This window comes from Lolium perenne, chromosome 4, assembly GCF_019359855.2.
Source record: "Lolium perenne isolate Kyuss_39 chromosome 4, Kyuss_2.0, whole genome shotgun sequence".
Classification (NCBI taxonomy): domain Eukaryota; kingdom Viridiplantae; phylum Streptophyta; class Magnoliopsida; order Poales; family Poaceae; genus Lolium; species Lolium perenne.
In genome coordinates this window covers 395,078,113-395,150,201 of record NC_067247.2, presented here as the reverse complement: position 1 = coordinate 395,150,201, position 72,089 = coordinate 395,078,113, and the positions used below count along the sequence as shown (strand labels likewise).

The 72,089-nt window shown below is 44.6% G+C and overlaps 2 protein-coding genes and 1 pseudogene across 2 annotated transcripts; 1 reads left to right on the top strand and 2 right to left on the bottom strand.

Annotated features, from left to right (window-relative positions):
• Positions 1-34,532: 34,532 nt before the first annotated feature.
• On the bottom strand, positions 34,533-34,984 carry LOC127349340 (non-specific lipid-transfer protein 2P-like). The gene has a single exon (XM_051375072.2). The coding sequence runs from the start codon at positions 34,942-34,944 to the stop codon at positions 34,627-34,629; it is 318 nt and encodes a 105-aa protein (XP_051231032.1). The 5' UTR covers positions 34,945-34,984; the 3' UTR covers positions 34,533-34,626.
• A 25,166-nt stretch (positions 34,985-60,150) lies between these two features.
• LOC127349341 (non-specific lipid-transfer protein 2G-like) lies at positions 60,151-60,729 on the top strand (annotated as a pseudogene).
• Positions 60,730-66,264: 5,535 nt separating this feature from the next.
• LOC127297657 (uncharacterized) lies at positions 66,265-71,801 on the bottom strand. The gene is made up of 2 exons (XM_051327971.2): positions 70,492-71,801; positions 66,265-66,574 (listed from the first exon to the last, which is right to left on the bottom strand). The coding sequence occupies exons 1-2, from the start codon at positions 71,786-71,788 to the stop codon at positions 66,435-66,437; spliced, it is 1,437 nt and encodes a 478-aa protein (XP_051183931.1). The 5' UTR covers positions 71,789-71,801; the 3' UTR covers positions 66,265-66,434.
• Between the last annotated feature and the right edge of the window lie 288 nt (positions 71,802-72,089).

Below are 72,089 nucleotides of genomic sequence, written 5' to 3'. Positions count from 1 at the left end.
AGAGGGGTTTAATTGAATTGAATGATGAAGATATGAGGGAAGCCAAGAAGACTCTCAAGGAGAAAGGTATTAAATCTGAAGATGTGAAGAATCTACCTCCTATTGAAGATATATGTGAGATAATTCCCCCTTCATCCATGATTGAGGTAAATTCCCTTCAACGCTTTACTAGGGAGGATATTCCGTATTCAAAGCCTCCTGCACAATGCTTAGATGAGTTTGATAATTATATTGTTAAGCAAGAAAATTTTAATATGAGAGTAGAGAATCATTTAATGGAAAATTCTCAAGCTATTAGTGAATTGCATGATATTGTGGAGAGAACCTCCAATGATGTTAAGATGCTTGTTAAACATTTTCAAATGATTCAAACTCAAATTGATCAACTCACTAAAGTGCAAAATGACTTGTTAGGGAATAATTCTAAAGAGAAACATGCTTATGAAGTAACAACTAGAGGTGGTGTCTCTACCCAGGATCCTCTATATCCTGAAGGGCATCCCAAAAGAATTGAACAAGATTCTCAACGCATTGAACCTAGTGCTCATTCTAGGAAGAAAAAGAAGAAGAAACATAAAAATGTTGTAGAATCCTCTGAACCTGTTAATGATCCTAATAGTATTTCTATTTCTGATGCTGAAACTGAAAGTGGTAATGAACATGATAATGATAATGATAATGATAAGAATGATACTCCTGATAAAGAAGAGGTTGAAGAAGAACCTGAAAAGTATGCTAAAAATAAAAAGTACACTAAAGAAGACTTTATTGCTGAGAAACATGGTAATGAAAGAGAACCTTGGGTGCAAAAGCAAATGCCTTTTCCTGCTAAGAAACTAAAATCAAAGGAAGAAGAACACTATAATAAATTTTGCGATTGGATGAAACCTTTATTCTTGCAAATCCCTTTGACTGATGCGATTAAATTGCCTCCTTATTCAAAGTATATGAAAGATATTGTTACTAACAAAAGGAAAATCCCCAATGAGGAAATTTCCACTATGCTTGCTAATTACTCTTTCAATGGCAAAATTCCAAAGAAGTTGGGCGACCCAGGTATACCTACTATTCCTTGTTCTATCAAGAATAATTATGTTAAAACTGCTCTATGTGACTTGGGAGCCGGTGTTAGTGTTATGCCTTTTTCTCTTTACAAGAGACTTTACTTAGATAAGTTGATACCTACTGATATATCTTTGCAAATGGCTGATAAATCTACTGCTATTCCTGTTGGTATATGTGAAAATGTTCCTGTTCAAGTTACTACTAACTGCTTGATATTAACTGATTTTGTTGTGTTGGAAATGCCTGAAGATGATAATATGTCTATTATTCTTGGGAGACCTTTTCTTAACACCGCAGGGGCTGTTATTGATTGCAATAAAGGAAAGGTTACTTTCAATGTTGATGATAGGGAGCATACCGTTTATTTTCCCAAGAGGATCGAGAAAGCGTGTGGAGTTAATACTATTTCTAATGTGAGAACTATCAAAGTGGGAACTATTGATTGTCCTATATATGAGCCTAAGGAAGAATATCAAACTCTCGTGATTGGATCCATATCAATACAATTCAAGGTAACATGATTGATTTGAGGTTTATTTCTTCTTATGCTATGTAAAATTTATTTGGTGACAAGACTTGATCAACCTTGTTAACGGATACTTTTTATATGCATAGAAAGGTAAACAACATATCTTTCTTCCTCCACTTGCTCTAGTTGCTGTAGCATTTTTAATTTGCAAAGTTCTTGAGTTATTCGAAGATTTCAAAAAATTTTCCTGGCCAGTAATAATAAACTAAATACCCAGAAATGTGCGTTTTTCAAAGTTTTCAAAAATTCACAAAAATTATACCGTTGGTCCTATTTTTCCACGAGGCACCTGGGAGCACCAGAGGATGACCTGTGGGGCACAAGAGGGCGCTGCACCACAGGCCGGCGCGGCCAAGGAGGTGGCCGCGCCACCATGTGGTGTGGGTCCCCCTCTGCCCCACTTTGCCATCTCTTCCTCCAAGACTCTTCTCTCTCCCGAAAAAATCGACACCAAGTTCCTCTCACTCGCGTTTTTGCTCCAGAGCTCCAGATTTTTCGATCTCTTTGCTCAGCCCAGATTTCTGTCTGAAATTTGGCACATTTGCTCTTCGGTATGTGACTCCTCCACCCATCCAAGTAGAATTTCGTTTGGTTGAGTATATCTTGAATATTTTGCTGCTGTAGGTAACATGTTTAGTGAGCTTGCATGCTTGTTCTGAGTGGTAGAAACTAGTTTTGATGCATGATTAGTACTCTAGCAAGTTCCTATGGTAGTTTCCCTCAATTATATGTCACCAAACCAAATTTTTATGTCATTTGTTGAAAATTTCAGAGAAGCTATGAAGAAGTTTAGCTTTGGGGAGTTGTTCAAGAAGGGGACAACCAGCACCGGGAGGCCTTCTAGGGCCGCCACCCGGATTAGGCAATCATACAATGAAGACATCCTCGCGCCTAGTTTCGCGCCTGAAGAGGACAACGGTCCCCCTAATGCTTCTACTTTTCCATGTTATGATTTTCTAAGGAATGCAGGGATACTGGAGGATTTCTTAACCCTTGTCAACAGGGCAGGGTTAACCACTTATATGGGCGATGAAAGGGAGCAATACTACTTGCTCACCAAAATCTTCGTCGAGAGTTTCCAGTTCAACAACAAACACTATGAGCCAACAGTTGCGTTCAGGATTTATGGTAAAACTGTGACTATGCCATTGAAGGATTTTTGTTGTGCCCTGGATATTGCCCCTGTAGGTACAGCAAGTAGGATTGATGACAACCCCCGGGACTTGCTGGAGCTCTACCGTGGAATCACCGACGATGATTGTCGCACCATTCAGCGGGGCAAGATAAGGAACATTCAACTCCCCGCCATTAAATATTTTGCATACTACATTGCTACTAGCATTTTTGGTAGGGAGAACACTAGTAATATCTCTAGCTACCATCTTGCTTTCCTGAATATTGCACTTACTGGTCATACATCTTATCACCTTGGTGCTCTTATTGCTCGCCGCGACTACCGGGGGGCCTATTTTTGGAGGAACTATTGCGCTGCGTGTTTTAACTTTTCTTAATCTTCCTATTGATCCTAATGATGTGCCATTGGCCCCTAGGAGACTCGATATTACTGCTATGAAGAGTCATCATTTTGTTACTACTGACTCTACTTTAGATAGTATGGTGTATAGAATGTTGTTTTCTGACGGGGAGGAGAAGGAAATCCCTCTTCCCCAACCTGGTTTGTTGAGTATTGACAGGCAGTCATGGTCGTGCACTAAGGAGGAGGTGGATGAACATTTGAAGATAAAAGACTTCCACCAGCAACATGACTCCGAGGACGTCGGGACCTCCTACGACCACACCGTCACATATCCGGGTGCTTCTTCTAGCACATACCCGGAATACGACCCATCTTCATATTACGGAGACACTACCTCATGGGATCGATGGGATTAAACTCCACTTAGGCCAAAAGCCTAAGCTTGGGGGGAGGTATACCGGCATCACTCATTCTTTGCATATTATGGTTGCTGGATACTTGTACATACTTGTTTTGTTCGTTTGAGTGGTTTTCTAATGAGAGGAGGATGATATTTGGGGAAATGCTGCCTGAAAACAGATTCTGGAACGTTACTGTAAAAATCGTCAAAAATAGCCAGAGCGTCATTTTGAGCTGCAAATTTTTGTGCAGGTTCCCCAGGTTGTTATCTAACTTTCATTAGTTGAACACTTTTCGATCTGAGCAACGTAAGATTTTTGTAAAAATCGATTTCTGTACTGCTGTCAGGTTTTGGCAGATTTCTGCTATCTCGCTTTTATGTGTTTCTTTCAGTTTGTTATTTCTTGTTTTGCTTTGTTTCCTTCCCAAAACACAAAAAGACCAAAAATATTTCTGTTGTTTCTCTTCACCATTTGTTTGCTTTGGTTTCTTGCATCTGTTTCACTTTATTTGCTATTGCTAGTTTGCTATAAGAAAACCCAAAAAGATTTTGCTTTGTTTGTTTGTTTCTTTTTGTTCTTGTTTCTAAATTCGAAAACACCAAAAATATTTGCTGTTCTTCTCTGTTTTGTAAAGTTCTTTATGAGTTCAATGGTCTTCGGTGGCTGGAGCGTGGTTTTCATTTCATATTATCCAAGCTACACAAGTGAAAAGGCAATAATGATGATCTACAACAATCTGATTGTGGTGAGAGGCTGGTATGAACTCTATTTGTTTTCATTTTTGTACATATACTCATCCATGTGAGCATGCTTAGTTGGTTCATGTGAGGTATATGTTATTTGAGAAAGTCTAGTAGTTCATGATCTCTCATGTTTAGCTCCAATTTATTAATATGAGTAGCATGTCATGTATGTTTGTTTGCATTGTTTTATTCATAAGTAAGTATGGCATTGTGGTATCCTCCTCTGAATAATTCATTTATATCGACTTGGCACATGCTCACGCATGCATATGGCTGAACAAAAAGTCAATTAAGCCTCGATGATCTATATTGCTGCAGAGTTCTTGTATCACTTTTATGCCTCCGTTAATTTATTTTGCCGCAAGCATGATTATGACAGTTACTGCTCTCTTGATTTGTCGCTCCCTAGTCTTTTGCTAGCCTTCACTTGTACTGAGCGGGAACGCTGCTCGTGCCTCCAAACACATGAAAACCAAGTTATTCCAAAGTGTCCACCATAAATACCTATGCATGGCATTTCAAACCATTCCAAGTAAATTCTCATGCGCTACCTTTAAAACCTTCAAAATGCTTCTCAATTTGTGTTTATGTTTCATAGCTCATGAGGAAGTATGTGGTGTTTAGCTTTCAACCTTGTCATTTACTTTTGACGGACTCTCATATGGACTAGTGGCACATCCGCTTATCCAATAATTTTGCAAAAAGAGCTGGCAATGGGATTCCCAGTCCCGAATTAATTAACTTAAATAGACACTCCTCCATGGTTTGTGATTGTTGGACGGCACCCGAAGGATTCGGTTAGCCATGGCTTGTGTAAGCAAAGGTTGGGGGGAGTGTCATCATCATAATAAAACTAAAATAAAAGGGCACTCCTTCATGGTATGAGATTGTTGGCAGGCACCCGAGGATTCGGTTAGCCATGGTTTGTGAAAGAAAGGTTGGAAGGAGTGCCAAATAAATATGCAATAATTCATGGGAGCCGCTCTTGAAAGTCCGGTTGGCGAGGTAGTTAGTGTACCCATTACCATTCGTTGACAACAACAAACACCTCTCAAAATAATTTTACTCCTGTCTTTATAAAAATGAAAAGCTCTAGCGCATGTTAATCCCCTCGCTTCCCTCTGCGAAGGGTCAATCTTTTACTTTTATGTTGTGTCTCCATTATTTCTTTGAGCACTATCTTGAGAGCACAACTGTCATTCTTAGTACAATATGCTTGTCTCAAAATATGATTGATTGTGGTATAACTTTGATGCATTTATCTTTTGACAATCACTACTTCTAGTCTTTCTATGAACTCCGAGAGGTGCCCGGGCATTTATGTTTTGCCAACCAAATACGAGCAAGCGAGATACCACTTTATCATGCTCTCTTATGAACATTACAATTCTGCTTATATACATGATTCATGATGCTTCTTATTAATTGTTGGTACCTCTCCATGATTGACATAGCTGTTAGATGATCTTATTTGCATGTATCTCATTATGAACTGCTTAAGTATTAGCTATTGCATGAGAATATATACATCATATGAGCAAATGTGTTCGTGAAAGTTCTTTTATCGCTCAGTTGTTAACTGAATTGCTTGGGGACAAGCAATAAGCTAAGCTTGGGGGGAGTTGATACGTCCAAAACGTATCTACTTTCCCGAACACTTTTGCTATTGTTTTGCCTCTAATTTGTGTATTTTGGATGCAACTAACACGGACTAACGCTGTTTTCAGCAGAACTGCTCTGGTGTCTCGTTTTTGTGCAGAAATCCAACTTTCGGGAAAAACCTCGGAATTTATGCGAAGGCCCTATTTTCCCAGGAAACTAACGGAGCCGTAAGGGCAATTGAAGTGGAGGCCCGAGGGCCCCACACCATGGGCGGCGCGGCCCGGGGGCCCGCGCGGCCCTGTGGTGTGGCCCCTCGGCCGGCCTCCGACGCCCTCCTTCGGACTATTTATCGGCCTCGACCTAAAAACGCCGGGAGAGAAGTCGAAGTCGCCGTAAACCCTCCGTAACGCCGCCACATCGCGAAACTCCGTCGCGGGAGCCAGTCTCCGTTCGGCACTCCGCCGGACGGGGAATTGGAGGAGATCATCACCGCCATCACCGCCAACGCCTCTACATCAACCAGCCATGTTTCCCCCATCCATGTGTGAGTAATTCCCCGCTTGTAGGCCGACGGGGATGGTAGGGATTGGATGAGATTGGTCATGTAATAGCATAAGATTGTTAGGGCATAGTGCCTAGTGTCCGTTATTGGTACTTTGATGATATTGTTGCAACTTGTTATGCTTAATGCTTGTCACTAGGGCCCGAGTGCCATGATCTCAGATCTGAACATGTTATTGCTTCATCAAGATAATCATTGTTTATGGTCTTACCTATAAGTTGTATACACATGTCGCTGTCCGGAACCGATGGCCCCGAAGTGACAGAAATCGGGACAACCGGAGGGAATGGTAGCGATGTGAGGATCACATGTGTTCACGGAGTGTTAATGCTTTGCTCCGGTACTTTATTAAAAGGAGTACCTTAATATCCAGTAGTTTCCCTTGAGGCCCGGCTGCCACCGGCTGGTAGGACAAAAGATGTTGTGCAAGTTTCTCATTGCGAGCACGCACGACTATATATGGAACACATGCCTATTGATTGCTTTGTACTTGGACACCGTTTTATTATTATCTGCAAATGCCCTGCTATGATTGTTACATGAGTTTCTCTCATCCATGCAACGCCCGTCATCCGTCCCCGTGCCTACAGTATTTTAATCCTGCTGTTTACTAAAATCACTACTGCTGTCTCTGTCACTCTGCTGCTGTTATTTCACTACTGCTACTGCTATAAAACTGTTACTACTGATAAACTCTTGCGAGCAAGTCTGTTTCCAGGTGCAACTGAATTGACAACTCCGTTGTTAAGGCTTCCAAGTGTTCTTTGTCTCCCCTTGTGTCGAATCAATAAATTGGGTTTTACTTCCCTCGAAGACTGTTGCGATCCCCTATACTTGTGGGTCATCACACACCTATTGCTCCACCTGCTACTACAGCAGAATTCTTTGAAATTAAACCTGCTTTACTGAATCTTGTTATGCGAGAGCAATTTTCTGGTGTTAGTTCTGATGATGCTGCTGCCCATCTCAATAATTTTGTTGAATTATGTGAAATGCAAAAGTATAAGGATGTAGATGGTGACATTATAAAATTAAAATTGTTCCCTTTCTCATTAAGAGGAAGAGCTAAAGATTGGTTGCTATCTCTGCCTAAGAATAGTATTGATTCATGGACTAAATGCAAGGATGCTTTTATTGGTAGATATTATCCCCCTGCTAAAATTATATCTTTGAGGAGTAGCATAATGAATTTTAAACAATTAGATACTGAACATGTTGCTCAAGCTTGGGAAAGAATGAAATCTTTGGTTAAAAATTGCCCAACCCATGGACTGACTACTTGGATGATCATCCAAACCTTCTATGCAGGACTAAATTTTTCTTCACGGAATTTATTGGATTCAGCTGCTGGAGGTACCTTTATGTCCATCACTCTTGGTGAAGCAACAAAGCTTCTTGATAATATGATGATCAACTACTCTGAATGGCACACGGAAAGAGCTCCACAAGGTAAGAAGGTAAATTCTGTCGAAGAAACCTCTTCCTTGAGTGATAAGATTGATGCTATTATGTCTATGCTTGTGAATGATAGGACTAATATTGATCCTAATAATGTTCCATTAGCTTCATTGGTTGCACAAGAAGAACATGTTGATGTGAACTTCATTAAAAATAATAATTTCAACAACAATGCTTACCGGAACAATTCTAGTAACAACTATAGGCCATATCCTTATAATAATGGCAACGGCTATGGTAATTCTTATGGAAATTCTTACAACAATAATAGTAGTTCACCCCCTGGACTTGAAGCCATGCTTAAAGAATTTATTAGTACACAAACTGCTTTTAACAAATCTGTTGAAGAAAAGCTTGGGAAAATTGATATACTTGCTTCTAAAGTCGATAGTCTTGCTGCTGATGTTGACCTTTTGAAATCGAAAGTTTTGCCTAATGAAAATCATCATAACAAAATTGTTACTACAGCAAATGCCATCCAAGTTAGAATTAATGAGAATATAAGATTAATGGCTGAACTGCGTGCTAGGTGGGATAGAGAAGAAAATGAAAAACTAGCTAAAGAGAAGAATGTAGCTAAAGTTTGGACCATTACCACCACTAGTAATGCTAATGCTACACATGTTGCTGCACCTCCTACTATTAATAATAAAAGAATTGGTGTTAGCAATGTTTCCACTTCTAATGCAAAGCGCGAGAAACTGCCTGAAACTGCTAAAACTGCTGAAACTGCCTGTGATAAAGCTGCTGAATTTTTTTCCAACATTGGGGATGATGATCCCATTGCTTTAGATTATAATGGTTTGAATTTTGATGATTGCCACATCTCTGAAGTTATAAAGTTCTTGCAAAAACTTGCTAAAAGTCCTAATGCTAGTGCTATAAATTTGGCTTTCACGCAACATATTACAAATGCTCTCATAAAAGCTAGAGAAGAGAAACTAGAGCGCGAAGCCTCTATTCCTAAAAAGCTAGAGGATGGTTGGGAGCCCATCATTAAGATGAAGGTTAAAGATTTTGATTGTAATGCTTTATGTGATCTTGGTGCAAGTATTTCTGTTATGCCTAAGAAAATTTATAATATGCTTGACTTGCCACCATTGAAAAATTGTTATTTGGATGTTAATCTTGCTGATCATTCTACAAAGAAACCTTTGGGGAAAGTTGATAATGTTCACATTACCGTTAACAATAACCTTGTCCCCGTTGATTTTGTTGTCTTGGATATTGAATGCAATGCATCTTGTCCCATTATATTGGTAAGACCTTTTCTTCGAACTGTTGGTGCTATCATTGATATGAAGGAAGGTAATATAAAATATCAATTTCCTCTTAAGAAAGGTATGGAACACTTCCCTAGAAAGAGAATGAAGTTACCTTTTGATTCTATTATTAGAACAAATTATGATGTTGACACTTCGTCTCTTGATAATACTTGATACACACTTTCTGCGCCTAGCTGAAAGGCGTTAAAGAAAAGCGCTTATGGGAGACAACCCATGTTTTTACCTACAGTACTTTATTTTTATTTTGTGTCTTGGAAGTTGTTTACTACTGTAGCAACCTCTCCTTATCTTAGTTTAGTGTTTTATTGTGCCAAGTTAAGCCGTTGATAGAAAAGTTCATACTAGATTTGGATTACTGCGCAGAAACAGATTTCTTTGCTGTCACGAATCTGGGCTGTTTTCCCCTGTAGGTAACTCAGAAAATTATGCCAATTTACGTGAGTGATCCTCAGATATGTATGTGATACGTCTCCAACGTATCTATAATTTCCGATGTTCCATGCTTGTTTTATGACAATACCAACATGTTTTGTTCACACTTTATATCATTTTTATGCGTTTTCCGGAACTAACCTATTGACGAGATGCCGAGAGGCCAGTTGCTGTTTTCTGCTGTTTTCTGCTGTTTTTGGTTCCAGAAAGGCTGTTCGGGCAATATTCTCGGAATTGGACGAAATCAACGCCAAACCTCCTATTTTTCCCGGAAGGCTCCAGAACACCGAAGGAGAGTCGGAGGAGTGCCAGGGGGGCCCCACACCCTAGGGTGGCGCGGCCCAAGGGGGGGGCGCGCCCCCCTATGGTGTGGCCAGCCCAGGCCCCCTCCGACTCCGATTCTTCGCCTATTTAAGCCGTCGTGACCTAAAACCTCGACACCAATTGACGAAACTCCAGAAAGACTCCAGGGGCGCCGCCGCCATCGCGAAACTCCAATTCGGGGGACAGAACTCTCTGTTCCGGCACCCTGCCGGACGGGGAATTGCCCCCGGAGCCATCTCCACCGCCGTCTTCACCGCCATCTTCACCGCCATCGCTGCCCCCATGATGAGGAGGGAGTAATTCACCCCTGAGGCTGAGGGCTTCGCTGTAGCTATGTGGTTCATCTCTCTCCCATGTACCTCAATACAATAATCTCATGAGCTGCTTTACATGATTGAGATTCATATGAGTTTTGTATCACAATTTATCTATGTGCTACTCTAGTGATGTTATTAAAGTAGTTCTATTCCTCCTGCACGTGTGTAAAGGTGACTAGTGTGTGCACCGTGTGGTTCTTGTCGTAGGCTATGATCATGATCTCTTGTAGATTGTGGAGTTAATTATTACTATGATGGTATTGATGTGATCTATTCCTCCTACATATGCATGAAGGCGATAGTGTGCATGCTATGTTAGTACTTGGTTTAGTCTTTTGATCTATCTTACACTATAAGGTTACTAAATATGAACAAATTGTGGAGCTTGTTAACTCCGGCATTGAGGGTTCGTGTAATCCTACGCAATGCGTTCATCATCCAACAAAAGTGTAGAGTATGCATTTATCTATTCTGTTATGTGATCAATGTTGAGAGTGTCCACTAGTGAAAGTGTAATCCTTAGGCCTTGTTCTTAAATACTGCTATCGCTACTTGTTTACTACTGCTGCGTTACTACTGCTTGTTTACTGTTTTACTGTGTTACTACTGCTGCAATACCACCACCATCAACTACACACCATCAAGCTATTTTCTGGCACCGTTGCTACTGCTCATACTTATTTATACCACCTGTATTTCACTATCTCTTCGCCGAACTAGTGCACCTACTAGGTGTGTTGGGGACACAAGAGACTTCTTGCTTTGTGGTTGCAGGGTTGCATGAGAGGGATATCTTTGACCTCTTCCTCCCTGAGTTCGATAAACCTTGGGTATCCACTTAAGGGAAAACTTGCTGCTGTTCTACAAACCTCTGCTCTTGGAGGCCCAACACTGTCTACAGGAAAGGAGGGGGAACGTAGACATCAAGCACTTTTCTGGCGCCGTTGCCGGGGAGGAAAGGTAAAAGGCACTCATACTCCGGTTCCAGGTAAAGTACTTTTCTGGCGCCGTTGCCGGGGAGGAAAGGTAAAAGGTACTCACACTCCGGACCTCGGCTACCAAGCTATTTTCCGCCATTGTAAGTACTCGAAGCTATTTCCTTTAGATCCTGCAATTGCAACTTTTTGTTTCTTGTTTACACTAGTTAGGCATAATGGAAAACAACAAAAAAATTAGTGAGCTTTTTAATCTTTTTCCTGATTTAGAATTGTTTGATGCGAAAATTAAAAAACCTATGGAACCTTATTTGCATGCTAGTAGCGATGTTATTAGTATGAATGCAATTACTGCTAATGCTATGAAGAAGTCTAAGCTTGGGGAAGCTAGTTTTTGTGGTCTTTTTAGCTTCCCATCTTTAGGGGAGAAAATTTGTTCTGATAATGCTTTATCTCCCATATGCGATAACTCTAATAATGCTTCTGATATTTTAAATCCACCTGCTGAAAGTATTCCGTATAAAATACCCATGAAAATTATTGAACATGTTATGGACAACCACTATAAAGGGGATGGAACTGTCCATCCTAGAGATCATTTACTGTTTTTGCACGAATTATGTGGGTTATTCAAGTGTGCAGGTATCTCTATGGATGAAGTGAAGAAGAAGCTATTCTCCGTTTCGCTGTCTGGTAAAGCGGCGCATTGGTATAAATTGTTGGAGAATAGGCATTCTCTTGGTTGGGAGGAAATTGCATCTCTCTTTTATTCTAAATTTTATCCTCCGCATGAAGTGCATATTGATAGGAATTATATTTATAACTTTTATCCTCGTGATGGAGAGAGTATTTCTCAAGCATGGGGGAGATTGAAATCACTAATGCTCAAATGTCCCATTCATGAGCTCCCCCGTAATGTTATTGTTAATAATTTTTATGCGAGGCTTTCAGGACAACACAAGGACTATCTGGACGCGTGTTCGGAGGGATCTTTCACAAGCAAGGAGGTTGAAGCTAGGTGGGATCTTCTTGATCGGATTGAGGACAACGCTGAAGGATGGGAGAACAATGAAGGTAAAGAGTCAGGTATAAATTATGATTATGAATGCATTGAAGCTTTTATGGATACCGATAAATTTCGAAATATGAGTGCTACTTATGGTCTTGACTCTCAAGTTGCTGCAAATCTTTATAAAGCCTTTGCTTCTCATTTCGAATTGCCTAAAAAAAATTTTGATAAGTATCATGAACCTTTTAAAGAGGCTTGCATGAAGAATGAAATTGTTGTTAATTATTGCCATAAGCATGCTCAAACTCCTAAGAGTGCTATTTCCTATAAGCATGTTAATTTTTGTGGAATACATAGACCATGTGGAATTAATCAAATCAAAGATGAATATTGTATCCATCATGCTAATGAAAAAACTAGAAAGTGGTTTAGGGCTCTAGATGATCTTGGTAAAAAGTTTGTGCCCTCTATCCTTTTATTTGTGAAGTTTGCCATGAAGTGGGTCATTTTAATTTTCAATGCTCCTCCAGTGATATATTGAACCCAATGAGTGCTGCAAATTTGTATTGTGATGATGAAATTACTCCTAATCAGCATGATGAACTTACTTTATTTTTGGGGTGTGAAGAATTGTCGAGAAAAATCTCTTTGTTACATATGAGTGATCTTGATATTGATGATGTCCTGCATGGGTGTTTTTCTTATTGCATTGATAATAGCCATACAAATACTTACATACAAAATATTTTAGAAGATGACACCTTGCCAAAATATGATAGGACTGCTGTGTGTTTTCAACTAATTAATGAAAAGGAGGGATTCTCCCAAGTTTCTTCTATTGTTTCTGAAAGTAAATCAGGTTATGCGGACAAGCCACCCTTCAAGCCTCTTCCTCCTAAAGAAGGGAACGAGGAGAAGGAGGAGAAGAAGAAGAAGGGAACGAAGAAGAAGAAGAAGAAGAAGAAGAAGAAGAAGGGGAATAAAAAGAAAGAGGTAACATCATATCCCCGCGTATATGAGATAACAATAGGTAACCGTAAGTATGTTGCTCCTAATGATTATTGTGATAATGAATCTGAATATGATGATCTTCCTATGCCCTTTACATACATTAGCAATCATGATTTGAATGAGCACACTACTTTTGATATTGCAAATCTCTGGGAAACTAATTCTGAAAATGATGATGATAATAATTGCCATAGTGTCAGTACTATCCATGCTTCCTCCCATAATGATATAGAAAGCTCTAAGCTTGGGGAAGAGGTGTTTGCAAATCCTTTAGCTACTGGTCATTATGTTCTTGATACATCTCCTTCTAATAACAATAATGGTGTGGACACGAGATAAACCGATTGTGAAGGATAACTATTCTATTTCTTATGATGACACTATGCCTCCGATCTCTAATGATTATTATAAAGAATGCTATGATATAGGTTCTAACTATCCTTATGAAACTTGTCATAGTCATGATTGGATTACCAAAAACAATCCCCTTAATAGGCAACTTGTTTACCATGTTCAAATTCTTGATAATAATCTTGCTCCAATTACTATTAATGAGAATAACTCTTCTTATGCCAAATTTAATGATACTTCTATGCATATGAACCATGATAAGAATGTTTTAAGTGATGGGTATATTGTGGATTTCATCAATGATGCTACTGAAAGTTATTATGAGAGAGGGAAATATGGTTATATGCATCTTAATAATATTAAGTTTCCCCTCTTTATGTTGAGAATCTTTAAGATACTCGTGTTTTATCCTCTTATGCTTGTCACTTTGTTCTTCATGAATTCATTTGTGTACAAGATTCCTCTTCATAGGAAGCATGTTAGACTTAAATTTGTTTTGAATTTGCCTCTTGAAGCTCTCTCTTGCTTCAAATACTATTTCCCGCGAATGGATTATTAAAACTGCTGAGCCCATCTTAATGGCTATAAAGAAAGAACTTCTTGGGAGATAACCCATGTGTTATTTTGCTACAGTACTTTGTTTTATATTTGTGTCTTGGAAGTTGTTTACTACTGTAGCAACCTCTCCTTATCTTAGTTTTGTGTTTTGTTGTGCCAAGTGAAGCCTCTAATCGAAGGTTGATACTAGATTTGGATTTCTGCGCAGAAACAAATTTCTATCTGTCACGAATCTGGAATTTTCTCTCTGTAGAAAAATCAGAAAAATATGCCAATTTACGTGCGTGGTCCTCAGATATGTACGCAACTTTCATTAGTTTTGAGTTTTCTGATCTGAGCAACGGAAGTATTTATTATAAATTCGTCTTTACGGACTGTTCTGTTTTGACAGACTCTGCCTTTTATTTCGCATTGTTTCTTTCACTGTGTTGGGTGGATTTCTTTGTTCCATTACCTTCCAGTAGCTTTGAGCAATGTCCAGAAGTGTTAAGAATGATTGTGTCACCTCTGAACATGTGAGTTTTTGATTATGTACTAACCCCTCTAATGAAGATTATGAGAAGTTTGGTGTGAAGGAAGTTTTCAAGGGTCAAGAGAGGAGGATGATATACTATGATCAAGAAGAGTGAAAGCTCTAAGCTTGGAGATGCCCCGGTGGTTCACCCCTGCATATATCAAGAAGACTCAAGCGTCTAAGCTTGGGGATGCCCAAGGCATCCCCTTCTTCATCGACAAATTATCAGGTTCCTTCTCTTGAAACTATATTTTTATTCGGTCACATCTTATGTGCTTTACTTGGAGCGTCTGTGTGCTTTTGTTTTTGTTTTTGTTTGAATAAATTGGATTACATCATGCTTATGTGGGAGAGAGACACGCTCCGCTGTTGCATATGAACACATGTGTTCTTAGCTCATGATATTCATGGCGAAGTTTCCTCTTCGTTAAATTGTTATATGGTTGGAATTGGAAAATGCTACATGGAGTAATTGCTATAATGTCTTGGGTAATGTGATACTTGGCAATTGTTGTGCTCATGTTTAAGCCCTTGCATCATATACCTTACACTTATTAGTGAAGAAATACATAGAGCTTGTTAAAATTTGGTTTGCATGAGTGGTTTCTCTAGAGTCTAGATATTTTCTAGTAAGATGTTTGAACAACAAGGAAGACGATGTATAGTTTTATAATGCTTGTAATATGTCTTTTATGTGAGTTTTGCTGTACTAGTTCGTGCTTGTGTTTGCTTCAAACAACCTTGCTAGCCTAAACCTTGTATCGAGAGGGAATACTTCTCATGCATCCAAATCCTGAGCCAAACAACACTATGCCATTTGTGTCCACCATACCTACCTACTATGTGGTATTTCCTGCCATTCCAAAGTAAATTGCTTGAGTGCTACCTTTAAACAATTCAAAATTTATCACCTCTGATTTGTGTCAATGTTTTATAGCTCATGAGGAAGTATGTGGTGTTTAGCTTTCAACCTTGTCATTTACTTTTGACGGACTCTCATATGGACTAGTGGCACATCCGCTTATCCAATAATTTTGCAAAAAGAGCTGGCAATGGGATTCCCAGTCCCAAATTAATTAACAAAAATAGACACTCCTCCATGGTATGTGATTGTTGGACGGCACCCGAAGGATTCGGTTAGCCATGGCTTGTGTAAGCAAAGGTTGGGAGGAGTGTCATCATAATAAAACTAAAATAAAAAGGCACTCCTTCATGGTATGAGATTGTTGGCAGGCACCCGAGGATTCGGTTAGCCATGGTTTGTGAAAGAAAGGTTGGAAGGAGTGCCACCCAAAAATAAAATAATTCATGGGAGCCGCTCTTGGAAGTCCGGTTGGCGAGGTAGTTAGTGTACCCATTACCATTCGTTGACAACAACAAACACCTCTCAAAACTTTACTTTTTATGCTCTCTATATGTTTTCAAAACCAAAGCTCTAGCACAAATATAGCAATCGATGCTTTCCTCTTTGAAGGACCATTCTTTTACTTTTATTGTTGAGTCAGTTCACCTATTTCTCTCCACCTCAAGAAGCAAACATTTGTGTGAACTGTGCATTGATTCTTACATACTTGCTTATTGCATTTGTTATATTGCTCTGCATTGACAACTATCTATGAGATATACATGTTACAAGCTGAAAGCAACCGCTGAAACTTAATCTTCCATTGTGTTGCTTCAATACCTTTACTAAGAATTTATTGCTTTATGAGTAATTCTTATGCAAGACTTGTTGATGCTTGTCTCGAAAGTACTATTCATGAAAAGTCTTTGCTATATGATTCAATTGTTTACTCATTGCATTTACATTGTTTCGAATCGCTGCATTCATCTCATATGCTTTACAATGGTATGATTAAGATTATGTTGGTAGCATGTCACCTCAGAAATTATCTTTTATCGTTTACCTACTCGAGGACGAGTAGGAACTAAGCTTGGGGATGCTGATACGTCTCCAACGTATCTATAATTTCCGATGTTCCATGCTTGTTTTATGACAATACCAACATGTTTTGTTCACACTTTATATCATTTTTATGCGTTTTCCGGAACTAACCTATTGACGAGATGCCGAGAGGCCAGTTCTTTGTTTTCTGCTGTTTTTGGTTCCGTAAAGGCTGTTCGGGCAATATTCTCGGAATTGGACGAAATCAACGCCAAACCTCCTATTTTTCCCGGAAGGCTCCGAACACCGAAGGAGAGTCGGAGGAGTGCCAGGGGGCCCCACACCCTAGGGTGGCGCGGCCCAAGGGGGGCGCGCCCCCTATGGTGTGGCCAGCCCGAGGCCCCTCCGACTCCGATTCTTCGCCTATTTAAGCCGTCGTGACCTAAAACCTCGACACCAATTGACGAAACTCCAGAAAGACTCCAGGGGCACCGCCGCCATCGCGAAACTCCAATTCGGGGGACAGAACTCTCTGTTCCGGCACCCTGCCGGACGGGGAATTGCCCCCGGAGCCATCTCCACCGCCGTCTTCACCGCCATCTTCACCGCCATCGCTGCCCCCATGATGAGGAGGGAGTAATTCACCCCCGAGGCTGAGGGCTTCGCTGTAGCTATGTGGTTCATCTCTCTCCCATGTACCTCAATACAATAATCTCATGAGCTGCTTTACATGATTGAGATTCATATGAGTTTTGTATCACAATTTATCTATGTGCTACTCTAGTGATGTTATTAAAGTAGTTCTATTCCTCCTGCACGTGTGTCAAGGTGACTAGTGTGTGCACCGTGTGGTTCTTGTCGTAGGCTATGATCATGATCTCTTGTAGATTGTGGAGTTAATTATTACTATGATGGTATTGATGTGATCTATTCCTCCTACATATGCATGAAGGCGATAGTGTGCATGCTATGTTAGTACTTGGTTTAGTCTTTTGATCTATCTTACACTATAAGGTTACTAAATATGAACAAATTGTGGAGCTTGTTAACTCCGGCATTGAGGGTTCGTGTAATCCTACGCAATGCGTTCATCATCCAACAAAAGTGTAGAGTATGCATTTATCTATTCTGTTATGTGATCAATGTTGAGAGTGTCCACTAGTGAAAGTGTAATCCTTAGGCCTTGTTCTTAAATATCGCTATCGCTACTTGTTTACTACTGCTGCGTTACTACCGCTTGTTTCTTGTTTCTTTGTGTTACTACTGCTGCAATACCACCACCATCAACTACACACCATCAAGCTATTTTCTGGCACCGTTGCTACTGCTCATACTTATTTATACCACCTGTATTTCACTATCTCTTCGCCGAACTAGTGCACCTACTAGGTGTGTTGGGGACACAAGAGACTTCTTGCTTTGTGGTTGCAGGGTTGCATGAGAGGGATATCTTTGACCTCTTCCTCCCTGAGTTCGATAAACCTTGGGTATCCACTTAAGGGAAAACTTGCTGCTGTTCTACAAACCTCTGCTCTTGGAGGCCCAACACTGTCTACAGGAAAGGAGGGGGAACGTAGACATCAGTATGCAACTTTCATTCAATTTGGGCATTTTCATTTGAGCAAGTCTGGTGCCATTTTAAAATTCGTCAATACGAACTGTTCTGTTTTGACAGATTCTGCCTTTTATTTCGCATTGCCTCTTTTGCTATGTTGGATGAATTTCTTTGATCCATTAATGTCCAGTAGCTTTATGCAATGTCCAGAAGTGTTAAGAATGATTGTGTCACCTCTGAATATGTTAATTTTTATTGTGCACTAACCCTCTAATGAGTTGTTTCGAGTTTGGTGTGGAGGAAGTTTTCAAGGATCAAGAGAGGAGTATGATGCAACATGATCAAGGAGAGTGAAAGCTCTAAGCTTGGGGATGCCCCGGTGGTTCACCCCTGCATATTCTAAGAAGACTCAAGCGTCTAAGCTTGGGGATGCCCAAGGCATCCCCTTCTTCATCGACAACATTATCAGGTTCCTCCCCTGTAACTATATTTTTATTCCATCACATCTTATGTGCTTTGCTTGGAGCGTCGGTTTGTTTTTGTTTTTGTTTTGTTTTAATAAAATGGATCCTAGCATTCACTTTATGGGAGAGAGACACGCTCCGCTGTAGCATATGGACAAGTATGTCCTTAGTTTCTACTCATAGTATTCATGGCGAAGTTTCTCCTTCGTTAAATTGTTATATGGTTGGAATTGGAAAATGATACATGTAGTAATTGCTATAAATGTCTTGGGTAATGTGATACTTGGCAATTGTTGTGCTCATGATTAAGCTCTTGCATCATATGCTTTGCACCCATTAATGAAGAAATACATAGAGCATGCTAAAATTTGGTTTGCATATTTGGTTTCTCTAAGGTCTAGATAATTTCTAGTATTGAGTTTGAACAACAAGGAAGACGGTGTAGAGTCTTATAATGTTTTCAATATGTCTTTTATGTGAGTTTTGCTGCACCGGTTCATCCTTGTGTTTGTTTCAAATAAGCCTTGCTAGCCTAAACCTTGTATCGAGAGGGAATACTTCTCATGCATCCAAAATACTTGAGCCAACCACTATGCCATTTGTGTCCACCATACCTACCTACTACATGGTATTTTCCGCCATTCCAAAGTAAATTGCTTGAGTGCTACCTTTAAAATTCCATCATTCACCTTTGCAATATATAGCTCATGGGACAAATAGCTTAAAAACTATTGTGGTATTGAATATGTAATTATGCACTTTATCTCTTATTAAGTTGCTTGTTGTGCGATAACCATGTTCACTGGGGACGCCATCAACTACTCTTTGTTGAATTTCATGTGAGTTGCTATGCATGTCCGTCTTGTCTGAAGTAAGAGAGATCTACCACCTTATGGTTAAGCATGCATATTGTTAGAGAAGAACATTGGGCCGCTAACTAAAGCCATGATCCATGGTGGAAGTTTCAGTTTTGGACATATATCCTCAATCTCAAATGAGAAAATTATTAATTGTTGTTACATGCTTATGCATAAAAGAGGAGTCCATTATCTGTTGTCTATGTTGTCCCGGTATGGATGTCTAAGTTGAAGAATAATCAATAGCGAGAAATCCAATGCGAGCTTTCTCCTTAGACCTTTGTACAGGCGGCATAGAGGTACCCCTTTGTGACACTTGGTTAAAACATGTGCATTGTGATGATCCGGTAGTCCAAGCTAATTAGGACAAGGTGTGGGCACTATTAGTATACTATGCATGAGGCTTGCAACTTATAAGATATAATTTACATGATACATATGCTTTATTACTACCGTTGACAAAATTGTTTCATGTTTTCAAAATCAAAGCTCTAGCACAAATATAGCAATCGATGCTTTTCCTCTATGGAGGACCATTCTTTTACTTTCAATGTTGAGTCAGTTCACCTATTTCTCTCCACCTCAAGAAGCAAACACTTGTGTGAACTGTGCATTGATTCCTACATACTTGCTTATTGCACTTATTATATTACTCTATGTTGACAATATCCATGAGATATACATGTTATGAGTTGAAAGCAACCGCTGAAACTTAATCTTCTTTTGTGTTGCTTCAATGCCTTTACTTTGAATTATTGCTTTATGAGTTAACTCTTATGCAAGACTTATTGATGCTTGTCTTGAAGTGCTATTCATGAAAAGTCTTTGCTATATGATTCACTTGTTTACTCATGTCATATACATTGTTTTGATCGCTGCATTCACTACATATGCTTTACAAATAGTATGATCAAGATTATGATGGCATGTCACTCCAGAAATTATCTGTGTTATCGTTTTACCTGCTCGGGACGAGCAGAACTAAGCTTGGGGATGCTGATACATCTCCGACGTATCGATAATTTCTTATGTTCCATGCCACATTATTGATGTTATCTACATGTTTCATGCACACTTTATGTCATATTCGTGCATTTTCTGGAACTAACCTATTAACAAGATGCCGAAGTGCCAGTTGCTGTTTTTGGTTTCAGAAATCCTAGTAACGAAATATTCTCGGAATTGGACGAAATCAACGCCCAGGGTCCTATTTTGCCACGAAGCTTCCAGAAGTCCGAAGAAGAGACGAAGAGGGGCCACGAGGGGGCCACACCCTAGGCGGCGCGGCCCCCCTTGGCCGCGCGGCCCGTGGTGTGGGGCCCCGTGCCGCCTCTTGACCTGCCCTTCCGCCTACAAATAGCCTCCGTCGCGAAACCCCCGGCATCGAGAGCCACGATACGGAAAACCTTCCAGAGACGCCGCCGCCGCCGATCCCATCTCGGGGGATCCAGGAGATCGCCTCCGGCACCCTGCCGGAGAGGGGAATCATCTCCCGGAGGACTCTACGCCGCCATGGTCGCCTCCGGAGTGATGTGTGAGTAGTCTACCCCTGGACTATGGGTCCATAGCAGTAGCTAGATGGTTGTCTTCTCCCCATTGTGCTATCATTGTCGGATCTTGTGAGCTGCCTAACATGATCAAGATCATCTATCTGTAATTCTATATGTTGCGTTTGTTGGGATCCGATGAATAGAGAATACTTGTTATGTTGATTATCAAAGTTATATCTATGTGTTGTTTATGATCTTGCATGCTCTCCGTTACTAGTAGATGCTCTGGCCAAGTAGATGCTTGTAACTCCAAGAGGGAGTATTTATGCTCGATAGTGGGTTCATGCTCGCATTGACACACAGGACAGGGACAGAAAGTTCTAAGGTTGTGTTGTGCTGTTGCCACTAGGGATAAAACATTGATGCTATGTCTAAGGATGTAGTTGTTGATTACATTACGCACCATACTTAATGCAATTGTCTGTTGCTTTGCAACTTAATACTGGAGGGGGTTCGGATGATAACCTGAAGGTGGACTTTTTAGGCATAGATGCATGCTGGATGGCGGTCTATGTACTTTGTCGTAATGCCCAATTAAATCTCACTATACTCATCATGATATGTATGTGCATGGTCATGCCCTCTTTATTAGTCAATTGCCCAACTGTAATTTGTTCACCCAACATGCTGTTTATCTTATGGGAGAGACACCTCTAGTGAACTGTGGACCCCGGTCCAATTCTCTTTACTGAAATACAATCTACTGCAATATTGTTCTACTGTTTTCTGCAAACAATCATCTTCCACACAATACGGTTAATCCTTTGTTACAGCAAGCCGGTGAGATTGACAACCTCACTGTTTCGTTGGGGCAAAGTACTTTGGTTTTGTTGTGCAGGTTCCACGTTGGCGCCGGAATCCCTGGTGTTGCGCCGCACTACATCCCGCCGCCATCAACCTTCAACGTGCTTCTTGGCTCCTACTGGTTCGATAACCTTGGTTTCATACTGAGGGAAACTTGCCGCTGTACGCATCACACCTTCCTCTTGGGGTTCCCAACGGACGCGTGTTGAACGCGTATCAAGCTTCGGCAGCTAGCCTGGATGCTTCATCCTTCAGCCTCTTCTTCAGCTCCTCCAGTTCCTCCTTTAAGGAGTCAACCTCCTGGCGGGCCTCGGCTGCTATTTTTATTGCGCCCTCTAACTTCGAAAAAGAAGACTTGACCTCCTTTTGCAGCTGGGCCTTGTCCACTTCCAGAGAAGTGTATTGGGAGGCGAAAGCCTCCAAAGAAGAGATGAGAGCTTGTAAATCCTTGAGAAATAAGGAAAAATGATTATCAAATGGAGAACTAATTGTCAACGAACAAATAATTTGATGAAGGCCCACTCGGGAGATGTTACATTAAAGCATGAAAGGCTTACAGGTTTCCCTGAAGGAGAAGCCATAACCGCAACAATCGAAGGAATATCTTTCCCCTTGGAAAGGGAAGAAGCTGTCGACATCTGGGCCGTGGGGGCTGCAGCAGGGGCCGAAGCCTCGGAGGCTGCGGGATTCGGCAGGATTGTGCAAGATTTAGCCTTATTGGGCGGAGGCTCGATGAAACCCTCGTCACTACAAAAGTGAAAAATTGGCAAAGTCAAAAGAGGATACGAATTGCAAAGACAGAACACAACCCTGGAAAAAGGAGCAAGGACTTACAGATCGAAAAGATCATCCTCGTCGGCAAAACCGCTAGATGGTCTCTTCGAAGGCAGCGCCTCGGGCTTCTCCGCAACTGCATCAACAAAGGCAGCACGATCAGCGTCATCATCATGCATTGACCCCGCTGTATCACTTATGTCATCGGCAGAGAATCGAGGATTGAAGGAAAAAGCTTCAGGATTCATCGGATCGTCATGATCATTTATCGGACTTGCATTTCCTTTAGTATGGGACCCTACAAGGACTGAGGAATCCCTTTTCTCGAAAGAATTATTCGACAGATCTTGCAAACATTCGGGAGCCATAGGGATCTGTCGAAGTTAAAAAGTGAGAATAATGGCAGGAAACAGTACAATAAGAGCGTAAAGGGAAAATTTACCTCGATTAGAAGATGATCAGCGTCGAATGGCGGGTGAGGAGATATCAGTGGGATTGAATCTTCCTGGCTAAAGAGGGTGAGACGCCAGACCTCGTCAAGCAGTTCTTTTTCGGATAACTCAGCTATATTTAATCTAGTCTTGTCCCTGGGACCCGAATACAACCACATCGGATGGGCCCTAGACATGATTGGCTGAACTCAATGTTTTAAGAACACGGCGGCTACCTCAGTACCTATCATGGTTTGACCATCGGATTCCTTGATCTGAAGGAATCTATCAAATAACTTATCGACTGTTGGTCTCTCATCGGGTGAAAGGATATTCTTCCAAGACTTTTTGGGCTTGGCTTCTAGGACATCGGAGAATTGGGGAAGCTGGGAGTCGGCTACTGATGAGTCTCTGATGTAGAACCACTTTAGCCTCCATCCTTGCACGGATTATTTCATTGGGAAGTTGAAGTAGTTGACTTCTTTACGAGCAACAAAACCAACTCCACCAATGATGAAGGACCCACCACTGCTGTTGTATCTCTTCACGAAGAAAATCTTCTTCCACAAACCAAAGTGGGGTTCGATGCCCAAAAACGCTTCGCAGAGAGTGATAAATATGGCAAGATGAAGGATTGAGTTGGGAGTTAACTGCCATAGTTGAATCTCATACATTTGAAGGAGATGGTGAAGAAATTTGTGAGCAGGGAGCGAAAAACCTCGGTACAGGAAGGATAAGAACATCACGGTAAAACCGGCAGGAGGATTGGGCCGTGAAATTGCACCTGGAAGAATAACATTCCCCTCGTCAGAGGAAATTATTCCGAGGCTCCAGGCTCTCTTTTCATCCCACTTCGTGGTGGTAGAAGCTGGCCAATTGCCAGGAGGAGGCCCGCTCGTGGAGCTTGACGGCGCTGGCGGCGCCGGACATGAGGGAGGAGCATCTGACGTGCTTCTCCGCGGCGGGTTTGGAGAAGTCTTGGCGGCGGCGGCGCTGCTCGCGGCAATGGTGGCAAGAGTGGGGTTCTTCTTCTTCACCATTATGGGATCTGAAGAAGATCTAAAAATGGCGGCGGCGGTGCTGTGGCTATGAACGAAAAGGACGAATGAGGAGGAAAAAGACGGAGGAAGAAGTGTGGAAAGGGGAGAATTTGCCCCGAGAGATTATAAAGTACAAGGGAGTCTGAGGATTGAGCGGGCACGTGTAGTTGTTTCCGATTTATTAAGGGGACTTCTTTTCATCATCAATCGCGGGAATCAAGGACACGCCTTGGTAACTGCACGCAAGTAGTGGTCAATTCTTAAACAGAACAACGCAGAAGTAGTATGGGCCCAACAGGTCGCATCCTGTCAGTCAGAATTGCAACAGTATTTACGTCATCAGTGACGTCATGAAAGCTCGCTTGTGGAATCCGAAGAAAAACTAAAACCATCGAGTGGTCGACTTGAGTCTACGCACGGATTGCAAGCATCCACGCCTAGACTTGGGGGCTACTCCCATCGGGAGCACTGGGCGTGCACTCGATAAATTTGGACTCGAAGGCTTTTCTACAGGGAAGGACATAAAAAGTATCTGAAGAAAGGGATGGAATGTTTGGCTCGAGTCTGCACCCAGTCGCAAGCACCCGTGCCCAGACTCGGGGGCTACTCCCATCGGGAGCGCTGGACGCGCACCCGATAAATTTTTCTGCACTCCAGGACCATGCCCGGGGACTTGATTCTGTGTAGGGTAACGTTGTTTTGCAGTTAACCAGCAAAGTTGGGCACGTTTCTCAATATCCTTTACGCATTAAAATCTTACTTGGAAAATTGAAGTGCGGATGCAAATGTATCAGTTGGCCTATGAAGACCTGTCGAAAACTTCGGCAGAAGAAAACATTCGAGTGGCACAACTTGAGTCTACACACGGATTGCAAGCATCCGTACCTAGACTCGGAGGCTACTCCCATCGGGAGCGCTGGACGCGCACCCGATAGAAGAAGATGATGCTGTTACAAGATGGACAAGAACTATCAAGAGAGAAGAACATTTGATGGAGGCATGCTCTAGTCTCTACCCGAAATATCTTCGGCTAGACACGCGGGGGCTACTGACATGGGCATTACCCTTCGGGTAACTGTTATTGCCCTATCCTGTACGGCCCAACTGGATGCCCAGGAAGACACCTAATGGCAAGATGGGCCACTACGTCGGTGCCGAAGAAGAATCCTTGAAGAACAAGACGAAGAAGCAAAGGATACAAGGAAAGTCTAGAATTAGGAGCCTTTGTAACCTAGTCGTACCCGGATAGATCTCTCGAGACCTAGCCCCTTATATAAGGGCCAGGAGAGGGGCTGCCGGAGGACACAATCAATCTTAGCAACTTTAGCCACTAGAAGTCTAGAGCTAGGGTTTCATAGCACTTAGCCTCTCGACGAGATCATAGTCGAAACCTTCGGCACCCCATTGTAACCTGATATTCTCATAATCAAGATCAGACAGGCAGGACGTAAGGGTTTTACCTCATCGAGGGCCCCGAACCTGGGTAAATTGCTTTCCCCGCTTGTTTGATAACCGATGTCTCGTGTCAGCCTACATGATTCCATCTACCCTAAGCCCCAAACGGAGGGCATTGCCGAGGAGTACCGTCGACAACAGAACTTATCCATGTGGACACATAGCGGTACTACTGCTCGCGGTACCGCTCGAGGTACCGCAATGGTCTCCAGAGCATACTGGATCCCAAGCGGTACCGAAGCGGTACCAGAGCGGTACGGCCGTAACTCATGTTACTGTACTTAAGCGGTACCGAGGCGGTACTACCGCTCGCAAGCGGTACTACCGCTCAAGGTACCGTAAATTGTTCTGTGGGACAATCTCAGTGCAAAACACCAGAGCGGTACCGTTGGGCGGTACCATTAGGGATAGCGGTACTACCGCTACTGGTACCGGTAGCACCGGCCTGACAAAAACTGCTTTCTCCTCTTTTCCTCTCCAACCATGTCACCTCGTGATACACACACAAAACCAGAAAACCTACAAGCTACGCTTCAATCCTCCGATCTTGACGTGTCCAGCGAGGTCACCGTGCACTTGCAGATCTATCGAAGACACTTTTTGCACACGGTGAGATTATTCAAGTGTTGTCATCAAACACACAAATCACGGGGTTTAGACTTTGCGCTTTCACTTGGGCCCCCTTGTGACTTCGCCCTTGAGGTTCGGGCCGAGCTTGGTCCTGGCGCGGCAGCTATTGTTGCAACTACTATGGGGGATGTTGGGCCGGGTGGTATGGCTACGGTGGAGGAGCATATGTTGGAGGCGGATAGGGCAGCAACGGAGGCTCGTACTGCGGGTATACATGGTTGTACTGCTACTACGGATAGGGGTGTTGTGGGTACAGAGGAGCGTAGTGTTGGATAATTAGGCACAATTTCCATGATTAATTCCAGAATATTAAGCATGACGACAGTAACTACTAACATGTGAAACTCGAACATACTAGATGCAGTGATCAACATGAACAGTAGCAGAGCAAACAGTACAACATCCATCGCTAAACAGATCGAGATATGTCGCACGTACCGATCTGGTGGAGGTGGCGGTGAAGGTGTAGCAGACGATGTCGCAGCAGTAACGTTGTTGATGACAACGTTGTTGACGACGGGTCGAAGTAGACGGCGTTGTAGACGACGGTAGGCAGCACCGCCCGACTTGGACGGAAGGCGACCCGTGATGAAGAGCTTGAGCAGTCGCGCAGAGCGCTTCCCAAAAACCTAATTCGCCCTCTCCCGTACAGGATCGCAAGGACGAGCGGTTCCTGAGACATGCTCTCCCGTTCGCCGATGCATGTCGGCGCGCGGGATGGAGTAGGCTACGATGGCGGCGCAAGCAGAGAGAGGTGGAAACCCTAACTCGTGTATATGATGTATTTCTGCGGTAGCCGGGCAGGAGATTATATAGGCTCGGGAAACCCTAGGCAACATAGGCCACGCCCACGTCGCACGAACATTTCGAGTCGGTTACAGATAGACCACGATCCGGGAGCGACCCGAACCGACTAACTACGACGCGTTTGTCTAGGACTCTGTTTGTTTTTCCTGAGCTGCAAAAAGTAAGGAAAGTCTCGGCTCGAGGCTCAATCCACTCACCACGAGCGCGGCGCGCGCGTCGCGTCGTGTCGTGTCGAGTCGAGACGAGCGAGGAGGAGGAGGAGCGCGCGTGTAGCACTCCTATTCTCACTCACTTACTAGTGGTGGAACAACCCACCTTATAAGGTGGTCTAACTTCCTCCCAACTTTCCATGTGGGACTAAACTTCCCACCTCTTGCCACTCCCTAGTAAGCTGCAACCAACTTGGGCTCAAACTCACAAGGCTGCCACTATGTGGGCTTTGAGATTTATAGGGAAATCTGAAATCTAGTATGGGCCACTTAAAGTGGGCCCAATATTTCAACAATCCCCCACCATATCTCAAATCCCATTTAGAGATTTTTCAATACTCACTGCTTGTTTATATACCAGTGTTTCAGCGGAGACTGTTAAGTTGAACTTCCGCCTAGAACCTTAAGCTACATCTATTCACACTTGAACAATGGACTAAGCCTTGAATTGCAAGTTTTGCGTGAACAGGGTTTCACTCAAAGTCATGATCAGTACATGGCTGCCAGTAGCCTACCCCGCGGGTGAAGCATATGCGTCATACTTCGTGGTATCTTAATGACTTTACTAGAGATCACCCAAATCTCATAGATTGCGACGTTTAACAATCAGACTCATATAGGTGTGTTATTTCAAGAATGCTCTGTAGGACAGCATCTTTGCTAATATAGCCAACATAAACACATTAAGGCTAGCTTGTTGCCAACCTGCCTTACAACAATTGAGAGTTGTGCATCTTCACATAGAGAGGGTTACATAATACTCTCCTCAATTAAACCACTAGTTTGTTCTTCCCAGGTCCTAATTCACGGGATCTCCGATCACAAAGGTTGGGTTACCACTATGGTGTAACATCAACGGGTCTCAAACCCATCTCCCTCGATGCACTTTCTATCACATTACGTGATAGTCCCTTTGTAAAGGGATCTGCCAGGTTTTTGTCTGTTTGAATATATGTAACAGTTATTACTCCGGAGTTTCGCAATTTCCTGACAAACTTCAAACGTCTCTTGACGTGTCTTGATGACTTCACGTTATCCTTAGAATTGTTCACTTTGACAATTACAGTTTGATTGTCACAATTCAAAAGGATTGCCGGAACAGGTTTTTCAACCACAGGCAAGTCCATCAAGAGCTCACGCAACCATTCTGATTCAACAGTGGTTATGTCTAAAGCAGTAAGTTCTGCTTCCATAGTTGACCTCGTCAATATGGTTTTCTTGCAAGATCTCCATGATACTGCGCCACCTCCAAAGGTAAATACATATCCACTTGTGGCGTACAGATCAGCTACATCTGAGATCCAATTCGAATCACTATATCCTTCAAGCACAGCTGGGTGCCCTGAATAGTGAATCCCATAACTCATTGTACCACATAGGTAGCGCATGACCCTATCAAATGCATGCCAATGATCAGTAACCGGGTTTGACATGAACCTACTCAACTTGCTAACAGCAAAAGAGATGTCGGGTCTAGTCGCGCTCGCTAAGTACATGAGTGAGCCAACGATCTGAGAATATCTCAATCTTCATCTATGGCAATCCTCCGGTTCTTGCGTAGTGTCACACTGGGATCATAAGGTGTTGGAGAAGACTTGCTATCAATATAGCCGAACCGGCTCAAAATCTTCTCAACATAATGGGATTGCGTTAGAGTAATCCCACCCTCATTCTTAATCAGCTTGATGTTCAGAATCACATCAGCTTCTCCCAGATCTTTCATATCAAAGCTCTTTCACAAGAAAGACTTGACCTCGTGTATTACTCTCATGTTTGTACCAAAGATCAGAATATCATCTACATACAAACATAGTATAACACCTTCGCTCCCACCATGGCGATAGTAAACGCACTTGTCAGCCTCATTGACAACAAAGCCTACAGAAGTTAAAGTTCTGTCAAACTTCTCATGCCATTGCTTAGGTGCTTGTTTCAGGCCATATAAAGATTTCAGCAACTTGCACACCTTTCTTTCTTCACCTTTTACTACAAACCCATCAGGCTGATCCATATAGATTTCCTCTTCCAACTCTCCATTAAGGAAAGCTGTCTTTACATCCATTTAATGAACGATAAGACCATAGGAGGCAGCCATGGATAGTAGTACTCGAATGGTGGTAAGTCTAGCGACAGGTGAATAGGTGTTGAAGTAATCTTCGCCTTCTCTCTGTGTGTAGCCTTTCGCTACAAGCCGCGCCTTGTACTTTTCAATAGTACCATCAGGTCTTAGCTTCTTCTTGAACACCCATTTGCAGCCCACAGGCTTGCATCCATGGGGTCGTTCTGATAGCTCCCAAGTTCCATTAGAAAGAATCGAGTCCATCTCGTTATGGACAGCTTCTTTCCAGTCATCTGCATCTGGAGATGTATATGCCTCTGCAATGGACGTGGGAGTATCATCCACAAGGTACACAATGAAATCATCACCAAAGGATTTTTCAGTCCTTCGTATCTTGCTCCGTTTAGGAGCTTCATTGTCATCCTTCTCAGTAACATTCTCATGTGATTGTTCAAAATACTCATTAGATGTACTGGACTCAGCAATTATCTCAGTAGAAATTCTAGCAATGCTATGCATATCTTTCATAGGAAACATATTCTCAAAAAATGTTGCATCACGAGATTCCATAATAGTATCAACATGCATATCAGGTACCTCGGATTGAACTACTAAAAATCTATATCCTACACTCCGAGGAGCATAACCTAGAAAGATACAATCTGCTGTCTTTGGTCCAAGTTTGCGCTTCTTAGTAATTGGAATATTGACTTTCGCCAAACATCCCCATGTGCGCAAATACGAAAGTGATGGTTTTCTCCCAGCCCACTCCTCGTAAGGGGTTTTATCTTTATTCTTGTTAGGAACTCTATTCAGGACATGACATGAAGTCAACAAAGCCTCCCCCCACCATGCCTTTGATAAACCAGCAGTGGCTAACATGGAATTCACCAAGTCAGTCAGCGTGCGGTTTTTCCTCTCGGCAACCCGTTTGATTGGGGTGAATAGGGAGGCGTCCTCTCATGAATAATGCCATGTTCCTCACAGAATTCATCAAAGATTTTAGGAAAATATTCGCCGCCACGATCCGACCTGAGACGCTTGATCTTTCTCTCTAGTTGATTTTCAACTCCGGCCTTATAAATTTTAAAGTAGTCTAAAGCTTCATCTTTAGTTCGCAACAAATAAACATAGCAAAATCTAGTCGCATCTTCAATCAATGTCATGAAATATCTCTTTCCACCTTTTGTCAACACACCATTCATCTCGCATAGATCAGAATGTATGAGTTCTAGAGGTGCCATGTTTCTCTCCTCGGCCGCCTTGTGAGGCTTCCGAGGTTGCTTCGATTGCACACAACTATGGCACTTAGAACCTTTGGCAATGGTGAAATTCGGAATTAAACTTAAACTGGATAGCCGAGACATTAAACCAAAATTAATGTGACATAAACGAGAATGCCAAACACTGGTATCATCACTAACATTGCCACAGATATGGTTCACAGACTTATTACTGAAATCAGAAAGCGAAAAGCGGAACAAGCCTCCGCACTCATAGCCTTTACCAATAAATTGTCCAAACTTGGAAAAAACTACTTTATTCGACTCTAAAACAACCTTAAACCCATCTCTGCATAGAAGGGAACCGCTAACGAGATTCTTGTTCATAGTAGGGACATGCTGCACGTTCCTCAGCTGCACGATCTTCCCCGAAGTGAACTTCAGATCTACCGTGCCAACACCACGAACAGAAGCATGTGATCCATTCGCCATCAAGACGGAAGAATCCCGGGCGACCTGGTAAGAAGTGAACATGGATATGTCAGCACACACATGAACATTAGCACCTGTATCAATCCACCAACATGGAGATTGAAATACCGAAAGAACGGTAAAGCGATTACCGTACCCATCAGCATTGCTAGCGGTCACCGTGTTGACTTGCCTCGCCTTTTTCTTGCGGTCTGCCCTCTCTGGACAGTCCTTAGAAAAGTGGCAAGTCTCTCCACATGTAAAGCAGCTCAGATCTGCTTTGTTTATCATCTTCTTCTTCTTGAAGGTTGTAGTCTTCATAGGCTTATTGAAGGAGGGCTTGTTATTCCCTTTGTTCTTGCTGTAGGGTTTCTTCTGCACCATGTTGGCGCTAGACTGACCCTCTTCTTTCTCAGTATTATCCTTAGCCCGAGCTTTCTCCTCAACATCAAGAGATGGTATCAGATTTTCAACTGATATCTCCTGTCTCTTGTGTTTGAGAGTTGTGGCAAAGTTCCTCCATGAAGGGGGCAACTTAGCGATGATGCATCCAGCCACAAACTTGTCAGGTAAGGCACACTTAAGGAGTTCAAACTCTTTCGCAATGCACTGTATCTCATGAGCTTGTTCGACTACAGAACGGTTGTTAACCATCCTGATGTCATGGAAGCTCTCCATGATGTACGATTCATCGTCGCATCGGTTGCACCGAACTTAGCATTCAGTGCATCCCAGAGCTCTTTACCATCTGTTATGTGCATGTACACATCACACAGACGATCAGCAAGAATACTCAGAACACATCCGACGAAGAGAGTATTGTTTTCCTTGAACTTGTTCTGATCTTGGTCAGATATAGTTCCTTCAGGTAAACCATCACTAACTTCGAACACTTTCAGAGACGTAAGCCAGAGCGTGGCCTTAACCTGCCACCTCTTAAAGTGCACACCGGTAAACTTATCCGGCCTCAGTGCATCAGCAAAACCAGCCATTGTTAACTCAGAAAATTGCCTACAATTAGGTTTTTAGATTGTTGGATAATTAGGCACAATTTCCATGATTAATTCCAGAATATTAAGCATGACGACAGTAACTACTAACATGTGAAACTTGAACATACTAGATGCAGTGATCAACATGATCAGTAGCAGAGCAAACAGTACAACATCCATCGCTAAACAGATCGAGATATGTCGCACGTACCGATCTGGTGGAGGTGGCGGTGAAGGTGTAGCAGACGATGTCGCAGCAGTAACGTTGTTGATGACAACGTTGTTGACGACGGGTCGAAGTAGACGGCGTTGTAGACGACGGTAGGCAGCACCGCCCGACTTGGACGGAAGGCGACCCGTGATGAAGAGCTTGAGCAGTCGCGCAGAGCGCTTCCCAAAAACCTAATTCGCCCTCTCCCGTACATGATCGCAAGGACGAGCGGTTCCGGAGACCTGCTCTCCCGTTCGCCGATGCACGTCGGCGCACGGGATGGAGTAGGCTACGATGGCGGCGCAAGCACAGAGAGGTGGAAACCCTAACTCGTGTATATGATGTATTTCTGCGGTAGCCGGGCAGGAGATTATATAGGCTCGGGAAACCCTAGGCAACGTGGGCCACGCCCACATCGCACGAACGTTTCGAGTCGGTTACAGATAGACTCGGCTCGAGGCTCAATCCACTCACCACGAGCGCGGCGCGCGCGTCGTGACGTGTCGTGTCGAGACGAGCGAGGAGGAGGAGAAGCGCGCGTGTAGCACTCCTATTCTCACTCACTTACTAGTGGTGGAACAACCCACCTTATAAGGTGGTCTAACTTCCTCCCAACTTTCCATGTGGGACTAAACTTCCCACCTCTTGCCACTCTCTAGTGAGCTGCCACCAACTTGGGCACAAACTCACAAGGCTGTCACTATGTGGGCTTTGAGATTTATAGGGAAATCTGAAATCTAGTATGGGCCACTTAAAGTGGGCCCAATATTTCAACACGTAGGAGGAGGCGGCTGCTGGTACCCATAGCGTGGCAGTGGCAGTGGCGGGCGAGCAGGTTCTCCCCCATGGATGGGTTTGGATGCCAATCAACCACGTTAACGAATAGAAGGATCCAGGAGCTTGACCAAAATTCTGTAGCATGTTGTCGCGATTCTCACATGACATGAGTTGGGAACACATGTCATTGAGCGTTGTGGAGGGAACAACGTTGATGGTAGCAAAAAGCGGATTGAAGGAACCATCCGTGCCATTCACAATATAGTTCTTGAGTTCATCATCATCCACCAGTTTTCCGACAGCAACAAGTTCACAGGCGTAGCCCTTCATCTTGGAGATGTGTTGTTGCGCTTTCATGTCGAGTTTCTTTGTGTTGGTGAGATAACCACGAATAGTGGACACCCTCGACTTGGACTAAGATGAGTATAGATCGTTTAGAGCACGCCAGACATCAGCAGCATGTGCGAGCCCGAAGACATGAGGGCGAACATCCTCGGAGAGGGAATTCACGAGGAAATTGGCAACCTGCTGATCCTGCGTGATCCATGTGTCATATGCCGAGTTGGGGACAATGATCTTCTTGTTCTCATCTTCAGCGTCCAGGAACTCGGGCGGAGCCGGATTGGATCCCTCGAGGAGACCCATGACACTTGCATCGCGGACTGTAGGCAGCATCTAAGCCCGCCAATACAGAAAATTTACTCAGGTGAGATTCGTACCCGGTGGCACACCGATTGTGGCCGCAGCAGAGGTTGTTGATGACGATGCCATATGGACGATCGAGGAGAGAGAGGGCGACCGGGGTTGTAGGCGATCTAGTATTTTTTGGCTGAGGCGGCTGGTTCCTGGGAGAAAACGGTGAGGGTTTTGGGTGTTTTTTTTTTGGATCAAACAAAGCTTGGGAATGGTAGGCGAGGGAGAGATCTGCGTCCTACTTGCAGCGATTTTGAGATCGGGATGTCATGGCCTGGCAATCGGCAGTGCGAGAGCACCGGCGGCGGCTAGAAGGGAGGAAGGGAGAGGCCTGATACCATGTTAAATTTGTGGGTGTAATGATACCTCTTTCGAGCGTACCGGTTGCGTGTTATATAGGCGGGGAATAGCCCCTCGCGTGGTTGTATAGAGGTGGGATACATATATGATTGGTGTACTACCTCGTATCGTATACGTATTGAGGTTACATCTCTAATAACAACATCATGCAGCAATGTCCGGTCAAAGGCAAAAACATATGTTCAGGTGTTTTCTTACTTACAAGCTGCCCAAAGAGCAGGAAGTAGGTCTATAACATAAACACCCTTCGGCCTAGCTAGCAGGAAGATGTAATGTGTTTAATTACCTATACATTTCAAATTTTGAATAGCTCCCAAACGCAAATGGGGCAATCTCTCGTAAGATTTCACAACAATTTCTCGCGGGCAGGTCGTCGCGTGAAGGTGACTAGAAGTTTACAGGGAGTGACAGAGAAACAATTAAACAGAGGAGGGTGGCCTAGGTAGACAGAGTGTCGCACCGAGATGCCTGTCGATCGAGAGAAGAGTTTTTCAGAAAAAACGAGATGGAAACTCAATCGATCTATCGACTTGCTACTTTGCTAGTGACAAGCAACCCAGGAGCCTTTCATCAGAGACGAAGATTGAACAGAAACTAACCGGCCAGAGCAGGCAGAGGCGAGCTACCCGACGGCAGAGCAAATCATCATTTTATTCCAATAGGCAATAATAGGACTATAGGAGCATACATCCCACACGCGAGTATGCACGCGCTCACTCACTCAGTTAGGCTAGCTAGTCTCATACTCTCTCAGACTCACGGAGTCAGCTAGCAAGAGTATCTGCTAGGAGGCTGATCGAGGTGCCTAGCAGGTTGGGACGGCGAGGTGGCAGGACTGGAGGGTCTTGCGGGCGTTGGGGCTCTTGATGTAGCTGCCGTTGGCGGGTTCCATGGCGCACTGGCAGAAGCAGCCCTGCTGCGCCGTCAGGTTCGCGCAGCACTCCGGCGTCGGCGGCGCCCCGCCCATGATCGCCGACACGCACACCGCCAGCTGCGACGCGTCGCACGCCGCGCGCGCCCCATCCGGCGCCGCGGCAAGCACCACCAGCGCCAGCATCAGAGCCCCCAGCGGCAGCATCAGAGCCACCACGGCCACGCTCGGGTTCTTCTTCTTCATCCCCATGGCCGTCGACGTTGGGTAGCCTTCACTCTCGAGAACAACTCAATTTACGCCTTCACTCTCGAGAACAACTCAATTTACGGATCAAAAAATGAAAAAAAAAAAAAACACATGTGTTTCCCCCCTTATATGCATGGATAATGTCCAGATTTTGCAATTTATGACATCCAACTACAACTTTTGCAAGAAGGGCAGAGTTCAAAGATGTTGTTTTTGCAAGGAAACTATGTGTTCTTTTTGCATAAATTTGACCACTTTATGTTCTACATACTAGCTTTTTCGTGCCTGTGATGGGATGATGCTAATGCAACATCAGTACCAGGGGATGAAGTTTGGTTATAGATTCTAGTTTCCTTATCTGCTAGTTTCTGGGGAGTAGCAGGGGCTGAAGTTTTATGTAAGCTCAGGGGATGAAGAAGAGTCTATTTTGTGAACACCACATCCGTTTGTTCTCTGGCGACAGATGTAATTTTTCCACAAGTTGGAGGTGTTGGATGGAACTATCCTACATACATGGATGAGATTTTTTTTTCTCGATAAGGTGCGCTTTATTAGTTAAGAGTTTTAAACCATTACACCCGACCTCTGCATATCTTAGATGCACACAGCCTTTGTTTAGTCTTGACACCAAAATGAAAGGCGAGATTACATATCATATTGAGAAATTGTAAAGACGCCTAAACTGGAGGAGCTTCGATCCTTAGGTTATGCTGTCATCCATGTAGGGAAAAAGTATCCCTCGCCGGAGCTTCCAACCGTGAACAGACCTCCGTAAACAGGTCTCGGTGCTCCACACGCTGGAGCGACGACCATAAGCGGAGGGTGTTGGTACACCGGTATATAACCTGCAACAAAGAAGAATTGGTACCATTAAACAATTTATTATTTCTACATAGCCGAAGCGACCAAATAATGGCAATCGCTCCCACCCTAATATGCTTATTGAATCTAGAATCAATGTCATTTAGCCAATTTTCGAAGATATTGGTAACACTACGTGGCTGATACAAGCTCGAAGCTAACTAGATGACATACCATATAGACCGAGCGAACCTGCAATTGAAAAACAAGTGCTTTATTGTCTCCTCCTGGTGACAGAAAGCACATTGTTTACTCCCTTTCCAACTCCGCTTAGCTAGATTATCTTTGGTGAGAATAACGCCTTTACGGAGGTACCATCCAAATACCTTTATCCGCAAAGGGATTTTCAACTTCCAAAGTTTATTTTTATTAGGTGTATCGATTGGTAAATCCGGATGAATAAGTGCATTGTACATGGAAGCTAACGAAAATTTACCATTTTCATGTAGATCCAACGAAATTCTTCATGACCAGGTTGTAGATGAACATTCGCCAACCGATGAAGTAAGGCGTTCCAGTCCAATAACCTTTGTCCTGACAAATCCCTATGGAACGTTACATTTGGAGGAGAATTGTCCATCACCTTAGCGATGGTCTCATTTTTGTAACGCACTATAGAATACAAAGCGGGATATTGTTCTCGGAGGGGTGTGCCATCAGACCACATATCCTCCCAGAAACGAATTTCCGATCCATCCTTAATGGAAAATGTACAATGACATAATGATTCTTCGTTGCCATTAGCCCAGCCCAAAAATGAGAATCACCTGGTTTCCAAGTAACATGTGATAATGCTTTTGTGCCAATATATTTCCTTTTAAGCATTGTTTGTCAGGTCCCTTCCTTCGTAAGCAGCCTGAACAGCCACTTACCTAGGAGAGCACTATTATTGACCTCTATGTCATGAATACCCAGCCCTCCTTGGTATTTAGGACAGCAGACAACACTCCATTTTGTCAATCGATATTTCTTATTCTCATTATCTCCTTGCCAAAAGAATCTTGACCGGTAGTAGTCCAGTTTTCGTAAGACTCCTTTCGGCAAGAGGAAGAAAGAGACCATATGCAGTACCAAATTCGTTAGTACTGAATTAATTAGAATCAATCTTGCTCCAATGGATAATAACTTTCCTTTCCAACTGCTAAGATGTTTCTGAAGTCTTTCCTCGACTAATTTCCATTCGACAATCGTGAGTCTCCGAAAATGAACCGGAATACCCAAATACCTCATTGGAAACTAGCTATGCCCACAACCGAACAACTCGGTGTAAGCGTGGACTTCATTTTGTGCCTCACCGAAACAAAACAATTCACTTTTATGGAAGTTAATATTTAGACCTTATAATTGCTCAAATGCCGAAATAATCAATTTCAGGTTTGTGGCTTTCAGAAGGTCGTGTTCCATAAAAAGAATTGTATCATCGGCAAACTGAAGAATATAAAGTCCCTCATCCACAAGATGTGGGACTACCCCTTCAATCAGGTCATCCATCTTAGCACGTTCAATCATAATGGCAAGGATATCAGCTACTATGTTAAATAGCATTGGTGATAAGGGATCACCCTGTTTGAGACCTTTTAGCATTTGAAAGTATTTTCCAACATCGTCATTGATTTTGATGGCTACACTACTGTTGGGGGGCATGACCCCCGGTATGCCAAAGGCATGTCAAACCGGATGGTTTGAGCCATCAAGATACCGGTTTAATATTTATTCCGGAGCTCAAAGTTAAGCGTTGGTTGAGTAAGTCGATACCGGTATCCACAAGAGGGGTATACCGGTACGAGCTAAGAAGACACCGGAGGTCCGGTAAGAAGTGCACTGTAGCACGTCGGCAAGGCTGGTCAAAGATTCTCTCCAGAGCTGGAGGACAAAGATGAGCTAAGCAAAGTAGCTTTAAACGAAGCCCTGGCGCCAAAGAGGAAGGTGACGCCAAAAGCAACCGGAGGACGTCAGCCTCCCTGATTAAAGAAGATACCGGCGTCACCTGTGATTAAAGTTACTTTGTAAAGTAGTTTGTCTAGTCAAAGATGCCATTAGGGTTTCTTCCCCTGTAAGCCACCCTCTCCCCTATATAAGGAGAGGGGGCACAACCCTTGCGCGGGTACCTGATACCTGAGATATGAGATGCTTGTAGCCAGAAACTTGTAACCTAATGAGATCAATGAAGAGAAAGATCTAGAGCAGAGTTCTTCCTTGTGTCTCTCTTCTTCTACCTCGGGCCTAGGCCTAGTTCTTGAGGAAAGCACCCGGAAGTTCGTCCAATCTAATCAAAAACCCTCCCCCGAATCCTCTAGCGCCCATTCGGCCCCAACTTAAGCCATCCCATGGCATCTGCTCGTTCGCCACGACGACAGTTGGTGCCCACCGTGGGGCAAGAAGCGGCGCTTGACGGAGTTCACATTCGGGCGGGCATCCTCGACGTCGCCGGCCAGCGTACGGTGTCCGCGCTGGTGCAGCGCATCTACTCCATGGACTTCATCAACGACAACGCGGGCTGCTTCGCCAACGGCGCCATCTTCCCCAAGAACGGCCGCATCATCGAGTTCGGCAGCCACCGCATCTACTTTGGCACTGTCCCTGTGCGCCAGCGCCTTCCGCCGGTGCTGGTGGCTAAGGATCCGCCAAGGTGGCTATGTGCTGGCCGCGCCGCCGGTAGCGTGGAGGTGATGATGGCTGGCGCGGTCGGTGCTGGCAAGAAAGCTGTGGATGAAGGTGCTGGGCGTGCGGCATCGACTCGTGCGGCCAAGCCACCGCTGGAGCGCGAGGCAGGCGCTGCGGGAACATCTTCCGCGCCACCGGAGACACCACTTCAAGCGGCGATGAACGTCCTCGCCACACCCATCGCGCAGAACATCGACCCGGCAGCGGCGCAGGCGGAGCTGGAGGCGCAGGCGGTGTAGGATAACGTTGCATAGAAAACAAAAATTTTCCTACGGCGAACACGCAATCCAAGCCAAGATGCAATCTAGAAGACGGTAGCAACGAGGGGGTATCGAGTCTCACCCTTGAAGAGATTCCAAAGCCTACAAGATGAGGCTCTTGTTGCTGCGGTAGACGATCACTTGCCGCTTGCAAAAGCGCGTAGAAGATCTTGATCACGATCGGTTCCGGCGCCACGAACGGGCAGCACCTCCGTACTCGGTCACACGTTCGGTTGTTGATGAAGACGACGTCCACCTCCCCGTTCCAGCGGGCAGCGGAAGTAGTAGCTCCTCTTGAATCCGACAGCACGACGGCGTGGTGTCGGTGGCGGTGTAGAAGTCCGGCGGAGCTTCGCTAAGCAATGCGGGCAATATGGAGTGGAGGAGCTTGGCTAGGGTTTGGGAGGGGGTGGCCGGCCACTCTATGGGGGGCGGCCAGCTTATGGTCTTGGGGTGGCCGGCCCCCTCCCTTGGCCCCTCATTATATAGGTGGATCCCAAGTGTTGGTGTCCAAGTCTTCGAATAAGACCCGAAACCAAAACCTTCCATAGGAGGGGGAAACCTAGCCCAACTAGGACTCCCACCCAAAGGTGGGATTCCCACCTCCCATGTGGGGGGTGGCCGGCCCCCTATGGTGGAGTCCACTTGGGACTCCACCCCATCTAGGGCTGGCCGGCCATGGAGGTGGAGTCCCTTGTGGACTCCACCTTCCTTGGTGGTTTCTTCCGGACTTTTCTAGAACCTTCTAGAACCTTCCATAGAACCTTCCGCGACATTTTATTTCACATAAAATGACATCCTATATATGAATCTTATTCTCCGGACCATTCCGGAACTCCTCGTGATGTTCGGGATCTCATCCGGGACTCCGAACAAATATTCGAACTCCATTCCATAATTCAAGTGCTACCATTTCAACATCCAACTTTAAGTGTGTCACCCTACGGTTCGAGAACTATGCGGACATGGTTGAGTACTCACTCCGACCAATAACCAATAGCGGGATCTGGAGATCCATAATGGCTCCCACATATTCAACGATGACTTTAGTGATCGAATGAACCATACACATATATTACCAATTCCCTTTGTCTCGCGATATTTTACTTGTCCGAGGTTTGATCTTCGGTATCACTCTATACCTTGTTCAACCTCGTCTCCAGACAAGTACTCTTTACACGTACCGTGGTATGTGGTCACTTATGAACTCATTCATATGCTTGCAAGACATTAGACGACATTCCACCGAGAGGGCCCAGAGTATATCTATCCGTCATCGGGATGGACAAATCCCACTGTTGATCCATATGCCTCAACTCATACTTTCCGGATACTTAATCCCACCTTTATAGCCACCCATTTACGCAGTGGTGTTTGGTGTAATCAAAGTACCTTTCCGGTATAAGTGATTTACATGATCTCATGGTCATAAGGACTAGGTAACTATGTATCGAAAGCTTATAGCAAATAACTTAATGACGAGATCTTATGCTACGCTTAATTGGGTGTGTCCATTATATCATTCACACAATGACATAACCTTGTTATTAATAACATCCAATGTTCATGATTATGAAACTAATCATCCATTAATCAACAAGCTAGTTTAAGAGGCATACTAGGGACTTCTTGTTTGTCTACATATCACACATGTACTAATGTTTCGGTTAATACAATTCTAGCATGATATATAAACATTTATCATAAACATAAAGATATAAATAATAACCACTTTATTATTGCCTCTAGGGCATATCTCCTTCAGTCTCCCACTTGCACTAGAGTCAATAATCTAGATTACATTGTAATATACCTAACACCCATGGCATTCTCGGTGTTGGTCATGCTTTGCCCTAGGGAGAGCTTTAGTCAACGGATCTGCTACATTCAGATCAGTGTGTACTTTGCAAATCTTTACTTCTCCATCTTCGATGTACTCGCGAATCGAGTGGTAACGCAGCTTGATATGCTTCAGCCTCTTGTGTGACCTTGGCTCTTGTGCATTGGCGATGGCACCCATGTTATCACAAGAAATGATTAATGGGTCCAATGCACTAGGAACCACACCGAGCTCTACAATGAACCTCTTCATCCATACCGCTTCGATGAAGCCTCCAAGCCGCTATGTACTCGATTCTGTTGAAGACTTCGCCACCGTGCACCGCTTCGAGCTTGCCCAGCCTTATCGCAGCACCATTCAATATAAACACGTACCCAGATTGTGACTTAGAGTCATCAGGATCATTGTTCCAACTTGCATCGGTGTAACCGTTTACAACGAGCTCTTGGTCACCTCCATAACAAAGAAACATATCCTTAGTTCTTTTCAAGTACTTCAGGATATTCTTGACCGCTGTCCGTTGTTCCATTCCTGGATCACTTTGATATCTGCTAGTCAAACTAACGGCATGTGCTATATTCGGTCTAGTACATTGCATGGCATACATGATAGATCCTACTGCCGAGGCATAGGGGATGTTACACATCCTTTCTCTTTCTTCTGGCGTAGCCGGTCCTTGAGTTTTACTCAATACCTTGCCTGGTAACATAGGTAAGAACCCTTTCTTACTTTCGTCCATTCTAAACTTCTTTAGAATCTTGTCCAGATATGTACTCTGTGATAGCCCTATTAGGCGTCTTGATCTATCTCTATAAATCTTGATGCCTAATATATACGATGCTTCACCAAGGTCTTTCATTGAAAAACTATTATTCAAATAACCCTTAACACTGCTTAATAGTTCTATATCATTCCCGATCAATAATATGTCATCTACATATAATATCAGGAATGCTACGAGCTCCCACTCACTTTCTTGTAAATACAGGCCTCTCCATGACATCGTATAAACCCGAAGTCTTTGATCACCTTATCAAAGCGTCGGTTCCAACTTCTTGATGCTTGCTTCAGTCCATAGATTGAACGCTGAAGTTTGCATACTTTGTCGCATTTTTAGGATCGACAAAACCTTTGGGTTGTACCATATACAACTCTTCCTCAATATCTCCATTAAGGAACGCCGTTTTGACATCCATCTGCCAAATCTCATAATCGAAAAATGCAGCTATTGCTAACAAAATCCTCACAGATTTTAGCTTCGCTACAGGTGAGAAAGTCTCATCGTAGTCAACTCCTTGAATTTGTCGGAAACCCTTTGCGACAAGTCGAGCTTTGTAGACAGTAATATTACCATCAGCATCTGTTTTTCTCTTGAAGATCCATTTATTCTCGACAGCCTTTCGGCTATCAGGTAAGTCTACCAAAGTCCATACTTTGTTATCATACATGGATCCCATTTCGGATTTCATGGCTTCTTGCCATTTGTTGGAATCTGGGCTCATCATCGCTTCTTCATACGTCGCAGGGTCCTCATCATTGTTATCTACAATCATGACATTTAGACAAGGATCATACCAATCAGGAGTGGCACGTTCCCTTGTCGATCTACGAGGTTCAGTAGTTTCCTCGTTCGAAGTTTCATGATCATTATCATTAGCTTCCTCTGTTGCCGGTGTAGGCGGTACAGGTACAACTTCCGGTACTGCGCTACTCTGATCAACGAGTATAGATTCATCAATCTCATCGAGTTCTACTTTTCTTCCAGTCACTTCTTTAGTGAGAAATTCTTTCTCAAGAAAGGTTCCGTTCTTAGCAACAAAGATTTTGCCTTCGGATTTGTGATAGAAAGTGTACCCTATAGTTTCCTTAGGGTATCCTATGAAGACGCATTTCTCCGCTTTGGGTTCTAGCTTGTCCGGTTGTAACTTCTTTACATAGGCTTCGCAACCCCAAACTTTCAGAACGATGACTTAGGTTTCTTATTAAACCATAATTCATACGGTGTCGTTTCTACGGATTTTGATGGTGCTCTATTTAAAGTGAATGCGGCTGTCTCTAATGCATAACTCCAAAATGATAACGGCAAATCAGTAAGAGACATCATACTACGAACCATATCTAAGAGAGTTCGATTACGACGTTCGGACACACCGTTTCGTTGAGGTGTTCCCGGCGGTGTCAATTGTGAAAGTATTCCGCATTTCTTTAAATGCATGCCAAACTCATAACTCAGATATTCACCTCCACGATCAGATCGTAGAAATTTGATCTTCTTGTTACGTTGATTTTCTACTTCACTTTGAAATTCCTTAAACTTCTCGAAAGTTTCGGATTTATGTTTCATGAAATAGATATACCCATATCTACTCAGATCATCTGTGAAGGTTAGAACATAACGATAACCACCGCGCGATGCTACGCTCATTGGTCCACATACATCTGTATGTATGATTTCCAATAAGTCAGTAGCTCGCTCCATCATACCAGAAAATGGAGTCTTTGTCATTTTACCCATTAGACATGCTTCGCATCTATCAAGTGACTCAAAGTCAAGTGATTCAAGTAATCCATCAGTATGGAGTTTCTTCATGCGTTTCACTCCAATATGACCAAGACGACAGTGCCACATATAAGTAGAATTATCATTAAGTTTAATTCGCTTAGCATCAATGTTATGTATATGCGTATCACTACTATCGAGATCTAATAGAAATAAGCCATTCTTTTGTGGTGCTCGACCATAAAAGATATTATTCATAAAAATAGAACAACCATTATTCTCAGACTTGAATGAATAACCGTCTTGCATTAAACAAGATCCAGATATAATGTTCATGCTCAACGCAGGTACATAATAGCAATTATTTAGGCTTAAAACTAATCCCGAAGGTAGATGTAGAGGAAGTGTGCCGACTGCGATCACATTGACCTTGGATCCGTTTCCAACGCGCATCGTCACTTCATCTTTCAGCTTGTCGTTTATTCTTTAGTTCCTGTTTCGAGTTACAAATATGAGCAACCGAACCAGTATCAAATACCCAGGTACTAGAACGAGAACCAAGTGAAATGAACATATATAACATGTATATCAAATATACATTCTTTCTTCTTCTTGACAAGGCCGCTTCTTCGAGATCAGCCAGATACTTGGAGCAATTACGCTTCCAGTTGTCCCTTCTCCTTGCAGTAATAGCACTCGGCATCGGGCTTAGGGCCGTTCTTAGGTTTCATAGGAGGCGTGGCAGCTTTCTTGCCATCCTTCTTGAATTTTCCCTTAGACTTGCCCTGTTTCTTGAAATGGTGGTCTTGTTGACCATCAACACTTGGTGCTCTTTCTTGATCTCAATCTCAGCAGCTTTTAGCATGCCAAAAAGTTCAGGTAACTCCTTGTTCATGTTCTGCATATTGTAGTTCATCACAAAGTTCTTGTAACTTGGTGGCGGTGATTGAAGGACACGATTAATCCCGATCTGTTAGGAATCACTATTCCCAAGTCACTCGAGTTTCTTCGCATGCCCGGTCATGGCGAGCATGTGCTCACTAACGGAGCTGCCTTCTTCCATCATACAGATGACGAAATGTTTCGATGCTTGATAGCATTCCATCGCCGCATGAGTCTCGAATATAGCTTTCAGCTCATTCATCAACTCATGAGGATCATGGTGCTCAAAACGTTTTTGAAGATCGGATTCCAGTGCACGGGATGGTACACCGAACTTGAGAGTACCGAGTTTTCCGAGTCGCGTAAACAGCTTTTACTTCATCGGATTCATCTTCTGCAGGAGGGTCACCTAGCGGTGCATCAAGCACAAATTGCAGATTTCCGCCAGAGAGGAAGATCCTCACATGACGGAACCGGTCGGTGAAGTTGCTACCGTTGCTCTTAAGTTTCTCTTTCTCTAGGAACTGATTAAAATTGATTGGGGACGCCATCTCTACAACATATATTTGCAATAGTTTAGACTAAGTTTATGACAAATTGAGTTCAAATTTTAATTCAACATAATTAAAAACCTAAGTGAACTCCCACTCAAAACAATATCCCTCGCATTGTCTTAGTGATCACACGAACCAAATCCACCGCACCTAAACCCGATCATCACGAGAAAAGGTGTGATTTCAATGGCGAACACTCAAAGTGTTCATCATATCAACCATATGATTCATGCTCTACCTTTCGGTATCACGTGTTCCGAGACCATGTCTGTACATGCTAGGCTCGTCAAGGCCACCTTAGTATCCGCATGTGCAAAACTGTCTTGCACCCGTTATATGTACTTATTGAATCTATCACACCCGATCATCACGAGGTGCTTCAAACGACAAGACTTGGCAACGGTGCTACTAAGGATGAACACTTTATTATCTTGAGATTTTAGTGAGGGATCATCTTATAATGCTACCGTCGCGATCTAAGCAAAATAAGATGCATAAAAAGGATTAACATCACATGCAGTTCATATGTGATATGATATGGCCCTTTTGTTCTTGCGCCTTTGATCTTCATCTCCAAAGCACGGATATGATCTCCATCATCTTCGGGCATGATCTCCATCATCGTTGGCGTAGCGTCAAGGTCAATGGCGCCGTCTTCATGATTGTCCTCCATGTAGCAACTATTACAACTACTTTGAAATACTACTCAACATGAAATTTAAAGACAACCATAAGGCTCCTGCCGGTTGCCACAATACAATAATGATCATCTCATACATATTCATCATCACATTATGGCCATATCACATCACCAAACCCTGCAAAAACAAGTTAGACGTCTCTAATTTGGTTTGCATATTTTACGTGGTTTAGGGTTTTCGAGAGAGATCTAATCTACCTACGAACATGAACCACAACGTTGATACTAATGTTTTCAATAGAAGAGTAAATTGAATCTTTACTATAGTAGGAGAGACAGACACCCGCAAAGCCTCTTATGCAATACAAGTTGCATGTCGAACGAGGAACAAGTCTCATGAACGCGGTCATGTAAAGTTAGTCCGAGCCGCTTCATCCCACTATGCCATAAAGATGCAAAGTACTCAAACTAAAGATAACAAGAGCATCAACGCCCACAAACCATTGTGTTCTACTCGTGCAACCATCTATGCATAGACCTGGCTCTGATACCACTGTAGGATAACGTTGCATAGAAAACAAAAATTTTCCTACGGCGAACACGCAATCCAAGCCAAGATGCAATCTAGAAGACGGTAGCAACGAGGGGGTATCGAGTCTCACCCTTGAAGAGATTCCAAAGCCTACAAGATGAGGCTCTTGTTGCTGCGGTAGACGATCACTTGCCGCTTGCAAAAGCGCGTAGAAGATCTTGATCACGATCGGTTCCGGCACCACGAACGGGCAGCACCTCCGTACTCGGTCACACGTTCGGTTGTTGATGAAGACGACGTCCACCTCCCCGTTCCAGCGGGCAGCGGAAGTAGTAGCTCCTCTTGAATCCGACAGCACGATGGCGTGGTGTCGGTGGCGGTGTAGAAGTCCGGCGGAGCTTCGCTAAGCAATGCGGGCAATATGGAGTGGAGGAGCTTGGCTAGGGTTTGGGAGGGGGTGGCCGGCCACTCTATGGGGTGCGGCCAGCTTATGGTCTTGGGGTGGCCGGCCCCCTCCCTTGGCCCCTCATTATATAGGTGGATCCCAAGTGTTGGTGTCCAAGTCTTCGAATAAGACCCGAAACCAAAACCTTCCATAGGAGGGGAAACCTAGCCCAACTAGGACTCCCACCCAAAGGTGGGATTCCCACCTCCCATGTGGGGGGTGGCCGGCCCCCTATGGTGGAGTCCACTTGGGACTCCACCCCATCTAGGGCTGGCCGGCCATGGAGGTGGAGTCCCTTGTGGACTCCACCTTCCTTGGTGGTTTCTTCCGGACTTTTCTAGAACCTTCTAGAACCTTCCATAGAACCTTCCGCGACATTTTATTTCACATAAAATGACATCCTATATATGAATCTTATTCTCCGGACCATTCCGGAACTCCTCGTGATGTCCGGGATCTCATCCGGGACTCCGAACAAATATTCGAACTCCATTCCATAATTCAAGTGCTACCATTTCAACATCCAACTTTAAGTGTGTCACCCTACGGTTCGAGAACTATGCGGACATGGTTGAGTACTCACTCCGACCAATAACCAATAGCGGGATCTGGAGATCCATAATGGCTCCCACATATTCAACGATGACTTTAGTGATCGAATGAACCATACACATATATTACCAATTCCCTTTGTCTCGCGATATTTTACTTGTCCGAGGTTTGATCTTCGGTATCACTCTATACCTTGTTCAACCTCGTCTCCTGACAAGTACTCTTTACTCGTACCGTGGTATGTGGTCTCTTATGAACTCATTCATATGCTTGCAAGACATTAGACGACATTCCACCGAGAGGGCCCAGAGTATATCTATCCGTCATCGGGATGGACAAATCCCACTGTTGATCCATATGCCTCAACTCATACTTTCCGGATACTTAATCCCACCTTTATAGCCACCCATTTACGCAGTGGTGTTTGGTGTAATCAAAGTACCTTTCCGGTATAAGTGATTTACATGATCTCATGGTCATAAGGACTAGGTAACTATGTATCGAAAGCTTATAGCAAATAACTTAATGACGAGATCTTATGCTACGCTTAATTGGGTGTGTCCATTATATCATTCACACAATGACATAACCTTGTTATTAATAACATCCAATGTTCATGATTATGAAACTAATCATCCATTAATCAACAAGCTAGTTTAAGAGGCATACTAGGGACTTCTTGTTTGTCTACATATCACACATGTACTAATGTTTCGGTTAATACAATTCTAGCATGATATATAAACATTTATCATAAACATAAAGATATAAATAATAACCACTTTATTATTGCCTCTAGGGCATATCTCCTTCAGGCGGAGCTGGAGGCGCAGCGCCAGACGCTGCTCGCGAACGGAGCCAACATCGTCCGGGCGCAGCGCGAGATGAACCTAACCCTACGTGAGTATAACGCTGCCCATGGCTTTACTTCTGTTAGCGCACAGGCCGCCAGGATACCGGAAAACCGGCTTAGAGCTCGCAACCTAGATCAGGATTTGCGTAAGGAGATTCTTACCGGAAAGAGCACTTCTGCATCGTTGAGCATTGTAGAAAAACCTAAGTACAGTAGCCCGGATAAAACCATGAAAGCTGTTAAGGCTGCAGTAGAGCTCTGTGAATCGCTTTCTGGAGACGCTCTGGCAAAACAGCAAGAGCGTGTCAGAGAGTTGCTTGATACCATCGAGCAGCAGAATGTTGAGCAGCTTGCTAAGCTGAACAAGGCTGCGGCTTCGAAATCCGCGCGTTCAACAAAGAATGCCGGTAGCAAGTCCCATGGGCAGGCATCGTCCCCCCATCCGGACAAGAGAAAAGAAAAAGAAATGAATGCGCAGCAGATGACTGTGTATGATCCGGTCCTTGCCAGAAAACAACAAGCCGGACAACACGATGCCGGTAGAAAAAGCCAAGGGGCAGATCAAGGCTACGCCAAAAGAGGCTATGCCGGAAACAATCATGCCGGTAGACATGAAACTGGGCAAAACTATCGAGCTGCAAGGGCAGCGTATGAAGAGGAGGAAATGCTTCCCCCAAAGTACCGGCAGGCAAGGGCCGCGGTACCGGAACCTTACGATGAAGCTGATTCGACAGCTGAAAGACTCACGGCATACCGTAACCCGTTGGGAGAACGCGTGGGAGAAAGACACCTGCCAGAACGGGATGCGAGGCACCGTCTGGATAGAGTGTATCTGTCTGAAATGATCGAGGCAGAAGGTCCTCCGGGCCCAAAATGCTTTGGTCCAAGGATCATGAAGGAAGAACCACCAGTTCGCAACTTCCAGTTGCCCCGTGACACAAAAACATATGATGGCACCACTAAGCCGGAAGACTGGCTTGCAAATTACGTAACTGCAGTATACGTCGCTGGTGGCGGAGGAACCGTAACTGGTGGAGGAAATAGGCGTTGGGCCGTGAGAATAGTACCATCCTTCTTGGTGGGACCGGCACGAATCTGGCTGAATAACTTGCCGGCAGGAAGCATAAAAGGTTGGTTGGATTTTGAGGAAGCCTTTGTGAGCAACTTCAGCAGCACATACCGGAGGCCCAACAGGCCGCAGCAACTCGCTTTGTGCGTGCAGCGCCCAAATGAAACAGACCGGGACTACCTGACCCGGTGGAACTCCACGAGAAACTCCTGCGAAGGGGTGATAGAGGCGCAAGCCATTGCTTGGTTTTGCAACGGGTGCAGAAGAGGTTCGCCGTTGTGGCAAAAGCTGCAGCGGAACATGCCGGCAACTCTGGCGGAAATGATACGTGTGGCAGATAGCTACGCGTTGGGAGACCCAATGCAACCGGCAGTGCAAGCGTATCCGGCGCAAACGAGCCAACCGCGCCAAGACCAATACCAGGACAACCGACACAACAAGAGAAGGGAAGATTTTCCGGATCGAAGGTATGGTCCACAGCAAGTAGCTGCGGTACAGGATAACTCCGGCCCCAGCGGGAGCCAAAGGCAAAAAAACCGGATCGCAGCCATGGGCGGGTCCTAAAAAACAATGGGTTAAAAAGGAACCCTGGGGCCAGAAAAAAGATTGGCAGGAACATATCAGATACACTATGGAAGCAGCTATGGAGCAACCATGCCGGTTTCACACTCCAAATCCGGCTAAGCCGGCAAACCATTTGACAAAAGATTGTTCTTGGATCAAGCACTTGATGCTGAGAGGTGCGACAAAAGATGCGCAAGCACAAGGATGCTACACAATACTGCCACCCTCGCATGACATGTTACATCAACACCCGCTACCACCACCACCACCGCTTACAGGAGCAAACGCTCTACCGGTACAGCCTCAGCCAAACCGGCAGCAGCATCAGCAAGTCAACCAGGTGGGAGAAGGCAATGGCCAACCACCTCCGCCGGCACCTTTGGGCCGGAATGTTTACCATGATCCAGATATGTGCTGTGTTGTGTTTGTCACTGAGCCAACCGACAGACAAAGCCTGCGCCGCCGTTCCATGGAAGTGAACGTTGTGATGCCGGCAGTACCGAAGTACCTGCTGTGGTCGGATCAGGAAATCTCCTGGTCGTTCAAGGATCACCCCAAGATAATGCCTAATCCGGGTGGTTATGCTCTTGTGGTAGACCCAATCATGCATGGGCCAAACGCTCGAGTCAAGTTCAGCAAGGTGCTGATAGACAATGGAAGTAGCATAAACATCATGTACCGGAACACCATGCATACGCTAGGCATAACAGAAAACATGCTGCAACCAACTCGCACAACGTTCCACAGAATCGTTCCGGGCTTGTCCTGCGCACCAGTGGGAAAACTCCGGGTGGATGTATCGTTTGGAGGGCGTGATAATTGCCGGGTTGAAAACGTTGAGTTCGAGGTGGTGGACCTAGACAGTCCTTACCATGCGTTGCTGGGGAGACCGGCATTGGAAGCTTTCATGGCCTCAACTCACACGGCCTATCTCAAGATGAAGATGCTGGCACCTCGAGGACCCTTAATTGTGGTGGGAAACTACAAAGTCTCACTGGAAACAGCTTCAGCCGGATCAAACTTGGCAGAATCGCTGGTAATTGCAGAGGAAAAGAAGAGGATGCAAACTGCGGTGGCGCTGGCTCAGTCCTCACAGCTGAGCTTAGCGGCAATGAGTGCAAACTTGGGCACACCGGCATTCAAGCCGACAAAAGAAACAAAGGACATTGTGCTGGACTTGGCTTACCCTGAGCGCCCGTTCGTATCGGTGCCGGCATGAATGAGGCATAGGAAAGCGCGCTCGTCAGCTTCCTCCGTGAGAATCAGAATATATTTGCCTGGTCTACTGATGACTTGGTAGGTGTTCCGAGGGAGCTGGCTGAGCACTCTTTAAATGTCCGGAAGGATGCTAAGCCGGTAAGCCAGCCGCTACGCCGGTTTGCTGAAGACAGGAGAAAGATCATTGGAGAAGAGGTGACAAAGTTGCTGGTTGCCGGTTTCATCGTGGAAGTGCTGCATACTGAGTGGCTAGCCAATCCGGTGCTGGTCGAAAAGAAGAAAGAAGAGAACCTGGAAGCAAAAGCTCCGAAGGTGTGGCGCATGTGCATCGACTACACCAACCTGAACAAAGCTTGCCCGAAAGATCCTTTCCCTTTACCCCGGATCGATCAAGTGATTGATTCCACTGCTGGGTGTGAATTGTTGTCTTTCCTGGATGCTTATTCCGGTTTCCACCAAATTCCCTTGAAAAAGGAGGATCAAATAAAAACTGCGTTTATCACCCCGCACGGGGCTTATTGCTATGTCACTATGCCTTTCAGTTTGCGCAACGCTGGTGCAACGTACCAGCGCTGTATGCAAAAATGCTTGTTTAATCAAATTGGAAAAAATGTGCAAGTTTATGTGGATGATGTCGTAGTAAAAACTAAGGTAAAAGAAACCTTAATCGACGACCTCCGGCAAACATTTGATAACTTGAGAAGGTTACGGATGAAACTCAATCCGGCAAAATGCACCTTCGGTGTTCCCGCCGGCAAACTGCTTGGCTTTCTTGTATCAAGCCGGGGCATTGAGGTTAATCCGGTAAAAATCTGGGAAATCGAAAGAATGAATATACCGCGCGATCTCAAGGACGTGCAAAAGTTTATCGGAAGCTTGGCATCGCTAAGCCGGTTCATAAGCAGGTTAGGAGAGAAGGCTCTGCCGCTCTATGCTTTGATGAAAAAATCTGATAAGTTTGTCTGGACCCCTCAGGCGGACGCAGCGTTCAAAGAGCTAAAAACAATGCTGGCCACATCGCCTATATTGGCTTCACCTCTGAAAAGAGAGCCTATGCTATTATACATAGCAGCAACAAACCGGGTTGTGAGTGTGGTGGTTGTAGTTGAAAGAGAAGAGGAAGGAAAAACCGTGCAAAGGCCGGTATACTACCTGAGCGAGGTGCTCTCCCTCTCAAAGCAAAACTACCCGCACTTCCAGAAAATGACTTATGGCGTGTTCATGGCCGCCACAAAGCTTAAGCATTACTTTGAGGAGCACCCCATGAAAGTGGTGAGTGAGGCACCCATTTCCGATATCATGTGCAACAAAGATGCTAGCGGTAGGATTGCAAAGTGGGCAATCCAGATATCACCATACGTACCGGTGTATGAAAGAAGGGATGCCATAAAATCGCAAGCTTTGGCTGATTTCCTAGTTGATTGGGCTGAAATGCAGTACAAGCCACCAGACCAAAAAATAGAATACTGGAAGATGCACTTTGACGGATCCAAACTCAAAGAGGGTCTAGGTGCCGGTGTGGTACTTACTTCACCAAAGGGAGACCACCTCCGGTATGTCTTGCAAGTGCATTTCAGGGCATCCAACAATGTCGCTGAATACGAGGCTTTGATCCATGGGCTCAAGGTTGCAAAAGAAATCGGTGCGCACCGGATCATTTGCTATGGAGATTCAGATCTCGTGGTGCAACAGTGTTCCAGAGATTGGGACGCAAAAGATGCCAACATGGCTTCATACCGGTTTCACGTGCAAAAGATTGCCGGCTTCTTTGAGGGCTGTGAGTTTCACCATGTGCCACGAGCGGAAAATGAAGCCGCGGATGGTTTGTCCAAGCTGGGCTCATCTAGGCAGGAAATTCCTCCCGGAATAGCCTTGGCACACTTAAGAGCACCATCGATCAAGCCGAGCCCGGAATCGGAATCTATTTTTGTACCGGAATCACATGTTGTACCAATGGATATCGATGAAGGAAACCTAGGGACTTCTCCGGCAAACTCGGGGACTGCTCCGGCAAACTCGGGGACTGTTCCGGTAAGCTCGGGGAGTGCTGCGTTCATACCGGAAGAAGCAATGCTGGTGGATAACATGGAGATAGACGTACCGGTGTTTCTGGTTCGAGAGTCACCATCTTTGGTTAAACCTATTAAGGAATTCCTGATCAGCGGCACCTTGCCAGTTGACGAAAACGAGTCCAGAAGAATCCAGAGAAGGTCCAAAGCATACACCATCATCAATGGCGAGGTGTACAAGAGAAGTCTTACCGGTGTCCTTCAAAGATGTGTGGAACCGGAAGAAGGAAAAGAAATGCTTGTGGAGATTCACCAAGGGGAATGTGGGCACCACGCTTCGTCAAGGGCGTTGGTAGCAAAAGTATTCCGGCATGGGTTCTATTGGCCCACTGCTTTGGAAAATTCCGAGGATCTGGTACGAAAATGCAATGGGTGCTAGAGGTACGCCAAGCAAAATCATACCCCGGCATCTGGTTTAAAAACCATACCGCTAACTTGGCCGTTTGCTGTTTGGTGCCTTGACATGGTTGGCCCATTCAAAACTGCAAGGAGCAGCATGACCCACATCTTGGTTATGGTGAACAAATTCACCAAGTGGCTAGAAGTAAAACCTATTGCAAAATGCGATGGGCACACAGCGGTGAAGTTCTCAAAAGATGTCATCCTACGGTACGGATACCCACATAGTATCATAACTGACAATGGCTCAAACTTTGCCCAAGGTGAGTTCAAGCGATTCTATGAGGATAACAATATCCGGTTGGATTTGTGCTCAGTGGCACACCCGCAAGGCAATGGCCAAGTGGAAAGAACAAATGCGCTGGTGCTTTCCGGTATAAAACCAAGGCTCATCGAGTCAATCGAAAAGGCACCGGGGTGTTGGCTGGATGAGCTGCCATCAGTGCTGTGGAGCATAAGAACGACTCCAAACCGGTCTACCGGATACACTCCATTCTTTATGGTTTACGGAGCAGAAGCGGTCATACCAACTGACATCCTCCATGACTCACCAAGGGTGCAACTCTATACCAAACAAGAGGTAAAAGAGGCCCGAGAAAACGATGTGGACTTGCTAGAAGAAGCAAGAGAATTGGCATTGGCAAGAACAGCCATTTACCAGCAAAACCTCAGACGCTATCATAGCCGGAAGGTTAACCCGAGGGTATTCCGGGAAGGAGATCTGGTGCTGCGCCTAGTGCAGCGCACTGAAGGCCGGCATAAGCTATCACCCCCATGGGAGGGACCTTTCATTGTGAGCAAAGCTCTCCACAATGATGCCTATTACCTGATTGATGCACAGGAATGGAAAGAAGGCAAGGCGGACAGATCTGGAGATGAGACCAAGCGTCCGTGGAACATAGCTCTGTTGCGTCCTTTCTACTCATGAAGTTGTGGTGTAAGAAGTTCCTTTTTGTACCTTATTTGCTATGAATAAAAGATGTCGGGACCTCGAATGAATCTCGGGGGCTACCCCTACTAAAATTGCATGCAATATGTTTATTTTTTCAGTTTACCGGTTGCTTGTTGAACATTTTTTCTTTCCGGTTTAGTAACGTGCTAAAACCTACCGGAGTCTTCGACTCTGCTGCTGTCCGCAACCCGGCTTCATGGTAAGCAAGATAAACTGGTAGGAATTAAGCACGTGAACTACGAAAAGAGATAGTGGGCATGAACAATCCGGAAGGATTTAACTAACCCCGGCTAAACCGGTTTTTTTTGAAAATTTCGAGTTGTTTCTAAATTCAAGAAAATGCTTGCTTGGCAAAAGAACTTTGTGCCTCGTACGCCAAAACACCCAAAAGAGGTAGGCAGAGCCAAGTTTGCATCGGATTGGATGCAAAAAACGATTCCGGAATCTTTGCAGTACAGGATCAAAGCAAACAATAAGAAAAATGCTAAGTCGATAGACAAACATAACTTAACAACCTACCGGTAAAACCTACCGGCAGATAATATGGTAGCATAGCCAAAAGAACGGCTAAGTGTTATATTACATCATAACCCCCGGCATACCGGGGTGAAATTTAATAAGCATTGTCTTTAAGTCAACAGGACATAGCAAACGAAAGGCAAGCACATTCAGGCAGCGGGAGCTTCAGGAGGAACGTTGCCGGCATCAGGACCTTCCGGAGGCGCATCTTCTCCGACATCTTCATCCTCATCTTCCTCTTCTTCATAGTCACTAAGATAATCAGTGACGCCAGGAGGAGGAGGAATGAAGGTGCGGACTGCCGCATACTTAGCTATCCGGTAGGCGCGATCCTTCCGCTTGGCGGTGAGGGCTGGATCCATGTCGGTAGGAGCGTCTTGGTGCGTGGCGACGAAGGCGTCCAGGTCCAAGTCCTCATACCAGGAACAGGCGGTGCGTAGCGCCTCGTCTGCTCCGGCACGGGCCGCTGACCATTGCCACTCGCGGATCCTCCGACCGGCACCTTTCAGGCGATCGGAGGTGAGCGTCAGGTTAGCCGACACCTCCTCCTCAGGCCACGGCACCTTGAAGAGCTGGATCGCCACTTCGGGGATGTCGGCAAGGTTCCGGTCCACCGCGCGCATGTGCGAGACCCGGGCAGAAAGCGCGACCAGATGGTCATAAGGGTCCCAGGGAGCATCCGGATTCTTGAACGCATGCGCGATTCGGCGCTCTGCTACCTTCTTCTACGCGTACGCCTGTGAGTCCGGAAAGAGCCCTGCAAGACAAAGGGAAGAGATAAGGACATGCTACCGGAAGGTATAAGCTTATAAGCAGAAGCCGGAAAAGAAAGAAGAAAAGCTTACGGAGGGCGAGCGCGTCGGTTTGCATGACCAATAGGTCATACTCCTTCTGCTCCGCCTCTAGGAGGGCAGCCCGATCTTCGGCTGCTTTCCGCGCCTTGCCTCCCTCCTCGAGCTCTGCCCGCAGCACCGCGGTGGAGTTGACAGAGTCATCCAGGGCCTCCTTTAGCTGCGCCTCAGCCGCAGCTTTGGCGTCCTTCAGCTCCTGATCATGTCGGAGCCCGATTTGGATGAGCTCGTCCTTCAGCCCTCTAGTGATGGCCTTCTGGGCGTCCAGAGCCTTGCGATGCTCCTGGATAAGCTGCTCCTTTTCACCTAGAGTCCGGGAAGGATATGTTAACAAAGTTGTAATGGGTAAAACGCAGAAAGATGAGTTAACCGGAAAAGGAGCCATACCTTGAAGGGTGCTGAGCTGGGCCTTGAGCGCCTCAATGGAGGCTTCTGGGATAGCTGTTATGCAGAATTTTGTAAGTAGAAGAAAGGGAAAACCAACCGGTGAAAAGAAGCCGGAGGTGAAAAAGCTTACCTTGGCAGTGGCTGTGAGCCTCGGAAAGATCTCGATGCTCCCACAGAAGCTCCTCAAAGAGGCGCTTCCGGGCGTCCGCCGTGCTCTGTTCAAGTAAAAGTGGTTATGAGAAGAAGCTGGTTTCTTTATGTTCTTGACTAAGTTTCGCGCTAAGGGCTACGCTCTCAACACGAAACTCGGGGACTGAGGAGATATACATAATCCGGAAAAAATGAAACCGGCAAGAGTTGAAGAAATTACAAAAGGTTGGGTGTAACTTACCACAACATTGTTGGTGGCATCATGCCACGCGTTGTCGAGCTCCCTCACCGCGCGCCACAGCCGGATGAAGTGCTGCTCGGTACACCGGGGGCCAGCGGGGTCTATCGCCGGGAGCCGGTCCCTCCCCAAGCCGCGAGTAGCCGCGGACACATCCGCTTGATTCCACTTTTCAGCAAACTCAAGCAAATGGCTCAGCTCGCGGCCTTCGCGCTTCAGCTCGGTTATCTGGCCCAGCAGGCCAGTGGCCGTTTCTCCGGCTGCAACAGCGGCGCGGCCGGCATGCAGTGCCAACTGCTGCGAGCCAGAAGAAGAAGTGCTGGAAGCCGCGGCCTTCCCCTTGAAAGGTTCCGGCTTGAGAAGCTTGCTGTTTGGTCCACGGATTAAAGCTCCAGTTGGCTTTCGTGGGCACCGCCGGATTGAAAGCCGGCAGGTTGATTAGATCAGCCTCACCGGTGTTCTTCACATAGAAAAAGGTCTCTTGGCATGCCCGGCATGACTCGAGACCGGAGAACTTAAAAAAGGGGCTCCCTTGGCGGGAGCCGATGATGCAAGACCCGCATTGAACGGGGGGTTTGGCTTAGGAATGTCTTTGCCTTGGACCGAGTTGATCCGAAGGCTAAAGAAGCGAGCAAAAGTCTCCTTCGTGGGACGGAGGCCAATGTAGCCCTCCATGAAGGAGACATAGCAAGAAAGATAAAAAATGGCATTGCCAGGAAGGTGGTGAGGCTGGAGTTGGTAGAAATCCAAGAACTCCCGAAAGAAATCGGAAGCAGGAAGGCCGAAGCCGCGCTCAAAGTGAGCAAGGAAAAATACGGACTCACCGGGTTCTAGTACCGGTTCGATCTCGTCGCGCGGAAGCCGGTAGGAAACGCCTACCGGTATCCTCCGGGAGCGGTACAGCCAGTCGATCTCATGCTGCGTCACGTCGGAACCTTTCCAGGCTCCGCGGGTGATACCGGATAGATCTACCCCGGAAGCCTGGCCGGAGCTGCCGGCCTCTTGGCCTCTTCCGGTATCAGACTCCATCCGGGAGATTTCGGCAGAAAGGCTGTCGGAGGTTACGCTCTGGCGGCTGCTCGAAGAGGATTCGGAAGAATACCCCTCGCTAGACATGAGGGCAGAACGATGTCGGATTCTACCGAAAAAATAGGTTTCCCAAGATCTACCCTTGCGCGAAGATCTACGAGTAAGAGGAAAAGCAACAAAAAAGGAAAATACATACCCCTACCGGCCCAAGATCTAAGGAGCAAAGAAGAAAGAGGCAAATGTGTATTGGGCCTAACCTGAGGCGGCGGAGACGCTTAGAGAGAAGGTCACCGGAGCAGCGGCGAGCTCGTGAGCGCCGACGGAGGCTGGCGACGGAGAAGGGCGAAACTCGCTGAAGCAATCCCTCCGCGGCGGCGTCAAAGGAACGCCAATGGATCCCTCCGCGGCGAAGATCTTCAGCGCAGCGAGAAGAGCGGCGCAGGTTCGTCGGAGCGGGACTCAGGCGACGACCGGTGGCGATGAGGTTGCACGAGGCGAAGGGCTCGAAGCGCTGGAGAGTATGCGAGTGCGGGGAAAGAGACGAAGTGGAACCGCACTCCCTCTTTATAGGAGAAGGAGTTAGTGGGCTGGCAACCGTTGGGCCACGGCGGTTCAGTTCGTGGGCCGCCGCGTGGCGCGATGATACACGCGCTGAAAATAGAAAGCCACAGGGAAGCCGCACGGATCCAGAACGGCAGCCAGGATCCGGTGTGGCAAAATGAATACGGGCGCAGAAGCCGAAGGGAGGTGACCCCTGGCACAGGCGCGTCAGAAACAGTGCGCATGTCTCTGACAGGCACTGTACCCGAGAAATGCTCGACTTAACCGAGGAGGAGTTAAATGACAAAGACACCGGAAGATAAGATACCGGGAGTACTTTGCAAAGAGAACGGAAGATGTAAGTCCGGCAAAGATGCCGGAAGACCAAAACTGGCAACCGGAAAGATTAAACCGGTACCTTAGAATGTGGGAACCTGGCATGGTCCGTCGGATAAAATCCACCGGACTATACCAGCTTCGGGGACTAATGTTGGGGGGATGACCCCCGGTATGCCAAAGGCATGCCAAACCGGATGGTTTGAGCCATCAAGATACCGGTTTAATGTTTATTCCGGACTCAAAGTTAAGCGTTGGCTTAGTAAGTCGATACCGGTATCCACAAGAGGGGTATACCGGTACGAGCTAAGAAGACACCGGAGGTCCGGTAAGAAGTGCACTGTAGCACGTCGGCAAGACTGGTCAAAGATTCTCTCCAGAGCAAGAGGACAAAGATGAGCTAAGCAAAGTAGCTTTAAACGAAGCCCTGGCGCCAAAGAGGAAGGTGACGCCAAAAGCAACCGGAGGACGTCAGCCTCCCTGATTAAAGAAGATACCGGAGTCACCTGTGATTAAAGTTACTTTGTAAAGTAGTTTGTCTAGTCAAAGATGCCATTATGGTTTCTTCCCCTGTAAGCCACCCTCTCCCCTATATAAGGAGAGGGGGCACAACCCTTGTGCGGGTAGCCAGAAACTTGTAACCTAATGAGATCAATGAAGAGAAAGATCTAGAGCAGAGTTCTTCCTTGTGTCTCTCTTCTTCTACCTCGGGCCTAGGCCTAGTTCTTGAGGAAAGCACCCGGAAGTTCGTCCAATCTAATCAAAAACCCTCCCACGAATCCTCTAGCGCCCATTCGGCCCCAACTTAAGCCATCCCATGGCATCTGCTCGTTCGCCAAGACGACAACTACCCCTAGACACAAAGGAATTAATCAAAGCACGCTATTCAACAGAGAAGCCTTTCATACGGAGTGTCTCCATTTCACTTTATCATATGCTTTCTCAAAATCTAGCTTTTAAATAACCCCATTCAACTTTTTGGTATGTAATTCATGGAACGTTTCGTGCAAGGTGATCACCCCATCCAGGATGTCCCAAAAGATTTGATAGAATTCAGCTGGAAACCATCCGAACCTGGAGCTTTGTTGTGTTCCATTTGGAAAACGGCCCTTCTTACCTCCTCTTCGGAGTATTGAGCAGTAAGAAGGTTATTCTCCTCCATAGACACTTGGGGTATATCATCCGTTCGGGATTCATCCAAAGAGAAGGATCCTTCCTCTAGAGCTCCAAATAGATCTTTATAATAACTAGTAATATAAGCCTTAAGATGTTCATGACCTTCAATGATCCATTCGTCCTGAATAAGGTTATGAATACGTTTCTTCCTATGACTGCCATTAGCAATGCCATGGAAGTACCTTGTATTCGAATCTCCTTCAAGGATGAACTGGCTTTTATACCTTCGGTACCATTCGATTTCCTCCTTACGGAGTAATCTCGCAATCTCAGCATTTGATTGATTTTTGAGTTCAATATCTTGCGTAGAAAGAGGCCTCATCTCAGGCAAAGCTTCTAAACCATCAATAATGGTTGAAAGCCTTAGCTTTTGTTTTTAAAGAATGCCCGTTATCTGACGTGCCCATCCAGTAAGGTGACTGCGTAACAAACACATCTTAGGCCCCTGGACTGCGTAACAAATACATGGATGAGATGGAGCAGCCGCCGGCTAGAGGAAGAAGAAGGCCACAGGGTAGGGTTCTAGGAAGAGTGGTCGTGGGATGCTTGGGTGGGCTTAAATTCCTTGGGTGGGTGCTGTTGTCGTTTTCCTGTCTTGCTAAAGACACGGGGGGGGGGGGGGGGGGGGGGAATTTGTATTTACGGTAAGTTTGGATTCCGATAGGGGGCACCGTATAAAACCACCTGGTGTCATGTCACCGTGTACAAACGTCACATCCGACATGTAGGAGTATGGAGGTTGCATGCATGTCTTTCATCTCTCATTTTATTTGTGTCCGTGTCCTCGACCCGTTTCCTAGATATTGAGTCCGAACCAGTATTGCAAATATAAAATACATTCCTTTTTAGCTTTGATGATTTTTGTGATGCTCTAATACTATCTCGTTTGAGGCATTTGCCTCAGTGGCGTAACAGGTCAACATTAACTCTGCATATTGATAAGAAAAAGACTCGGCGTTAATGTGGTCAACAGTACATCAGTCTACCGTCGACGTCCCCTGCATTAATCGCCCACCAGCCGCGTCGATCGGCCGCCGCACATGATCAGTACGTCTCGCCGCGGGCAGCAGGGCGGGCCGGTTATAAATACCCCAGGAGTTCCGTGACACTTACACCACCGGCGCAGCACTCTACTCCATCACACACAACAGACAAGAGACAACAGCTGAAAGCGAAAGCGAGAGTGAAGACTAGATCAGCGACGACCATGGCGAGGATGAAGAAGAACCCGAGCGTGGCCGTGCTGGCTCTGATGCTGGCGCTGTTGGTGCTCGCCGCTGCGCCGGGCGGGGCGCGCTCGGCGTGCGACGCATCGCAGCTGGCGGTGTGCCTGTCGGCGATCCCGGGCGGGGCGGCGCCGACGGCAGGGTGTTGCGCGAACCTGAAGGCGCCAGTACGCCAAGGACCCGCCCTACGGCCGCTCCATCAAGAGCCCCAACGCCCGCAAGACCCTCCTGTCCTGCCGCCTCGCCGTACCTACCTGCTAGGCGCCTCGATCAGCCTCCTAGCACATATTCTTGCCAGCTGACTCCGTGAGTGTGAGAGAGTATGAGACTAGCTAGCCTAGCTGAGTGAGTATGCTCCTATTATTGCATACTATTGGAATAAAATGATGGTTTGCTCTGCCGTCGGGCAGCTCGCCCCTGTCTGCTCTTGCCGGCCGGTTAATTTGTGTTGAATATTTGTCCCAAATGAAATCCAACGGCGATCGGAGTTTCTATCTCGTTTTCTCTGATTAACTCTTCTCTCCATCGACAGGCACCGGTGCGACACTCTCTCTACCTATGCCACCCTCCTCCTCCTATGTTCAACTGTTTCCTCTGGCAGATGCTGTAAACTTCCTAGTCCGATTCATGCGGCGATGAACCGGCCGGCTAAGTGAAGTTGTGGAAACTTAGGAGAGATCCGTTTGGAAGCTATTCAAAATTTGAAATGCTTAATTGAACACATTTCGTCTAGCACTACTGAATTCTGAAGGGATGTTTTTGTTAGACCTACTCTTTGCTCTTTGGGCAGCTTATCTGTACTGATAAAACCCCAACGCAACCGTGGTACGTCCTGTGTGATGGATCAAGTTTGCATGATCCATTAGATGGATAAGGGACACAGGCACCACAATATCCATGCCAAAATTCAGGGTAGAAATGAGATCTTCAAGCAAAAGCTTCTTACAAACTTGGCCATCCTCCATCTTGTATACAGCATCATACAGAGCATGAAGTTTCACCATTAGTTTGTGGGTTTTGACTGGAAATTGTTGAAAGCAGGTGGTTTGCTCCATGTATCTTCATGCTTATGAATTGTACAAAAAAGCAGTTCTTTTTCGGAGACCATGATCCAAAAAAAAATGCATGTAACAGACTAAAATTTTGTAGATAGATTGCAATATAGAGTAAGCTTTCTACTTTGCACATAGCATATGGCTAATGTTTACATCCTACTGTCCACCCAATTGGCATTTAGAGTGGTAGTACTTAGAAATATACATCCAAGAAGTAATTTACATTTGAAAAAGCTTGTGCACAATTTTCCAAGCTTGTGCATAATATTAAAGTTTCCTTTTCTTGCACAGATGGATGGAACATATCATACTGGAGGACTGGATTTGAATGAACCATTCACTGAAGATGTCATTATGCTTGATGATATGCCAGACAAACAAGAATATGGGAGCAAAACAGGACAGTGCAACAAAGAAGATGAAAGTAATAAAACAGGAAATGAGAAAAATGCTACTTGGAGCAATGCTAGTGAGAAGGAAGCTGTAACAGGTGAAACAATATCTACTGATGAGTCCGGAAGTGACGATGAAGTCAAATCAACACCCTGCAGCCAAACCGATGTCCAGAAACTTTACCCATGACTCATCTTTGACACGTGGGAAGAGGGGAAAATGCATTACAACCGGTATGGAAAGTTTGTTGGATTTTCAATCAAATGTAGTTCATCAAAGAACTCTGTGCTTGATGGAGAGAGGGGCAGGCAACTATTTGTTTGCAACAAGAGCGGAAAAAACGATGACATAAATGAGATGGAAGTACCACCAGTGAGACATAGGAACCGTAGCATCACCAAAAAACACAATTCAAGGCGCGACAAAGAATCAAGAGGAAGGGGACGAAGTGGCATGTAACAATATTCCTTGAGGAGCACAGCCACCAGCTTATGAAGAAGTTCTGTTTGAATAAATACTTAAGATCTCATAAAGGTATTCCTAAGGAAGAGAAGGATTTTTTCAAGGTTTTGCATAAGGTAAATCTATCAGCTGGCAGAGTAATCAGGATTATGGCAGAGGTGTATGGGGGTCTAGCCAATGTACCCAGGACAGGAAGGATGTAAGCAACTGCATGGCTGCGATGGATGCAGAACCCCCACACAAGGACATGTCCCTTTTTCTTGCTAGTTTTAATTGCAAAGATAAAGAAAGAAGACCCAGAATTTACATTCAGCTTGCATACTGATCCTAATGATAAGGTTGATCGCATAATATGGTTGGATGGAGCAGCTAGGGAAGCATATAAAAATTACAGTGACTGCGTCTCTTTCGACACCACCTTCATGACCAATATGTATAGCATGCCTTTCGCCCCCTTCATAGGTATTAATAAGTATGGGCAAACTATATAGCTTGGTTGCGGGTTCTTCACAAATGAAAACATTGAAAGTTTTGTCTGGTTGTTTGAGGAGTTTCTCGATGCTATGGATGGCATTCGGCCCCAAAACTTCATAACTGACCAAGATGCTGCAATGTGAACTGCAATTCTCACATCATTACCAGATGCGTGGCATCGGTGCTATAGGTGGCACATTATGCAGAATGCAGTATTGAAAAGGTACATAAACCCTCACAATAGCCTTCACCATTTCTTCGAGCAAGACTTGAAGTTATAGGAAAATATCGTTGTTGCAGAAGATTCGGTTGAGTTTCAAGATGAAGATAAAAAATTTAGGCTGTGGGGAGATTACCCTCTGGAAAAGCAAGCTTTGGAGGTTTATACGCGACCAATCTATTTACGTTTCCGAGCAGAACTCCGGAAAGTAACATCCTACAATGTAAACCATCTAGGTGGTACAAATTCTGATGTTCTTCCAGTTAAAGGTTATGTTTATGGCTACGGAAAAAAAAGGAGTTACAGAGTTGTCAATAATTTGGAGAATGAAACTTACAACTGTGAATGTTGCAAGTTCAGCAAAGATGGGCTCTTGTGTTGCCATGTGCTGAGAGTCATGGTACAGCTAGGTGCCATCGACTACATTTCACCACAGTACATAATTTGAAGGTGGAGAGTGACAAGGTATTAACTTGTCAATTCCTATGGATTGTAGACTTAGGGTTTCGTATAAAGTAGAGGGCAAGTAGATCTTGAAGGTTCAGCCGAAAAGGTGCTTGACTCAGAAATTAGGGTGTGTGTTGACAATAGATTCGATCCCTTTCTATCCCCCCGGCTCCCCTTTATATAGGAGGAAGAGCCGAGGGATTTTGTGTCGTACAAGTTACAAACTTCGAGAAGCCATCTGAGACTCCCGTATTGTTACATGATTCGTAATTCCTAATACAACTCTATATTCCTTATCGAAGTTATCTGGCTTCTGGGACTTGAAAACTTCGGATCGTGGGCCTCGAGATAACCTCGGGTACCTTATTCGGCAGGCCCGTTCGGCATGCCTATGTCAGAGAGTACCGGATGAAACAATTGTGGACTAGAAAACGGATTTGACTAAAGTTTCATCTAACAGGAACATGAATAATAAAGAAAGGCAACTTCTACGTTATGGTACTCTGTGCAATGATTACAAGAGTGGCCAGAATGGCATCAACATCCGATAAGGAAAAACGCTAGCTGATAAATACATGCATGCTTTGGAGAATGAGTTGAAAGCAATGAAAATTTCTGAAGCAGCTAAAAGGAATGAAAATAAGAATACTAGTACAGCTTCAGAAGAAGAAAATGAGGGAGATGCTGGGCAAGGAAGATCATCAAAATATGCTAATGTTGAAGATCCTCTGTATGCTAATACTAAAGGTCGTCTTGGTGAGAAAAGGAAGAAGTCTGGGCTTCATTTAAAGGGTGCCAAAGTTCTGAAGTGCATAGTTTGTGGGACCGTTGAACACATGGAGGCATCATGCTCCGCAAAGATCACCCCGGGGCCAGAGCCAAAACAAATTGACTTTTTCCGTAATATGGTTAAGATTAGAATAATAACAAAGTTCTCAAGTTTTTGTTCACTGTTGCTAATGGATGTGGTCGCATGCTACTTTATTGATGTAATAAGTTTGGAACTACTATGTGCTTACATTTCATTTTTATCGTTGCCCTCTAGTTTTTGTTCACTGTTTTAATGCATGTATGTGGCGTTCTATGAAAATAATAAGTGCAAAAGTACAGAAAAGGAGGAAAGTTGGGAAAACCTAAGTATTTTATTTCATAACAAATTTAAATTCGCAAAATGAATATGCAACGAAAGAAGGAAGCTGTGAAATAGCAATATCTGTAAAAAAACTTAAAACTCTTTATGTATTTCGAACTAGCTTCTACCTGCCTAGAATAATAGTTCCTGCCAGTCGATCTTGTTCTTTACATGATCAACAAATTTCTTGGAAGTAAAGTTTCCTTAGCACATGCATATCAGATGGGTTTAATTGGAGCATCCTTATGCCATTCACTACAAAGATTCCATTGTATTGCAACGAATCTTATTGCAACAACCCCTTTTTGTTGCAATAAATCACAATATTACCATGGAAATCCCTTTTGTGGTAATATGGGGTCATGTATTGCCACAATTTAACTGTGCTGCGGGAACCTATAATTTCATTGCAATAGAGGGTAGTTAGTGCAACAAAATGCGAGCTCGTGGCAATATTTAAAACATATTGCAACCATTTTAGTTTCGTTGAGATAAACATTTTTTGTTGTTATACAAAGTAGGTATTGCAACAAAATGTATGTGTGTGGTAATATTTAAGACATATTGCCGCGACGTTTTATTGTTGCGAAATAGATGTGATATTGCAACAATGTTGATAGGCCCCACATGTTAGGCTTGTTATTATTAATTTTATAATTTAATATATTGACTAAATAATGGAACATACATGTCAGGATGACATATTTTTACTGTAGTATTATTTTGGCACCAAGAACGATTGATTTTTGTCAAAGCCACAGTGGGGCAGGATGGGACGCAGTCGGTAAATTTTTTTTCTTTTTTGGAACGCAGTGCCTAATCTCTCATTCAAAGTTACTACTTCCTCCATATCGGTTCCTTGGGCTTACTAGTCCGAGCGCTTGGGCGAGTAGACCTTCTGTTGATCCTTGATTTTCTACAAATCCAGGCGCTAATTATGGATGGAAGGCGAACGATGCGCCCACGGTTCAACTACGGTCACAACACACGCAAAACCTATTCACACGGGACACATGCAGAAAGTGCGATCAAGAAATGGAAGGAGGCATTGGTTTCCAGGAAAGAAATGCAATTAACTCACGTCTTAATTAGCAATTCATGCCTAATATGGTGAAAGTTTTGTAATTTCATAGAGAGCCCAATAAACTGATATGGAGGATTAACGCTAGGTCTAGGATGGTTATTTCCCCTTGGGGAATGACGTGATAGTAGAGAAAAATAGGAAAGTTGTGATCCTCTCCATCCTGATCTGATACTCCAATCGCCCAATCGTGTCCCAGCAAATCCCATAAATTTCTCTCTTATTAACTCTCCCCGATTGTAGCCCTCCCTCAATTCCACGCAAGTTCCCCGCGAGGACATCGTGCCCCTCTTTCATCTCTCCAGCGCGGCATGCAGGCAAAAGCTTGTGTCAAAAGGGTGAGGCTCATTGAAATTTTTCAGCACCGGAGGGAATCTCTATGGCGCCAATGACCGAAATTTTTCGTTTTCAAGTTGGAGATGATGGAGCTATATATAGATAACCCCCCTTCGCCCTCTCCATCTCATCAGCTTCTGGCTTGGCGCCTCACCCTCCCGGCCTTCATCTCCTTCTCCCCACTCGCCATCTCTGTCTTCGGGTCGGCATCTCCAATGGCTGGTTGCCACTTCGGGTAGATCAAATGCGATGCCCTAATCGACGAGGCCGAGGAGGACGCTGTCGAGCTGAACTAGGACTACGAGTGGATCGTACTAGAACTAGGTTTCTCGTTATTTATTTATTTTTTCTTGCATTAGTTTCAATCCATAGCTGATTTGGTATTGGTTTCCTTTTTTTTTTTTTCGAAATGGGGGATTTGCCCCAGCCTCTGCATCAAAAAGATGCATACGGCTGCTTTATTACCTTATTCAAGTCCAGTTTTAACCTTATTACAACTCAAGTCTCATGTCAAGTTGGTCTAAAAATCAACCAACGCAAGAAAAGTAAAGCAAAAGACAAAGCGGCATCACAAAGTGATCCTATGATCAAGCCGCCACCCACACCGGCTGAAGAAATCCCGTGCTACCGTCTCCAGTCGGTTGCACCCATACTCCATGACATCCCGCTGCTCCTCGGACTGGAGATAAGACCACGTACGGATCCAGTGAATAACCATAGGGAGAACCTGCAAAAAAGGTTGTTTTGTCGGTTTGTTAAAAACAGTATCATTGCGCATATTCCAAATAGCCCAAAGAACAGCGCAGACTCCCACCCTAATTTGAACCAAATCCTTCTTGGCAATACCGCTTAACCAATTACCAAAGAGATTTGTAATGTTTTTTGGGGGGGGGCATACTGAAAGTCATAAAAATAATGCGCCAAATGATTTTAGCTAAGGGACATTCAAAAAACAAGTGCTGGATAGATTCATCTTTGTCACAAAAAGCGCATTTCTTACAGCCTTGCCATTTACGCTTAGCGAGATTATCTTTTGTTAAAATAACTTTATGATGCAGGAACCACATAAAAATCTTGATTTTTAGTGGCACTTTTATCTTCCAAATATACTTTTTGAGGTACTTTGTGTCATCGTCTAACAAATCAAGGTACATTGATTTGACAGTAAAAGCACCCGAATTTGTAAGATTCCAAACGAAAACATCCTTATCATCAGATAATTGAACATACATTAAACGATGCACTAGCTCTAACCAAAGCGCCCACTTGTTGGGTGTTAGAGTTCTCCGAAAAGTTATCTGGAGTGGTTGATTTTGTAGGACATCGGCCACCGAAACTTGTTTTCGGTCAACTATATTATAAAGAGTCGGATATTTCTGAGCTAAAGGAACGTCACCTAACCACGTATCTTCCCAAAACATAGTATCTTTGCCATGTCCAACTTTAAACGATCCCCGGCTGAAAAACTCTTCTTTAACTTTCATCAAACCTTTCCAAAAGGGTGAATCAAAGGGTTTAGCTGTAACCTGTGATAAGGTTTTAGAATTTAGGTACTTGTTTCGCAATAATTCCTGCCATACCCCATCTTCGTTTATTAATTTAAACAACCATTTACTAAGGAGACATCTATTTTTTAACTCTAAAACTTCAATCCCTAAACCCCCCTGGTCCTTCGGTCGGCATATAATGTTCCATCTAGATAACCTATATTTTCGCTTATGCCCATCACTTTGCCAAAAGAAACGTGATCGATAGAAGTCTAGCCTCTTCCTCACCCCCACTGGTATCTCAAAAAAAGAGAGCATAAACATTGGCAAACTTGTTAGCACCGAATTGATAAGAATTAATCGATCCCCATAAGATAAAAGCTTCCCTATCCAACTACTCAATTTTCTTTCGAATCTATCCTCAATAGGTTTCCATTCGCTATTTTTTAATTTCCGAAAGTGAATAGGAATGCCTAAATATTTAAAAGGAAAACAACCATTCTCACAGCCAAAAAGAAACTTGTATTGGTCTACCACCTCGGTGGCCTGACCAAAACAAAAAATCTCACTTTTATTAAAATTGATCTTAAGCCCAGACAATTGTTCAAACATACACAATATCAACTTCATATTCAGCGCCTTTGCTAAATTGTGCTTCATAAAAATAATGGTATCATCCGCATATTGAAGAATAGACACCCCGCCGTCGACTAAATGTGGTATGAGCCCCTCCACTTGGCCATCCTCTTTGGCCCTATTTATAATAATTGCTAACATATCAGCGACAATGTTGAAAAGGGTCGGGGATAAAGGGTCTCCTTGTCTGAGCCCCTTACGCGTTTGGAAATAATGCCCAAAATCATCATTTACTCTAACACCAACACTACCACGACTCACATACTGCTGAATCCATTGACACCACTTCGGGTCAAAGCCTTTCATACGTAAAGCTTGCTGTAGAAAATCCCAATTAACTTTATCATATGCCTTTTCAAAATCTAATTTAAGAAGAACCCCATCCAATTTATTTCTATGCAACTCGTGAATCGTTTCATGAAGAACAACCACACCCTCCAAAATATGTCTCCCGGGCATAAAGGCTGTTTGCGTCGGCCTGACCACCTTGTGTGCAATCTCGCTTACACGATTGGTGCCCACCTTTGTGAAAATCTTAAAACTTACATTAAGGAGACAAATAGGTCGATATTGTTGAATTTGTAATGCATTTTCTTTTTTTGGGAGAAGAACAATGGTTCCAAAGTTGAGGTGAAATAAAGGTAATTCACCCTTTTGAAAGGCCTGAAACAATCTCATAATATCTATTTTGATTACATCCCAGAAAGTTTGGTAAAATTCAGCCGGAAACCCATCTGGCCCCGGCGCCTTATTCTTTTCCATTTGCATTATCGCATCATACACCTCTTGTTCGGTGAAATCAGCAGTTAAAATTTTATTTTCTTCGTCGGAAAGTTGAGGGATGTCAGCCTTGTCTGACTCACTCATGGAAAAATGATTTGGAACCGGAGCACCAAACAGATTTTTATAGTATTCTGTAATGTACACTTTTAGGTTCTCTTGACCAACAATAGTTTCTTCATCTTGCTCCAACTGAAATATTTTTTTTCTCCTATGTTTACCATTAGCTATTAGGTGGAAATATTTTGTATTATCTCCTCCCTCTTGAATATGTTTAACTTTGGCTCTTTGAGCCCATTTGGATTCCTCATCCCGCCTTAGCTTAGCTAGTGTCATATTTGCATCTTTAAGCTGACCACGCTCATAATCAGTAAGAGGTATGCTCTCAGCTTTTTTATCAAGTGTATCTATAAGAAGAAGTAACCGGTCCCTCTCTTTTTTGTACAAGCTACTCATGTTTTTTGCCCATCCTCGGAGAAATCCCCGAAGATGTCGGATTTTATTTTGCCATATGTCAATGGGAGTGTCCCCATGTGAAACAGAATTCCACTCTCTAGCTATAATATTCGCGAAACCCTCCTGGCGCAACCATGAAAGCTCAAAAGAAAACTGCGCCTTATTCCCGAGGTGAGCTTGTTCACCTGAATCGAGAATAAGCGGAGTATGGTCAGATTCGGCTCTTGCCAAAGCACGAACACTAACAAGAGGGAACTTTTGCTCCCATTCAACACTTGCCAAAACTCTGTCTAATTTCTCATAGGTGGGTGTATCTCTGCGACTCGCCCACGTAAATTGTCTGCCTGATAGAGCAATCTCACGGAGGTCTAAGCTTTCGATGATGGCATTAAAAATAAAAGGCCATCTGGTGTCAAAATTATTGTTGCTTTTATCTTCCTTTCTACGCATAATATTAAAATCCCCCCCAACTAGCATGGGAAGAGACTCGGCCTCACAAACACGGACGAGTTCGGCCAAAAAATCTGGTTTATGTATTTCTTGAGCTGCTCCATAAACGGGAATAAGAGACCATTCAAAACCATCAACTTTTGACCTAAGGTTAAAATTAACACAATGTTTTCCATTAATCACTCTATTCACTTTTAGTGTTGTATTGTTAATACCTACCAGAATACCACCTGATCTCCCTTGTGGAGGTAGGCAATACCATATGAAATCAAGGCTTCCAGAGAGACGACCAAGAAAAGGAACTGAAAAGTTTTCTCTACCCGTTTCAAATATAGCAAAAAAATCCAATTTTAAATCTCTAATAGATTCACGAACTAGAGAATGTTTAGCTGAGTCACGGAAACCGTCGCTGTTCCAAAAAGCCCCTTTCATTACAACAAGTTTGATTTTTTATTTTTTAGGCGAGCACTACATCGACGTGCGACAGAAACATCTTTTACCTTTCTCTTATTAGTCCTAGTCTGCTTATTTGGACGCACTAGAGGATCCTTGTGATCCTTAGAAGTGTCCTGGTCGTTATCTGCTAAATCCGCGGAGAGACTATTAATCTCGTCCATAAAGAGACTCGATCTAGAATCATTTTCTTTACTAACCGATAATTCTTTATTTTGCAAAACAATTAAAGTTCTTTTAAGATCCACATCTTTTATTTTACTAATAGATTCCGACACCTCTGAAGGTGAAAGACCAAGAGAGACACCTAGTTTAGACGCGCGAGCCAGAACAACATTATCAGGAAGCGAAGCGATAGTAAAATGAGCTGGTATTTTTGTACCTGAATATAAGATGTCCTCCCGAGCCTGAGCATTCTGTTGAGCCCGCTCTAGCTGAGTCGCATCGGCATTCGGCTGGGCCTTAATGCGCTCACTTGTTCGCACACCAAGAACTATCGCCTCCGGAATACCGCCATAATCAATCACCTTCTGTTTAGAATATCGGCCTCCAAGAAACACCCCAGTACCCCTTGTGGACTCAGAGCCATCTCTAATAGGAACATCTCTGATAGAAGCAGGAGACGATTGCAGAGAAGCAATGCATACACCCGGTTTCCCTTGTGGAGTGCCAGGTGAAGCAGACAACTCATCAGACGGGTGAGAAATAGGTGTATGAAAAGGCGAAGGATCAGCACCTCCAACCGCCCCACTATGAACCACAAAAGTACCAGAGAGATGATGAACTTGCTCCACGTGATGAGATTCAAAAGAGTCAGCAACATGAGACACCTCAGTATTCTGATCATTTGGCAGGGAACCTTGGGTATTAATATCACACCGAGGTTGCTCCTCCTCATCCTCCTCAACCATCAGAGACAACAAACTAGATGGTGCAGACATAGACCCAGGAGGGAGGGATGCAATACATGGAGAAAGAGAAGAGTCACAATAATCACCCCCAGAACACAACTGAACGTTCGCTGCCGCATCCACCATGTCCTCCGATTTGCTAGAATCTTTCTGTTGTTGCTCCAAATCTAAGTCCTTATGTACAGTAACATCAGAATTTTTATTCTTATCGTGATCCTCCATGTCATGCGATTTATCAGTTTCCTTCGTAGCGTCTTCATCAGCTTTATCATCCTCTTCATCCGCATACCCAGCCGGAACAACGGATCCATCAAGAGCTTCGATATGGATTTCAATACCAAAGCCTTCACCATCATAAAAATGGTCAAGATATCTTGGAATAAGCTGGGGATTGACACAGTCAATTCTCATACGGGCAATATAATGTTCACGAGTAAATTTCATATCAATCTCTTTTGTCTTACCAACAAGAGACCCAACAGCAAACAAACCAAGATAGTCTCTGCAAAGTGTATCAGGGCAACCGAGAACTCTAATCCACAAATCAAAAATGCCGTACTTGTCCAGCCTTCTAGATGACCAATCCTCAAAGTGCATAGTAATGGAAGTCCCTTCCACATCCACTGGCTTAAGCCTCCTTTGCCTCACTAAGTCGGCCTTGGAAGGAAAAACCACCCGAAAAGCATCAAGTCCAACTGGAGTGATGTCCCACTGATTGTGACCAGGGACCAACCACTCAAGCTCCATCAACAACTGTTGAGTACTCATAGTACCCCCTGTTATCCTGACCCTTCCAACCTTAGGTATTGGTTTCCTGTCCAAAAAGAAGAAGAGGAGGAGGTACAGGCTGCTGATCAGTGATGTGGAGGAAGGCTCGGCTTGACAGGTGGGTTGAGAGCTCCGGCCGTGGAAGTCCGACCAGGAAGCGCTGCCGGATCAGCACATGAAGTCGCTGGTGGAGGAGGACTTGCTCACCGGGTGAGTTCAATCATAGACTGAGCCATGGCGGCTGAGAACGGCAATTCCTGCAGCAGCGACCAGCGGCATGTTCGTTGCTGTTTTGGACTTT

What these genes read in the sequence shown, in the direction of transcription:
- LOC127349340 (XM_051375072.2), bottom strand. Translation starts at nt 34,944, where the DNA reads ATGGGGATGAAGAAGAAGAACCCGAGCGTGGCCGTGGTGGCTCTGATG.
- LOC127297657 (XM_051327971.2), bottom strand. Translation starts at nt 71,788, where the DNA reads ATGAGTACTCAACAGTTGTTGATGGAGCTTGAGTGGTTGGTCCCTGGT. An exon ending in GGAGGACATCTTATATTCAG is followed by an intron (nt 66,575 to 70,491) that starts GTACAAAAATAC and finishes CCTTTTTTGCAG; the next exon opens with GTTCTCCCTATGGTTATTCA.